The sequence below is a fragment of the Nelumbo nucifera genome, chromosome 3 (genome assembly GCF_055504915.1).
Source record: "Nelumbo nucifera cultivar China Antique chromosome 3, China Antique-T2T, whole genome shotgun sequence".
Taxonomy (NCBI): Eukaryota; Viridiplantae; Streptophyta; class Magnoliopsida; order Proteales; family Nelumbonaceae; genus Nelumbo; species Nelumbo nucifera.
Window position 1 is genome coordinate 94543997 of NC_142651.1, and position 72089 is coordinate 94616085.

The window sequence follows — 72089 nt, forward strand, 5'->3', positions numbered from 1 at the left end:
AGACACATAACATGTGCACATATTATATTTTAATTATTGTATAAAATAATTTCTATTTTACTATTTTTTATTTTTCACATTAACAAAAAAGTCAACTAAATATTAAATTCTCAAATGTAAACTAAAATATCAATTAATAATTTATAAAAAAATATAATTTCAATTTAAAATATATCAGATCTGTTAAAATTTCTAAGATATAATATGCAAATTTTTAATCACTAATATAATTATTACACTATTGACAGTTTTGTTTCTATAGTTTTTTCTAAAATTAAAAATCATTTTTTGGTATAAATGTTGACTAGTAAAGTTGAAAGATTCTATTTAGTATTATACTCTCAAATATTCTCTAAACATTTTTTATTTTTGTAAATATTTAATATGTTGTTATTTAATGTAATGTAAATTAAAATATTAATTAATTAATAATTTAATATATATATATATATATATTAATTTTAAGTATTAAAATAATTATTTTATTATTAATATTTTATTTGCATAAATTTCTAGAGATTAAAATTATCTTTTGATTTTAATGTAGATTTAATAGATTATTTATTCCATTGGCTTATAAAATATCAATTTTGAATATTGTTCTTTACAATTTTTAATTAAAATTGTTGAACATAAATATGATATTTATTTGAGTTACATGTACAATTTAGGGAGACTCAGGTTCAAGTCACCCGATTGTCTTTAATTTTTAATAAACAAGCTCGCACGTATTGGTTCATATCGCATGGTTTGAATCGATATGCCTCGTATCATATTGATATTTAAATCACATGATTATCCATTGGTGCTGTAACTTTCTTTTTGGAAGTTCAACATCATATCCTCAATTCGTTAAAGCAGACGCAGAAACATAAAAAGGCATAGAATGGTACAAAAACATTAAAAAATAACTTTATTAATTTGAATTTTATAAGATAATAAGGTTCTCTTTTTGGTAAAATCTACATTTATAAAATTTAAACATTGATTACCTTTAAGATTAATTAATAATTTAAAAACATAAAGTAATTACATTAACAAAAATTAATTTTAAGTTAAATAATAGAATTCCATATTAACACACAGCCCATACATCGCACGGGCCCTACTGGTCGAAACTCCTGATACACAACTCTTCATATCAAGAGCATCGACTCGACACATTGATCGAACCTTGCTTCCCACAGATGAACATGTTTAAAGCCTTGACACCTGAACCAATTCCCATCAGCGAGTATCGCTGAACTGAGTTGAACCCTTGGCCGAACACCTGGCTACAGTGCTAGTATGCTAGTTATATATTGACGATTAGAATCATGAATACATCAAACCAAAACTTTTCAATGTATATATGAATACATCATCATCCTGGCGGGCAACGTTTGTATATAACATGTTGGTTCGTAGCATAAAATTAGTCTTTGTTAGTAGTTAATCCTCCATGAAATAAATCATGATATATATCTCCCGTTGGAATGCAACCAAGTATCGTTTCTGCTTGAATCAGAACTCAAACCCGAGCATGCATGGATTGTGATTACAGAGAGTAGGCCCTGCACAACAGCGAGAATTGTGGAGTTGGGCATGACACCAACCACCTGATTTGCCTGTGGCCGGGAAGGGGCAAAGATGCAAAGGCTTGAACCCAAAAGAACAGTGTTTCTTAATCAGCGGAATGTGCAGCAGCATTATTCTTCCAGACTTCTTCGGGTTCTCTTCTTCAGCTTCGCTTCTTCCCGATACCTCTCTCGTCGCTCTTCTCTTTGCCTCTTCTTGGACAGCTGCTCATTCTGGGCCTTCTCGGCTTCATGTGCCTTCCTCCTCTCCTGTTCCTTGAGTTTTCTCTTTTTCATCTGCCAAAGGCCACACACCATCGGAGTAGAGTCAGAATCAGAAGCCCAATTAATTAGATTTTTGTTATCAAAACGAATCAATATATTGACAAGAGATAAGAACAGTGATGGTTCGCCAGGTTTTTCCATCTGAAATGTGTGGTCCGATGGTAAAATCTTCCTTGACAACATCACCAGCGCAAGGTTTAAGTCAACACCCATAGGACTTGGGTGGAAATAATACAAGAAATGTTTTAATTTTAACAATGGATATGGCACTGAAAATGACAAAACAAGACTCGTGTAACTGCTCCCATATAGTTGGAACAAGGCTTAGATGATGATAGCCACGAACAACATTGGGTAATGACATTATAACCAACACATTCACTAATTAAAAATGTAAAAGGCGATCTAAGCAACTGTCAAAAAGAAAACCTGGAAAGGCTAGAAATAAATAAAGCTCAAGTCTCACAGTGAATTGACACTCTAATCCAATGATGACCTAGACTGAGTAATTTGGATCTGTGTTACAGAACAACAGCCTATAGAAATGCAGTTTGGGTGTTGCTCCCAGATAAGTTCCAGAGATACATTACCTTCTCATTTCTGATCAACTGAAGGTGTTGGACAAGAGCATGTACTTTGCACTCATGAGGCTCCATTACCACAGCCCTTCGGCTTTCAAGTGATGGACGCTTTCGACTAGGTATGTCCTTGGGCTTTGAAGCAAAAGGCAGAGATGCTCGCAGAGATTTTGGAATTACCAACGGATTGAACTTCCTTGGCTTCCTTTCAATTGGCTGTCAATCAAGGGAAACAAAAGAAAATTGTGAAACTGCAGAGAAAAGGGAAAAAAATACTCAGGAACAAATACATCTTCAGGTCTAAAATTACCAACCTTGTAGAGCGAGTCCTTGTTGACAGGAATAGGAAGATTGTGTTCTCTTCTCAGCTCAGCAACTGTTTTCATGCCTTGCCAGGTCTTGTCACGAGGCTGCAGGGCAGTAGTCAATGGATTGAAGAAACGCGAAACTTCTACTTGAGTCCATGCACGCAAGAAAACAATATCACTCATAAGAATCCGGTCTTCAAACGTGCATCTGGCAATCCCTTCTCTAGGCTGCCCTCCTTTCTTTTTGGGTTTGTTACCAAGCTCATCTTTTGCAGCCTGCTCAATAATCATAAGATTGAATATCATTTTATTAGTAGTAACAATAACAAAAAGACGAAGGACTTCCAGATGAATAATAGAAAAGGCCTGCATTTTCTTGGCACAAGAAGTCCTTACCACATCTATATCATGTATTTGCACCTATGTGGTTAAAGAAACTTCTCAAAATGCACACAGAAAATACAGCAATTCTGCTCAATTTAATAGAGTATTGCAACAAAATAACTATAATATAGATATAGATGCATGTAAAACATGCCATCAGCCCATCATCAACCAATGTTGGTCCCAGCTATCTGGAATCTTAGGAGGAGTGGACTGGATACAGACCTAACCTTTGGCATTATTTTTGGCACAAAGTGTCTGCTCTCAGACTTGAACATGCATTTTCACACTTTTTTGCCCAAGATTTTACCATTGCACCAAGCAATGGCCCCTGATATGGATGCAGATGAATTATATAAATCTATACTTAGTAAGAAGCATATATCTTGGATAATGCAGCCTAAAAGAATGACAGGGCAAAAGAAAATGTGTTGTTGCCAGATTTTTAGCACTTTTACCTTCTTAACTTGTCCACGGATCCCACTTACAGTACGAACTGCTGCACCTTCAAACCTAGCAATTTCTAGATCTGATGTAAACATGTCCTTGATAAATGCTGTCTTCTTAAAGATCTTACATGGGTAACCAACCAGCTTAATCTTTTTCACTATCTGTGCTGCATGGTTGAACTCTAGTACAACTGCAGTTGCTGTGATCCTAAAAGCTGCCTGGCAAACCAAATGCACTCCACTTAACCATTTAGCAAACAAAGGTCACATAGTGCTAACAGAATTTTAACATGGCTTTGAGAAATAGAACCATAAAATGGTCATGATAATTAAATTCTAACGATCATATTCCTCTTTGAGGATGAGGCTGTTTAGTAAGGACTAAGGACACACCAGGTTGTCTTCTATGACACATCAACCAAGTAAAGCAGGTCGACCAGCAAAAACAAGGATCAAGAAACCTCTGTTTAAACAATGGGCTTATTTCAACAGACCTGGTTTTTAAAGCATAATCAGGACACCTTAATGGATACAATATTAGAAGCCAATTGTTGTAACAACTTACCCACATAAGTGTCTCTATTTAAGTATATAAAAGACCACATTTTAACCAGCATTCAGGTGTGACCCTTCTTCAAGTAGAAGGCCACGTGTGTTCTAATAGAAGTGTGCTTGGTTACGTAACACCCCAGAGCGGTGTGGAAAAGAAAGAAGGAAAAGAAAAAAAAAAAAGACTCAAAAGAGAGGAAGAGAGGGCAAAAAAGTAGGAAGGACTGAAGGAGAGACCAGGGGGAAGAGGAACCAGTGCAGATCATGAAACAAGTTCTAAATCATAAATGGAATAATATGTTGGTGAGGACTTCTCTCCAAAATGTGCTGATTCTCTTGCACCATTATTACTCTTCTCCACCATAGGACAAAAAAATTTCCGCCTTCTCCTCTACAAAGACGAAAAAAGTCTGCTCCTTTACAAAAAAAATAAAAAATAATGTACAGATGGAATAATATGTAGGTAGATTAAATTGCCTACAGCCTTGTCAATGAAATGGCTGATTGCAGTCCAAAATAAAGTTTATGTAGGAAGAATAAACTGCCTACAGCCTTGTCAGAAGAGCTGATTGCAGTCCCTACAAAGTGGTATCTGGAATACTAATATACTATGTAGGAAGAACAAACCACATACAGCCTTGTCAAATGACTTGGCTGATTATGGTTCCCCTACATTTGTAATATTTTGCTATTTAAGTATTCTTTATTTATGTTTTTAAAATACTATTTAGTTATTAAGTTGAATAATCCATAAAATCATAATTTATATTGTTATTACATAATTTAACAATGAATTTCATAAAAATATAAAAATATTAATAATATGAATATTATTAAACCTATTATAATTATTTTTTGTGTTTTTAATAAATATTTTAAGGTTATTAACATAATTTCATTATAATATTTAAATAATTGTTAATTTTTTTAATTGAAACAGTAGACAATTTTTTGACTGTGATCAGTCCAATTCTTGATGCAGATTTAAAAGAAAGAAAACTGGCGAAGAGAGAAGAAGAAGAAAGAGGAAGAAAGAAGAGAGGAGAGAAAGATGGGAGTAAGAGTGATTGGCTATATCTGCTGCCCCATTCATATATTTATAATAACATTAAAAGATGATGATTGCATTTAAGTCCCTACAGCTTAATAGGCAAATAACAAAATAACTAATAAACCAACTTTGCTAACAGCATCCTAACAACAGCCTAACAACAAATATAAAACTAACTAACAGCAGCAGTGGGGATCACAATAAATAACTAACAAAACTTATTGCTCTGCATCTCTACACTCCCCCTCAAGATGGGAATAGATGTTTATCATTCCCAACTTGCGTAAATCTGTTTCCAAATTAGCTTTTGTGACTGCATTGGTGAAGAGATCAGCAAGCTGCATATCGGAGGCAATATATGGATCCACCTCAATATGTTTAGTTCTATCATGCTGTACTGAATTATGAGCAATGTTAATAGCAGCCTGATTATCACAAAATAGCATCAAGGGTTTCTCATAAGTAATTCGCAGTTCCTGAAAAAAGGACTTCAACCATAATACTTCAGCCATACCATGTGCCATAGATCTGTATTCTGCTTCAGCACTGGAACGAGCTACAACACTTTGTTTCTTACTCCAAGAAACAAGGTTGCCCCCTACAAAGGCACAATACACAGAAGTAGACCTCCTGTCATCAATACACCCTGTCCAATCAACATCAGTGTATACTCCTATCTTCATGTGACCATTATTTTTGGAGAGTATGCCCCTACCTGGGCATCTCTTCAGGTAAGCAAGGATCCTCTCAACTGCAAGAAGGTGAGCATGGTTTTCAAGGCGCCAAGGCGAGGCTAGGCGACCAAGGGGCGCCTAGGCACCAAGTCAGGCACCTAGGCCTCGCCTAGGCGATGAAATCAAAAAATAGTAAGAGGGCATAGCCCCTTGACCAAGAAAAGAAAAAGAACTTGAGGAGAAAACAGGAAGGCAGAACCTTGTTTTAGACCAAAAAAAAAAAGAAAAAGAACAAGAGGCTCCACTACTGTTTTAGACCAAGAAAAACTAGGGAAACACTAAGAAAATGAAAAGAAGGGGGCAGAGCCCCTGTTTCAGATCACCAGTGAAGAGGAAAAAATGATGAAGAAACTCTAAGAAATGAAGAAGAAAAGGGGGCGGAACCCCTGTTCTAGGTTACCACCGAGGAGGACAAAAGTGTAGGTAAAAGGGTGAAAATTTTGCAGAAAAATGAAGAAGAAACGAAGGGGACGGAGCCCTTGTTTAATTCCAAAAAAATACCATGCAAAGAACGTATGGAAAAGACAAAAAAAAAAGGAAGAACCAGCAGAAAGGAAGAAAAAAAGGCTGAAAACGAAGAGGGTAGGAGGAAGAATAGGCGGACTGAAAACTAAGAAGAAGATGATTCATTTAACTACCTGGCATATTCAATATTGTTTAGACTTCTTGTTGATTATGCAGCATTGCAGCAACAGTTAGAGTTGGACTGTGTTTGAAACATACCTGACCGGACAGCTCTCCCTCTTCTATTTAGTTCTGCCATGAAAATAAAACCCTAAAAAGACAGCACTCTTCTAATAAAAAGAGTGATAATGTGTGATAGGTTCTATTGTAATAACAAAAACTAACCAATAAAAACTATTTGCAGCAAAAGAAAAGTAAAAAACAATATAAAATATTAAAGGATTAATGTATTAAAAGATGTATTAATGTGTCTTACATCTAGTCAAGGCGTGCGCCATGGAGTTAAGTGCCCGCCTAGTTGCCTAGGCGTGCGCCTGATACAAACTTTGCATGGCGTCTGGACGAGGCAAAGTTTGAAAACCACCTAGTCGCCTAGGCATCGCCTAGGCGCCCGCCTAGGCGTCGCCTTGACAACTATGAAGGTGAGTGGTTGTGGGGGAATGCATGTACTGGCTAACTAAACTGACTGCATAAGAAATGTCTAGTCGGGTGAGGCACAGATAAATAGTTTCACTACCAACCTCTGAAACATAGCCTTGTCTTCAAGAGGCTTTCCACCTTCAGCTCTAACCTTGTGGTTCTGTTCAATTGGTATGTCAGCTGGTTTAACTCCTAGCTTTCCAGTTTCCTCTAGAAGGTCAAGAACATACTTCCTTTGAAAGACAAAAATTCCATGTTTGGACCAAGCTACTACAATACTCAAGAAATAACGTAATTCTCCCAAGTCTTTGACTTTAAATTCTTTGTGAAGTAGTTTAAGGGATTCAATCTCATGGGTATCACTACCTGTCACCACAATATCATTCACATATACAGCAAGTCAAGCAGGAGCCTGACTTCTTAATGAAAAGGGTGTGATCTGATTGGGCTTGGTGACTATTTCAATCCATATAAGGCTTTATTCAACCGACAGATCTTCTTCCCTGCTTCGATACTGTAGAATCTGAGAGGCAACTCCATGTAAATCTCCTCTTGCAGATCACCATTGAGAAAGGCAATTTTAACATCCATTTGGAACAATGGCCAAGAGAAATTTGCTGCAATGGACAATAACACTCTGATAGTGTTCATCTTGACTACCGGTGCAAAGGTCTCCAAGTAGTCTATACCATAAGTCTGTGTAAACCCTTTTGCAACTAATCTGGCCTTATACCTCTCAATAGAGCCATCAGCATTACGTTTCACCGTAAACACCCATCTACACCCAACCGGTTTCTTCCCTTTCGGCTGATCAACCAATTCCCATGTATTATTTTTGAGAAGAGCATCAATTTCTACCTTCATGGCAACCTTCCATTCTGGTATTGACAAGGCTTCTTGCACCGTCCTAGGAATAGGAGTGGCAAATAGGATGGGGACAAATGATCATAAGTCAGATATTGAGAAATACAATGTGTTGTAAATGAAGTGCAACGGTATTTCCCTTTCCAGATAGCAATTGGAAGATCAAGATCATCCAAAAGAGGTGAAGGCTCAGTAGTAGGAGACATCTCATCTGAAGTAGGATGTGAGGGGCTATGATACTTGGATCTAGAGCCGCAGAGGAAAATGGAGCTGGCTTAGACTATTGAGGACCAAAATAAACCTGTCTCCACCTTCTATGAAACACTCTCAACCCATCTCACTACTCTCCCCCTGAGAAGAAACTCTGTGATAGTAAGGAACATCCTCAAAGAAGGTCACATCCATAGAAACAAACCGTTTTTCAGCCGCACCCTCCAAATAAGGCTCACAATCAAAATTGGTCGTAGGGTTAAGAATAAACCCTAGAAAAAACTGAGAAAATAAAGGAAGCTCAGTTGCCCCCTTCTAGAAAAGTCCAACTTATCTCTAACTGTTGTCGGTCTCAAGAAGAGATGAAAACTTACCCAAAAAATTCTGATCGCCACCTTCAATCTTGATCCCTTTAACCTTCTCTGATTCTTCCTGATCACCAAGAACACTCTCCAACCCTTGGACAGCTGCTAAAAACTTCGGGTAACCTCCAAGAATCAGCCAAAAGGAATGATCTTTCTAAACTTCCAGCCTTAGGAAATTCTCATGTGGTCGGCTGGATTAGACTCACATGAGAAGCCCTAGATCTTGCTCTGATACCAAGTAGACAATTCTGGACTGTGATCAGTCCAATTCTAGATGCAGATTTAAAAGAAAGAAAACTGGCAAAGAGAGAAGAAGAAGAAATAGGAAGAAAGAAGAGAGGTGAGAAAGATGAGAGAAAGAGTGATTGGCTATATCTGCCGCCCCACTCATCTATTCTTTATAATAACATTAAAAGATGATAATTACATTTAAGTCCCTACTGCTTACATAGGCAAATAATAAAATAACTAATAAACTAACTTTACTAACAGCATCTTAACAACAACCTAACAACAAATATAAAACTAACTAACAGCAGCAGTGGGGTCCACAATAAATAACTAACAACAAAAGTTATTGATCTGCATCTCTACAGAAACTTTTCTTTAGATAGATATAGATGAAAAGTGGGGGGGAGGATAAACAGGAATTAGAGATAATTTAGGAGATAAACAGGAATTAGGGAGAGGTAGAGATGATTTAGGAGAAAGTGGAGGATAGTTAGTTTTCTAATAAAAAGGAGAGGAAAAAAGGAGATAAGCCATGTTAGGTGGCAACTCCTAGTGCTTCTAGAGAGAATCTTGCACCCCCTCTAGAATTGCTCGGTTTGGGTAACGGAGCAAGGAGAGGACTGCTGACATGGCAAGCTTTACTTTGGTATATCTATAAATGGCAATTTCAAAACTTTTGGATCAATTGGTTTTTTTAGCCATACAATAAAGTTTTTTTATAAGGTGAATATGCAATCAGATTACTTTTCCATCAACCTACATTTTAAGGGGTAAAGCTTTTCCACATTACATGATTCTGGTGTCATTAGATAGGTTATCAAGTGATCTACCTAATAAGACCAAACTCTTGTAAATTTGACATGCAACTGAATTATAATAGGGTGATTTGTAGAATAGTAAAAGTCAGGCATGGATAATGTAGGCATAACCAGCTATAGAATTTGACCATTTTGTGAGAACTGGGAAGATTTAGATATGGGTATGGTGATAAAAAATATGTCCACATTTGGAGGCGATGCCTAAGCGACAAGGCACCCTTGGAGATTAAAATTATAAACTAAAGTCTTCATTTTGTGTGTTTATATACTAATTTCTTTTATTTTCTTATTTGTTAGGGTTTAATCAATAAAGACATTGCTAAATTCTGTATTGACACTTCAAAGACTACAAAACCTGAACCAACAAGGAAGAACTTAAAATTTTGTCTAATCAACACATTTTCTTCTTCCACATCTTCTATAACAAAAATAGGGGTTCAGCTCCTATATTTTTGGAATTTTCGTTTCATTCTTCTTTTTCTTCTCATGAATATGATGATTTTCTATAATTTTAACATAAAGTTTATACTTTTCTTATGAAAACTATGGGTAATTATCAAGGAAATATAGTTATTGAACCTAGGGAACTACCCTAGGATATACATTTTTTACTTAAAAAAAAAATCCATCACCTAGGCGATTAGGCAACAAGGCACCCCCCCATCACCTAGCCTCACCTTGGCGCCTTGAAAACAATGATGCTTAAGATGCTGATGGTGATCTTTTAATTGATGTATATGTTCAGACAGGAAAAAAGGGGGCATAAGTAGGATAACCGATAAAGAGGTTTAAGTTTGTAAAAGTTTGTCATTATTCTTTATGGAAGGTGAAGATTTTGCAAGAAAGCTGTTCTTGAAGCTAAAAGAAAGAAGAAGTTTTAAGAATCTAGATGATCATTTGAACAAAAACTGTAGCACACTATAACTTAGGAATTTGGGTTTCTTTATTCCCGGGTGTAAAAGAATTTTGATGTTATTTGATGCTTTAAATTCACAATAGGGTATGGATATGTTTCTGGTAGAGAGGTATTGGTTATGGAGAAAACTCACGGATGTTGTTGATTTTGATGTGGAAAAAGGAGAATTCCGAAGATAACATTGAGGTATTATAATAGGGTACTTGAAGTAGATTTTATCTTATCTTAGGGTGTTTGGAAAAAGGAGAATTCCAAAGTGAACAATGAGGTATTATGATCGGGCTTTTAAAGTGGATTTTTGTCTTATCTTAGAGTATTTGGCATATAGGGTGGGTGGGAAAGGTTGGGTTGAGGTTGTCAGTATCCCTCTTTTGGCTGGTCCCTTACCACTTAATTCTGTACCTTCTTCTATTTGGGCAAAACTTTTCCTTATTGTTTTCAAAACAAAAAGTGTATGCTGGATATCACCTGTGGTTGTAGACTTGTAGTAATGCCTTATAAAACCTGACCTTAAGTGTTCCCTCCATTTTTGTCAATAGCAGAAAAACAACAAAAATCATATTTTATTTATTCCACTAATTTAATTAGAAATGAAAGAAACGGAGGTAAGTCCACACCTAAGACAGCAACCAAGCAACATGGAAGTTTGACTGGAGTCACTAGACTTACCATTCGGTTCTATGACACACTAGTCAATGCATTAGTTCCCTCATTAAATATCAAAATATTAGAACATAAAAGGATTTGATACCCACAAAACCAAAAGTATAGCATGTATGCTCATGGAACACACAACACCACTTGGGCTTAAACAAGAACAACCATATAAAGAATCTATTCCCCCTCTCCTGCATTTATTCAAGCACTTTAATGTCCCACCTCATGTCAAAATAATAAAATATTGATGTTGGGCTTATCAGAATCGTTTTCAAGGTGCCAAGGCGAGGCTAGGCGACAGGGGGATGCCTTGTCGCCTAGGCGGGCGTAATAGTAGAAAATGTGTTGATTAGACAAAATTTTAAGTTCTTCCTTACTTATTGGTTCAGGTTTTTAAAGTCTTTGGGGATTCAATACAGCATTTAGCAATGTTTATATGATTAACCCTAACAAATAAGAAAATAATGAAAAGAAATTAGTATATAAACACATGAAATGAATATTTTAGTTTAATTGTGCCTATTTTATAATTATAATGTCAAAAAATAAACAATAAAAAAGTATTTTATAATACATAGTACAAAACTGGTTAACGATTAGGCAAGGCGAGCCTCAAAGGACGCCTTGTCGCCTTGACAACTATGCCTAGAATAGATAGTTTGGAAAAGGAATGAGTATACTACAAAAACCTTTAGATTGAACAGCATTAGATTTACATTATCTATAGAAATGTCAGGTGTGGGAAACAAAGAATGATAAGAGTAATATCTACAACAGTATCAAATCAAATTGTTTTAAATATTTCATTGTAAGAGAAATTCTTGAAGATTCATTTTTTTCTCTTTTCCTCATTTTTACCAAGCTTTAAAGACATGAAAACAGGAAAATATGAGTAAATATTAATAGTAGAAATTAAATTATAATTGTAGGTCATTGTATTGCATGTGCTTTTCTTCTAATGGTAACAATTATAACAACAAAAAACTTTAGCCAAACTCTCATGGTCATGGATCCTGATTTTCTTTTACCTAGTGGAATGGTAAACCAGGATTCATGTAGCCAACCCCATATAGTTGGGACAAGGCTTAGAGTGATGATAATAATGATGATGATTAATAATTACACCAAATAAGCCATTCAGGTAGAAAACTGACTTGATTGTTCGAAACATTCTGGACAGCTACTATTCCAGTGTTAGGAGGTGCCAGAGGACCCCAAAACATTGCAAGGCAGTGCATATGTTCAGGAGTGTATTTGAGCATACGATGCCGTCCATTCTTGTCTTCAATAGCATAAATAGGTGTAGTCTGGTAACGCCTCCAACCAATTGAAACAATGATTGGATCTCTAGTTTTCAATACTTTCTTGTGCCATCTATGCCGCTTTAATCTGACCTGGACAAGAAGAAGCAGAACCATCTCAATAAAGAACCAATATAATAGTGAAGTAGAAGATTTTTATCAGGAATAGTAATCAACAATTTCATAATAAAATAAAAAGGTTCAGAAAAAGATAGGAAAAGGAGAATACAAAAGACATGTGACAAGATTCTACCCTTAACGTACACTAACCGAACCAAACCCAACCCCTCTCCCAATGAAATTCAACCTAGTCGAGCATATAAACCCCGTTCGTATAACCACAATACATGAAATGCTAAGAGGCTAGACCTAATAGACATGATAAAATGACCAAAATATCTCTATTGTCCAAAAATACATTTTTTTTTATGAATAATAGTAAGTTTATTGATTCAGAAGCAAATTAGAGTGAGTTCATACATCATCCCAGTGAGAGGCGCGAGCTGCAGCCCCTCCTTGAAACTTACAAGTAAACTAGGAAAGAAAAACAAGAATCACAACTGAGCCCAAAATAATTCTTCCCTATTTACCCCTTGCTTAGCTAACACATCTGACAAGGTATTTGATGATCTCCCCACCCACTGTACAGTGACCAACATATTCCTTGTCAACCAACTAAATTTCTTCATTTCATTCTTGTATTGCCACATAGCCTCTTCAGAATTTTTCAACCAACCCACCACCACTTTGGAATCCCCCTCGATTATTAGTTGTTGTACCCCCAGCTGGTTTGCAAATTGGACCCCTTGTACAGCAGCTAAAAGTTCTGCCCTGATGGAATTCCCAATTCCCAAAGGACCTGAGTAGAGCAACAAAATCTCTCCCTTCTCATTTCTCAAAGCACCCCTCATTCCGGATAATCCTGGATTACCCATGCTGCTTCCATCAAAGTTCAACTTAATTGAGCCTTCGGGTGGAGGAGACCAGCTTGTGATTGATTTGGCCTTTAAAGATGAGCACCTTGCTACTGCTAACCAATTTCTCCAAAGGTCATTAAAGGAGAATTGATGAAAGATTTCCAAGGTCTTCAGCCAAGGTATTGCCCTATTTAACACACAGTCTTTCAATTCCTGACCGTTCCTTTCCTTTTCTTGAAAAATTATAATATTCCTTTCTTCCCAAAGAGTCCAAATCAAGGCAGCACGAGCACATCTCCACATAATTCTCCCTATTGTTGTAGGCCAATAAAAGGTAGAATGGTTGAAGAGCATGTGAACTTCTACTGGTAGACTCCAACTACCCCCAAACAACGAAAGTAGCCAAGCCCAAAGGTCTGCAGAAAAGGGACAAGATATTAATAGGTGGTAACAATCCTCATCGTGAGCTCTACAGAGGATACACCAATTAGGAGAAATACAGAGGAAATGTCTTCTCTTTTGTAGGTTATCTAGAGTGTTTACTTTCCCATGAAATACTTCCCAACAAAACGCCATATATTTTTGGGGAACTGGCCTGCACTAAATTTCTTTTGATGGAAAGGGTTGGTGAGTAGAAAGTTGAGAGATGGACTTGAAAAAAGAATCACAAGTGAAGGTTCCATTGGGCCTAGGAGTCCAAACCCTCTTATCTGGCTTGGAGGGATCCAAACAAACCTGATTAAGACACCCAAGCAAAAAAGAAAGAGACTCAATTTCAGCATCCCTAAGTCCTCCACGAAAACCAAAATCCCAAGTAGGATCTAAGGGTGTTCCCAAGGGTGAGACAAATATTGAGACCACCTCTTTTTTGTACAAAGAAATAGAAAAAAGCGAGGGGAACAAATCCTTTAACGGTGAGTCTCCTACCCAAATATCCTCCCAAAAAAGGATAGAGTTGCCAGAACAAACTTCATACCTGATAAAATTGAGGAATTGAGGAAGGGTGTTGTGAATAGCCTTCCAAGGTGCTGCTAGGTTAGCTTGCCTCGATACACCAGCATCCCATCCATTCTTTGACCTCCCATGAATGCTTCCCACCACCTCATGCCACAATCTCTCTCTTTCCAAAGGCCATCTCCACAACCATTTCCCTAACAGAGCTTGATTCTTTCTAATTACCCTCCCAATTCCCAAACCCCCCTCTTCTTTACTTCTGCACACAATTTCCCAATTAACCAAGTGATCCTTTTTCTCTTGTCCCGACTCTCATAAGAAGTCTCTCATCAACTTCTCCAGCTTCCTAGCTTCCCTAACTAGTATCCTAAAGACTGACAAATAATAGGTAGGTAAGTTAGCCAAGGTAGCTCTTATTAGGGTAATTCTTCCTCCTAAAGAGATATAGTTTCTCTTCCAAGAGACTAATCTCTTCTCAAATTTTTCTAACACTGGGGTCCAAAATCTACTCTCCCTAGGATTTGCCCCTAAAGGAAGCCCTAAATATGACATAGGCCAAGCAGAGGTGGAACACTCAAGACACTCCGCAATAGCCTCGACCTCCCCTACCTCCAAATTTATACCTGCTACGCAACTCTTTTCCAGATTTATTCTCAAATTAGAGACTTTCAAATCCTTTTATTAGCTCCTTTAGGTTTGCTACCTTTTCACTAAGACCTCCTTCACAAAAAATCATTAGGTCGTCTGCAAACTGAAGGTGGGTGACGGGGACTTGGTGTCTCCCTATTCTCCAACCCCTAATGGCATCTTCACTGTTAGCCTTAGTAATGATCCTACTAATCACATCAGCTACTAAGGTAAAAAGGAATGGTGAAAGTGGATCCCCTTACCTGACACCCCGGCAAGCTGGAAAAAAATCCCTCACCGTACCATTAACCAGAATAGAGTAGTGACAAGTACTGATACACCCAAAGATCCAACTACACCACTTGTCCCCAAAACCACCATTCTGCATAACCTCTAATAGAAAATCCCAGTCCACCAAATCATAGGCCTTTTCAAGATCCAATTTACAAATGAATCCTTTCCTACTAGACCTTTTCATTTCCTCCACACACTCATTCGCAATTAAGATCTGATCTGTTATTTGTCGCCCTTGAATGAAAGCCCCCTGAGTTTCACTAATGATGGTAGGGAGGACTGTTTTGATTCTCAATGAGAGCATTTAGCCAGAATTTTATAGATGCTTGTCACCAGACTAATAGGCCTATAATCTTTTGGGTGGTTGGCATCATTCTTCTTAGGTATCAAGGCCAAAAAGGTGGCATTAATTCCAGGGCTTATAGTGTGATTGTCTGCAAATTCCTTAAAGACTTCAGCTAGATCCTCTTTCAACACCTCCCAACAGTCTTGATAAAAACCCATTGTAAAGCTATCTGGACCCGAAGCCTTGGATCTATCCATTAGAAAGACAACTTTCTTAATCTCTTCTTCCTCGAAATCCCTTTCCAGCCACCTTGCCACTCCTTCATCAATCGTTGGCCAATCCACCCTTTCCATGATTGTTCTCTCACTCAAAGGCCTTCTATAAATCGATTTGAAGTGGTCCACAAATTTCCTGGCTATGTCATCCTGGTTGGTAATCACCTTCTCTCCTATCTCTAGCTTGGTCACAAAATTCTTTCTTCGTCTCCCATTGGCCAAATCATGGAAGAATCTAGTGTTCCCATCGCCTTCCTTAATCCACTTGTGTCTAGATTTTTGTCTCCAACTGATTTCTACCCTCAATAACACTTCTTCCAACTCCTTTTTTAATTGTCTCCTTAACACTCTGTCCTCCTCAGTCAGCCCATTGTGAGATTCCTTTACATCCAAATTCTCTATTCGAGAGATTAGGCCCAATTTTTGCTCCTCAATTCTACCAAACTGATCTCTATTCCACACTTTTATTTTGGCTCTCAACCTTTTTAATTTCTTGTGGAACTTGATCCCCTTCCATCTTACCCCCCTCTCCTCCTCACCCCACCACTCCTTCACTTTTTTCACAAAATCTGGATGGGTATGCCACATATTTTCGAATCTAAAAGGTTTGGGTCCTATAGGAAAAGACTCAGTTCCTATTTGGATAGGACAGTGATCGGAGGTGACCCTAGGTAATGCCCTAGCAACCAAGTTTTCCAAACTATTCTCCCAGGCAGGTTAAAAAGGAATCTATCCAACTTCGAGCACAAAGGGGTTTCCTGAAGGTTGGACCAAGTGTAACTGGCTTGCAGCAGAGGTATTTCCTTATATTCACAATCTTCAATAAAACCATTAAATTTCCTCATGCTTGTTGAGATTACCTGTTGGGGATTACTAGTTTCATCAGAGAATCTAATGACGTTAAAATCCCCGCCCAGGCACCAAGGACCATCCCATAGCCCCTTAATTGCATATAGTTCCTCCCACATCTCATTCCTCTCTCTATAGGAATTAGGGCCATAAACATTGGTTAAGACCCATACACACCCATTTTCTACATTCTTGCACTTAATGGAAACTAAGAATCTGCCTATCAATTCTTCCACTACTTCCACCACATCCTCCCTCCATAATGTTACAATCCCCCCCGAGGCTCCCCAAGAAGGAGATGAGCTCCAACCTAAACCTCTAGACCTCCAAAATCTCCTCACCCATCTCCCATCTAATTCCATCAGTTTGGATTCTTGTAACAGCAAATTATCAGGTTTTTCCCTTCAGAGTAGGTCTTTGATCGCCCTTCTCTTCCTTGCACTCCCTAACCCTCTTACATTCCAGCTAATAATTTTCATCGATACAAAATAGCAAAGGACCCAATAAGAGGCCATATTCTCCTCATTTTAGGCCCTTCCTCCTATCCCCTTTACCACTGAATTCTAAATCCCCCTCAATGTCTGAGATTAGCCTTTCCACTTCAGATCTTTTTTTCTTATTTGTTCCTCATTCCCCCCCCCCCTTCCCAATTTCTCCATCCTTTCCAGCCAATGTTTGAGAAAGAATTTTACCCTTCTCACACTTATTTTTGCTACAGCATCTTTCTACGAGTCCTTCCTTTTTATTTTGTTCCTCCATCATTGTACAGATCAACTCCCAAATTCTATCTGCCTCCCCCTTACTACTTCCTTCCAACACCCTCTCTCCTCCTTCCACTATCACCCTCTCTCTTGCATCAGAAACTCCTGGATGGGAAGCTGGGATATCTGTTACAGGCATAGCAAACAAGTCAGTACCTAAAACAGAATTGACACCCATACCTGATAGAACGGGGGTAGGACTAGAATCACTGAAAATGACTTGCTGACAGGCGGCACATGGTTTTAAGGCCTTTTCCCTTTTTGGACAAGGTTGGGAAGTAGACATGGTGAAAGAATCACTTCCTAATGACCTACCCACTTGGAAAACCTTTCTCTGTGTTTCCGACACTGGAATACCCGCATCCATCCTCACGGCCGATTCTTGTCCCTCTCCACCAACATCCTGTAATTCATTAGACTCAGGGTCAGCTCCCTCGACGAAGAGAGGAGTTTTCACAGCTTTAGAACCAATTTCTTCACCATTCCTAGTCTTCCCGCCACCTGCCTCTTCAGTCTCTTCCTCTAAGAACAACTCTGTATGCAAACTTTCTATTTCAAGAAGATCATTGTTGCTTTTCGGAGACAAACTTCCCAGACTTAGCGTTTCGTCTCTATCAGAATTGTCGTTACTGTTTTGTTCACTCAACCAATCTTCAAGCCCTGTTCTGTTCTCATCACTAGGCTTCATGTATCTTGGGTTGCGCCTATCTGGTGAGAGATGGTTCGCCACGTTGGATGGGACCCACTGTAGAGAGCCTCGAGACTGCGAGTCTTGAGACTTTTTTGTGCCTGAACTGTTGGATGGGACCCACTGTAGAAAATTAAAATACTGACTCTTTGTCTCCTGCATCAAAGAGACTTTAATATGTGGTTTAGCCCATGAAGCATTGTCATAATTTATTACAAGCCATCCATTAAAAAATGAATAATCAAGCAAACCAATGGATGATAAGAATCCTAGACCTTTAAAGGGAAAATAAAAGAGTGGTCGGAGGAAGGTGGGATATTAATGTGAGCAATAAAGGGGTGAGTTTCATGTTGAAAATGAAGAGACTAAAAGGAAAAATCAAAGAATGGAGTAGGGAAGAATTTGGGAGACTTGAAGAATCAAAAGAAAGAAGTGCAAAAACGATTGAGGGACTAGACAAAAAGGAAGGCCTAAGAGAGTTTAGTGTGGAGGACAGATCAGAGAGATGGAATCTAAAAGTGGCTAGAAGGCCATTAAGTAGGGGGTGTGGCTAGAAGGCTTGGATTGACCAGATATAGGGGAGGACAATAGGCAGAGATTGAAAAGAAGGCTTGAGCTGGAAGAGATCAAGGAGGTTGTGTTTTCTATGGATAGAACAAAAGCTTCAAGCCCGGATGGTTTTACAATGGCTTTCTATCAAGACTGTTGGGATGTTGTGAAAGACGATCTTTTGCTAGTGTTTGAGGAATTTTATAGAAGAGGTGTGTTTAACCCGGGTCTGAACTCTACTTTTTTAGCATTGGTCCCAAAAAAGAAAGATGCATCCCACCCAAAGAACTTTAGGCCAATCAGTTTGGTGAATAGCTTGTATAAGATCCTAACAAAGGTTTTGTCTTTGAGAATGAAGGAAGCATTGCCAACAATAATCTCTCCAAATCAAGGAGCTTTTGTGAGGGGAAGACAAATTATTGATCAAATCTTGATTGCCAATGAAAGTGTGGAGAATTTTAGGAAGAATGGAAAGAAGGGAGTGATTTGTAAACTGGATTTAGAAAAGGCTTATGACTTGGTGGACTGGTCGTTCTTGATAAAAGTTATATCCAAATTTGGGTTTGCACCTAGGTGGTGTAAATGGATCATGGTATGCGTTCGGAACTGTCATTATTTATTTATTTATTTATTTTTGATAAATGATTCAGAACTATCATTATTCTGTGCTAGTGAATGGGACAATGGTGAGCTTCTTTCCAGCTGTAAGGGGAATAAGACAAGGAGACCCATTATCTCCTTTCCTTTTCACTCTGGTTGTTGATGTTCTAGGGAGATTGATTCATAGAGCAGATTCGAGGGGCCTGTTAAGAGGCTGGAGAATCTGGAGGGAGGAAACCCCCCTTACCCACTTACAGTTTGTAGATGACACAATCTTGTTCTGTGAAGGTAGGAATCTAAGGTACATCAGGAGCATGAAGTTGGTGATACAACTTTTGAACAAATGTCAACCTAAAGGTGAATCTTGAGAAAAGTTGCATAGTGGGTGTGAAATTGGAGGAGGGTGAGATCAAGGAAAGCGCAAAATTATTGAGTTGTGAAGTTTCAGGATGGCCATTAACCTACTTAGAGATGCCTTTGGGTGATAAACCAAAGAAAGAGAGTTTATGAAATCCAGTGGTGGAAAAATTTGAAAAGAGAATTGCCTCTTGGAAGAAGAATTACCTTTCCCTTGGTGGAAGGATTACACTAATCAAGGCTACCTTAGCTAATTTACCCATCTATTTCCTTAAGTGTTCAAAATCCCAGCAAAGGTATCCAATAGATTGGAGAAAATGATGAGAGATTTCCTTTGGGAACCGGGGGAGGAGAAGAGGGATCATAGGGTGAGCTGGGAGGTGGTGTGTAAAAGCAAAAATCTAGGTGGCTTGGGGATTGGGAACATCAGGCAAAGGAACATGGCTCTTTTGGGAAAATGGTTGTGGAGACTCCCAATAGAAAAGGAAAGACTATGGGATAAAATAGTGGTAAGCATACATGGCATGGAGCAAAATGGATGGGATGCCGGAATTCGAGCTAGGACCACAAGTGTGTCACCTTGGAAAGCCATTCACGATCAGCTTCCAACTTTCTCTCCTCTCATCAGGTATGATTTGAACATGGGCAATTCCATAAAATCATGGGAACAAATCTTGGTGGAGAATGCCCCTCTTATGGATTTGTTTCCTTCCTTGTATGCCCTTTCTGATTTTAAGAATGAGTCGGTTTCTTCTTTCATTACCCCTTCTTCCTCATCTTCTGGGTTTGGGTGGAATCTGGGCTTGAGAAGGGCTGTGAGAGATACAGACTTGAATAGTATCTCGAGCCTCCTTGGTCTCCTTGATAATGTTTTCTTGGACCCTACGAAGCTGGATTCTAGAATATGGACCCCCACCCCCTTTGGCTCCTTTTCTTGTGCCTCTTTTTTCAAAGTTCTAAGTCAGCCCCCTAGCCCTATTCCCCCTCCCTTCCCGGTCACTAAGGTTTGGTGTAGACCAATCCCCCCTAGAGTTGGTGGTTTTTGCTGGGAAGCTTTTCGAGAAAGAATCAATACTGGTGACTTGCTCCAAAAGAAGAGGCCCAAGACTTGTTTATCGCCTAACTAGTGTGTTCTATGTAAAGCGGATGGTGAAACTAGTTTTCATCTATTGGTAAATTGCCAGTTCGCTATTGTCCATTTGGGTGTGAGCATTATCCCTCTTTGGGGGTAGTTGGAATCCTCCAACAAATTTGCAAAGCCTTTTTCCCCTTCCTTCTTCAGGTGTCGATTGAAAAGGGGAAGAACCATGTGGAGATTTTTGAGGGCTGTTGTATGTTTGGGCTTTGATCCATTTAAGGGCAGTACAATGGCTGAAATCTTCATAGTTGTTTACAGACTTCACAGTGGATGATTTATTGAGGAAGTGGAATGAGATTGCTAACTGCACCCAGCCCAAAACAATGAGTGTGTGTTGGACCCCCCCACCGGCCGGTTTTTTAAAACTTAACTTTGATGGGAGTAGTCAAGGGAATCCAGGACAATCAGGGATTGGAGGTGTGTTTAGCGATGAGAATGGGCTGGTTCTAGCCTTGTTTTCAGGCCCAATTGGTGTGGGTGATTCTCTCAGGGCTGAGATTTTTGCAGTTCTGGAAGGAGTCCAAAGAGCTAAGGAGATGAATATTAGAAAACTCATCATTGAAGGGGACTCAGAGGTGGTGGTAGGGTGGCTGAACAAAGAAAATAGCAGTTTATGGATGTACAGTAATGAGAGGAGGAAATTTAGATGGCTTGTTCAAGAGATGGAAATTAAGATCTGTTGGGTGAAAAGGTCAGCTAACTCCTTTGTTGATGGGTTAGCTAAGCAAGGAGTTGAGAGGGAGTTAATGTTTTGGGCACAAGTGTAAATTTTTCTGTTTTTGTTCTTGGGGGCTCAAGCTCCAGCTAGAAGATGAAGAAAGTTTATCTTCATCGTTGTAATATTTTTGTGATTAATTAATGAAATGTGGTTATTAATCAAAAAAATCTAAAAGTGGAATTAAAGGAGATTCTGAGGAAAGAAGGAAATCTCTTGAAGACAAAAATCAAGGTGCAAATGGCTTGTGGATGGAGATGGCAATACAAAATACTTTCACTCTCTAGCAAATGGAAGGAGAAGGAAGAACTTGATCTCTAGTACAGAAGTTAAAGGCGGGGTGGTAACTTCAGAGGAGGAAATAACACAAACCTTCTTAGAGCATTTCAAATCAATCTTTGCCACCTTTGCCCTTAGGAGAGAGAAGTTCGGAATTGGGGGAGTTAGACTGGATTAGGCTACCAGCAGTGATTTAAAAGGCACACTAGCCTCGCCTAGGTCCTAGGCGCATCTCTTTCATTGCGCTTCAGCCCAGGCATGCACCTTTTGAAAATTTGATGCTTTTTAGCTTTTTTTTGACATAACAGCTGGGTCGGGGGCTCCGCCCCTGGACCCCCATGTAACGCCCCTCGAGGCAAGCCCAAACAAGCTCCGAGAACCCCTATTTGCTAATATTTTCCATTCATTCATCCTAATAAAATATCTTTTTAGAAAGCAATTAAAATTATAAAATCATTATTTTTTATATGAGAATTAAGAATTTAGGACCCTAACATGGACTTGTTTGGGCTTGACTCGAGGGGCGTAGCTCAAAGCAATTAAAATTCAAGAATGTAATATGTTTTACATTACATTAGCTACTTGAAGTAATGCAATTGAGGAAAAAAAGAGAGGTAGGTGACATGTGGTGTAGTTGGATTAGTAGGCCTATTAGTCTAGTGACAACCACCCAAAGGCAGCTTGATACCTAAGAAGAATGATGCCAACCACCCAAAAGATTATAAGCCTATTAGTTTGGTGACAAGCATCTATAAAATTCTGGCTAAAGTGCTCTCGTTGAGGATCAAAACAGTCGTCCCTTCTATCATTAGTGAAACCCAGGGGGCTTTCATTCAAGGGCGACAAATAACAAATCAGATCTTAATTGCGAATGAGTGTGTGGAGGAAATGAAAAGGTCTAGTAAGAGAGGTTTCATTGTAAATTGGATCTTGAAAAGGCCTATGATTTGGTTGACTGGAAGTTTCTATTAGAGGTTATGCGAAACTGTGGATTTGGGGACAAGTGGTGTAGTTGGATTTTTGGGTGTATCAGTACTTGTCACTACTCTATTCTGGTAAATGGTATGGTGAGGGACTTTTTCCAGCTTGCAGGGATGTCAGGCAAGGGGATCCACTCTCACCCTTCCTTTTTACCTTAGTAGCTGATGTGATTAGTAGGATCATTACTAAGGCTAACAATGAAGATGCCATTAGGGGTTGGAGAAAAGGGGACACCAAGTCCCTGTCACCCACCTTCAGTTTGCAGATGATCTAATGATCTTTTGTGAAAAAGGTTTTAGCGAAAAGGTAGCAAACCTAAAGGAGATAATCAAAGGATTTGAAAGTATTTCTAATTTGAGAATAAATTTGGAAAAGAGCTGCATAGCGGGTATAAATTTGGAGGTAGGGGAGGTCGAGGCTATTGCAGAGTGTCTCGAGTATTCCACCTTTGTTTGGCCTATGTCATATTTAGGGCTTCCTTTAGGGGCAAATCCTAGGGAGAGTAGATTTTGGACCCTAGTGATAGAAAAGTTTGAGAAGAAATTAGCCTCATGGAAGAGGAATTATGTCTCTTTAGGAGGGAGAATTACCCTAATAAGAGCTACCTTGGCCAACTTACCTACCTATCTTTTGTCTGTTTTTAGGATACTAGTTAGGGAAGCTAGGAAACTAGAGAAGTTGATGAGAGATTTCTTATGGAAGCCAGGACGAGAAAAAAAGGATCACTTGGTTAATTGGGAAATTGTTGCAGAAGTAAAGAAGTGGGGGGTTTGGGACTTAGGAGGGTAACTAGAAAAAATCAAGCTCTGTTAGGGAAATGGTTGTGGCGATGGCCATTGGAAAAGGGGGATTGTGGCATGAGGTGGTGGGAAGCATTCATGGGAGGTCAGAGAATGGATAGGATGCTGGTGTATCAAAGCAAGCTAACCTAGCAGCACCTTGGAAGGCCATTCACAACACCCTTCCTCAATTCCTTAATTTTATCAAGTATGAAGTTTGTTCTGGCAACACTGTTCATTTTTGGTAGGATATTTGGGTAGAAGACACACCTTTAAAGGATCTGTTCCCTTCGCTATTTTCTATTTCTTTGTACAAAAAAGAGGTGGTCTCAAAATTTGTCTCACCTTTGGGAACACCCTTAGATCCTACTTGGGATTTTGGGTTTTGAAGAGGACTTAGGGATGATGAAATTGAATCTCTTTTTGTTTTGCTTGGTTGTCTTAATCAGGTTTGTTTGGATCCCTCCAAGCCAGATAAGAGGGTATGGACTCCTAGACCCAATGGAACCTTCACTTGTGCTTCTTTCTTCAGGTCCATCTCTCAACTTTCTACTCACCAACCCTTTCCATCAAAAGAAATTTAGTGCAGGCCAGTTCCCCAAAAAATTATGGCGTTTTGTTGGGAAGTATTTCATGGGAAAGTAAACACTCTAGATAACCTACAAAAGAGAAGACATTTCCTCTGTATTTCTCCTAATTGGTGTATCCTCTGTAGAGCTCACGATGAGGATTGTTACCACCTATTAATATCTTGTCCCTTTTCTGCAGACCTTTGGGCTTGGCTACTTTCGTTGTTTGGGGGTAGTTGGAGTCTACCAGTAGAAGTTCACATGCTCTTCAACCATTCTACCTTTTATTGGCCTACAACAATAGGGAGAATTATGTGGAGATGTGCTCGTGCTGCCTTGATTTGGACTCTTTGGGAAGAAAGGAATATTATAATTTTTCAAGAAAAGGAAAGGAACGGTCAGGAATTGAAAGACTGTGTGTTAAATAGGGCAATACCTTGGCTGAAGACCTTGGAAATCTTTCATCAATTCTCCTTTAATGACCTTTGGAGAAATTGGTCAGCAGTAGCGAGGTGTTCATCTCTAAAGGACAAATCAATTACAAGCTGGTCTCAGCCATCCGAAGGCTCACTGAAGTTGAACTTTGATGGAAGTAGCATGGGTAATCCAGGATTATCCGGAATGGGGGGTACTTTGAGAAATGAGAAGGGAGAGATTTTGTTGCTCTACTCAGGTCCCGTGGGAATTGGGGACTCCATCAGGGCAGAACTTTTAGTTGTTGTACAAGGGGTGCAATTTGCAAACCAGTTGGGGGTACAACTCCTAACAATCGAGGGGGATTCCAAAGTGGTGGTGGGTTGGTTGAAAAGTCCTGAAGAGGCTATGTGGCGTTACAAGAATGAAATGAAGAAATTTAATTGGTTGACAAGGAATATGTTGGTCGCTGTACAGTGGGTGGGGAGATCAGCAAATACTTTGTCAGATGTGTTAGCTAAGCAAAGGGTAAATAGGTAAGAATTGTTTTGGGCTCAGTTGTGGTTCTCATTTGAATATGCTTTACATGTTATGCTTATGTATTTTAATTTTAGATAATAGGTTTTTTAAAATATTTATTTTAAAATTTAAGTTTATATTTTTTATTAATATTATTTTTTATATTTTTATTTTTTGGCATTTTTTGAAGTTTCTGGCTTTTTTTTGTGTTTTTAAGCCTTTCTTCAAAAAGGTACATGCCTCACCTTGCACCTTGCGCCTCAGGCTCAAATTGGCCCCTGTGCCTTGAGCTTTTAAAACACTTGCTACCAGAAGCCCAGGCTGCAATTCTAGAAAGAAGCTTCGGTGTAGAAGAGATAATGAAATAATGTTTTCAATGGAAAGCTCCAAAGCATCAGGACCCGATGGTCTCTTAATGGCTTTTTATCAGGATTGCTGGGAAATTATAAAAGATGACTTATTGGAGATCTTTGTGGAATTCTATCATAAGTGGAAAGTCTCACCGGGAGTAAATGCTACCTTCCTAGCACTAGTGCCTAAGAAGAAATAAGCCAAAACACCAAAGGACTACAGGCCCATAAGCCTTGTCGGTAGCCTATACAAGTCTATAGATAAAGTGTTGGCGGGAAGATTTAAAACTATGTTGCCTCTAGTAACCTCTCAAAATCAAGGAGACTTTTGAGGAAGGCAGGCAAATAATTAACCAAATTCTAGTGGCCAATGAGTGTGTAGCAAAAAAAAAAGATAGGAAGGGGTAGGCTTAATTTGCAAATTGGATCTGGAAAAGGCCTATATTATGGTGGAAAAATAGGTCCGGGAGAAAGATGGAGGAAGTGGATCAATGGTTGTACTAGCTCAGCACACTTCTCAATTCTAATCAATGGTGTGGTAAAGGACTTCTTCCCAACTAAAAGGGGTTTAAGGCAAGGATATCCTCTTTCCCCTTTCTTGTTCACTCTCATTACAAAGGTCTCGAGTAAATTGATACTAAGTCTGATCTCGAAATCCAATTCAAAGGGTGGAGAATTGGAAGAAATTGGTTGTTATGACACATCTACAATTTGTTGATGACATAATCATTTTCTATGAGAGTTGTAGAGAGCTCAATACAAGAAATTTGAAAGCCTTAGTTGACCGATTCCAAAGATTACCAAGCCTGAAAGTCGATTAGGGGAAAATTTGTGTAACTGGGATAAATTTAGGAGAGGAGTACATGTCACTTTAGATGAAATCCTAGGTTGTGAAGGTGAGACCTTGGCTCCTAGAGTACCCAGGTATGTTGTTGGGAGGAAACCCTAGGGCAAGGAGTTTCTGGAAACCAATAGTGGAAAGGTTTGCTAAAAAATTAGCCTCTTGGAAGAAAAATTATATCTCATTAGGGAGAAGAATTATGTTGATCAAATCCACCTTAGCAAATTTGCCCACCTATTACCTTTCCACCTTTGAATCCTGGTGAAAATCGCAAAGCAATTAGAAAAGTTGATGAGGGATTTTTTGTGGGAGCTAGGAGATGAAAAGAAAGATCATTTGGTGAAGTGGGAACAGGTGTGCAAACCAAAGGAGCAAGGGGGCCTGGGAATTGGAAACCTGATTAAGAGGAATACAGATCTCTTAGGATAGTGGTTATGGAGATTTCCTTAGAGGAAGACAGATTGTGGCACAAGATCATTGAAAGCATTCATGGTGTTGCGAAAAATGGCTGGGATGCAAAATTGGCACCTCACACTTCTACAATTTCCCTTTGGAAGGCAATCTTTGAGGTACTACCTACTTTCTTAAATTCTATCCATTATGATGTGGGATGTGGGAACAAAGTCTTATTTTGGGAAGACCTTTGGCTTGGGGACCTACCACTCAAACTACAATTCCCAACACTATACTCTCTAACAAACCTCAAGAACAAACCAGTCTCTAGGTTCAGTAGGCCTTCATCATGTGGTTTAAATTGGGATTTTGGGTTCAAAAGGGGGTTGAGGGACAATGAGTGTTAATCCCTTATCCTCCTACTCTCTCTTGGAAAAGGTTTTCTTGGATCAAAATCTCTTGGATGGGAGAGTTTGGTACCCCGCCTCTAATGGTCACTTATCCTATGCTTCTTTCTTTAACCTTCTAATTAGTTCAAAGCCCGTAAGGGTAAATCTCCCGGTGAGAGAAATTTGGTGCAAACCAATACCTCCTAAAGTGTAGGCTCTATGTTGGGAAACTTTCCTCGGGAAGATTAACACCTGTGACATGCTACAGAAAAGAAGGCCAAATAATTGCCTCTCTCCTCATGTGTGTCTCCTTTGCAAAGCCAGTGGTAAGACCCTTCCTCATTTACAAATTTCCTATTCGTTTGTAACTTGTAATTGGGACTACTGCTCTCGTTTTGGTTGCAAATGGGTACCCCCTCAGGATGTTGTTAGCCTATTCAACTCCAATTTCTCGAGGCAACAAAAAAAAGGTGAAGATGTCTATGGAAAATCACAAGACCAGCCCTGGTTTGGACCATCTGGGAAGAAAGAAACCAAAGAATCTTCCATGAAAAGAGTAAATCAATGGAGGAAGTGATTGAATCCATAAGGATTGAATCTGCACATTGGGCTAAAACAATGGAGCTTTTCAGAGATGTTTCCACAAATGACTTATTATGGAAATGGACTGAAGTGGTACAAACAGATATACACAAAGTAGTAATAATGGATGGAAACCTCCAAAGCCAAACAAACTGAAATTAAACTTTGATGGGAGCTCCTTTGGTAATCCGGGGAGGGTGGGTATAGGGGGAGTTTTCAAAAACCATCAAGGTGCAGTTGTGGTCTTATTCTCTGGGCCAATTGGATTTGGCGACTCGGTTAAGGCTGACACAATGGCTCTCTTACAACTTAAACTGGCAACACAGATGAGTGTTAGAGAGCTTGAAGTGGAAGGAGATTCCTTGTTGGTTATTTCTTGGGCACAACAAATTACTTCAGCTCCTCGGAAATTTAAATTTGCCTTCGGGGAAATTGACTACCTTGCAAAAAGTTGTAACACTAGTTTTGGATGGGTAAAAGAACAGCAAATGGGCTGGCAGATGTTCTCGCAAAACAGGGAGTGGACAGATCCACTCTATTTTGGGCAATGTTGTAATCTGTAATAGTAAAAAGGGGCAAAACATAGACTGTCTTTGTACCCTTGTTTAGCTAAACTATCTGCCAAACTGTTGCCAATCTTCTAACCCAATTAATTTGAATCAGCATATCCCTGGAGAGCCTTTTGAATCTCCTAGGCCATTCCTTAGGTGCCAAGAGACTCCTTCCCCTTTCCTTAACCAGTCCACAACTGTTTGGAGACACCTTCAATAATTTATCTTTTCCAGGCCCAAATCCTTAGCTTTCACAAGCCCAAATACATCAGCTAAGAATTCTGTAGATAACACATCATTATGCCCAGCTGGACCCAAGAACAATTCACAAAGGTTGCCTTCCTCATCTCTGGCAGGAGTGGTCTGGTCTACAGGGCATGGATTGCCCACACTGCTACCATCAAAGCTCAATTTGAACCAGCCACAAGGCAGAAGAGACCAGACCACTGTTGTCTTCTAGAAGATAAAGCAACTATAATCCCCCAAGCTCTGAAGAAATCATCAATCTGAAAATCTGAGAACAAGTTCAAGGTCTTAACCCAATGAGCCACTCAAAGGGTTATGGCCTCAATCAATGCGTCTTTAGTTCTTTCCTTTTCCCCAAAGATTCTAGAGGTTCTTTCCTCCCAAACTGTCCAAACAACTGCTGCCCTTGTACATTTCCACATCAACCTACCTCTTTTAGTAGCGCACCTGCAAACATAAGGGGAAAACAGCCCTTCCAAGTTAACAGGAGAGAGCCACCTACAACCAAAAGGTGAGGCAAACCACTCCCATATAAAGCCAACAAAAGGACAGGAGACTAAAAGATGAAAAGCAGTCTCACCATGAAGCCTGCACAAGCTGCACCAGTTGGGGGACAAACACCAATTTGGCCTTTTTCTTTGAAGCTTAACACAAGTATCAATGCAACCATGAAACACTTCCCCACAGCAAAGTTTAGCTTAATTCTTTGTTGTGTCAAAGGTACCCGCTCTTCTGCTCCAGCGATGATTATATCATCAACCGAAAACTCCTTAAAAAAATCATTGACTTTAACCCAATGTGTTATCTTGATGGTAATGTTGTCAATTAATTTGCTTTTTGACTTTTCTTTTGAAAATGGGCAGCTGAAACTAGCCTATCACTTCTATTATGAAAGGATATTTGGCGTGCTTTGTACTGTAATCAATTATTCTACACACAATTAGCAATCACAAAAAAAAAAAGAAAAGAAAAGAAAATCTGAGCTAAGAGAGAAGACGGATTGTTGCAGATGTTGGCTAATTTTTTGGAAGATGGAAATAATTTTACTACTAAGAGGAAAAGCTTTCCTCAAAGCAGCATACAGGCAGGATAAAGCAAGCAGCCAAAGGTCAACAGAACAAGAATGGAAGTCATCTTGATACAAAAGAAAAGGAATCACCAAAAGAATTTGAGGCCTATAATCTACTAGAGAGGAAAAGCTCAAGCCCAAAAAATCTTTTTGAACGATAGCCCATTGAAAAAAGTGCTCTCCAGCATAAAACTGGTAGGTCCAGTGGCTAGCTCAGATGTCTTTTGTATAAGGCAGATGGATTTTAGAATGGCATCTTGGTGACTAGCAAGTTTGTAATCTACAATCAAATTAAGAAGTTCTTTTGATCAAAGGGCTTGGGCAGAGATGGAAGAATTGGAAATGAATTATGAAAGCCTGCCAACTATTTGTAGGATTTTCTTATTTTAGAGTAGATACTAACTAGACCTAAATTTTGGATGAATAGCGTGGCACTGTAACATTATGTGAGATATTCTTTGAAGAAAATTAACAGAATTAACTTTTTTTTAGAAAAGGTAAGGTAAATTTTATTAATAACGAAATAAATTACAAAGAGATCCCCCCAAGGAAAAACCTTGATGGGGTACAATCACTACACCACCCAGATTACAAATGCCAAAAGTTATTGGAATTCAGTCTAGCCCCCAATTGGGAGGCCTGAATCCCTTTAGTTGCCGACACCCAAGAGATTAGCTTTCCAACTGCTATCGAAATTAGTTCCTCCTGAGTTCTAGCAATATTGTAGAAAATCCTCCTGAGTTCTAGAATTTACATTATTGTTTCAGGAAAATTAGCATTATGTGAGATATGTCTTAAGCTTTTTCACCCCAATCCTAGGGATATCACTATTAGCCTATGCTTTGGAATCATATTACATGGAGTCCAACCATTAGAAGATCTCTCTTGGATATAACGATGTTTTTATCAGATAAAGAAAATGTTATTTCTTGGATATAATCATGATGAGAGATTGAGGGTCCTATTCAGAGAACTGGACGTAGCATGAAAATCATCCCACTGAGAAGAAAGAGGTCAAACATCCTAGCAAAAAATTTAAAAATTTCTTTAGCATAAGGATTATCACACTGGTATGGATGCATATTGATTTTCAAAGCACTCCACGTAACTTCAGATGCTAGTAACAGCAAAACATCTTAAACTCTATTTCATCAATTCGTTGTAATTCTATTACTGATCAAGCATATTATCTTGATCTTCATATGGTTGCTTGTCCCTATAAACCATCTTAATTCTTCTGGTTTATGATTTTATAATTTCATGTTCATAGTTCAAATTAAGAAGCATAATAAAGTAATTAATCCAGATCTTCATGCATGCACAATAAATAGCACATTGAATTAAGATAAAATAAATAAATAGTGATAAAAAATAAATAGCACATTGCATTAGTATGGTTAAGTAAATTCGTGTCAAATAGTAATACAAAAAAAAAAATCAGAAGAAAAGACAAGATATTTGTAGGGCCTAACCTGCATACATCCAACACTTTCCTCCCCAAGACCTATGCCTCCAACCAGAATAGGATGGTAGGGATCAAAATGTTCAACCATCTCATAAGGAACATCATGAATCTCTAACCTCAGATAAGTCCCTGTCCTAAAACCCTCTATATCCAATCGAGTAGCCTCATCAAGATCATTAAGTTCAGCCATATTCATTTGTTTCTGAAGTTCAATCTCCTCTTTCAACTGCAAAATATGACCCATTGTTAATCTCTTGTGTTAAAATAAATGCACTTGTTCAAATAGTTAGCAGCTTTACCTTGTCAAAATATCCACCATCCTTGTCTTGATTTCGGTGGAACTTGGTCTCATTATTTTCATCGTTTTCTTCATCTGATTGCCCAGATCCATCATATGTAAACCAAAGTTAAGGTGAGGCAATCTTTGAAGGCATTTATCGTAAAAAGTTAAAAAAAAACAGAAGGATGAAATTTCCATATACAGTGAAAAACAACAGAGCAACTTGGCCTCACAACGTGCAAGTAACTATAGAAACTGTCCAGTTTATCATAAGCTCAGTTTTTAATTAAATCCTAAACAATGACAGAGAGAAACTAATAATGAAGAAATTGCTACAAGGAAAAAGATATTCAGCATCAAATTTTGCACGAAGTGCAAGCTTTTTAAGTCTCCGATCCTCAATTTCCGCATCATCTTCTTTTTGCATTGTATCATGGCCTTCAAACTTCTCTCCCGTTTCCAAATCTTCAAACTCACCATAAACAGCATCATCATCATTATCATTTTCACCGTTAGCATCTGAATCCTGACCTCTGCGAGCAGCTTTTGACCAATCTCCAGTGACAAAACGATCACGAATGCTTTCGATAAGCTCTTGGTCTTTCCATTTTTTGAGTTTTGTATGATTTGTGAGTTTGGAACAATCCTCCACATTGACATTATCACCATCCAATTCTTCACTAAGTTTCTGCAATACATATTAACAACAATAAAATTATGGCACAAAACATCTGGCTTAGTCAGAAAGTCTAAACATGAATTCATTAGTTGAAGGGCCCTCAAAAATTAAAAATGCACCATCTGGCTTATCAAATATGTGTTCCTATTTAGGTAAGAGAAGTAAAATGTGGCATGAGCATCTTAGCAAGTACCTTTTTGCCTTCTCCTTTTGGCTTAAAGAAGTCATCATCCTCGCTTAATTCATCCTCACCATCACCCTGTTCCTCAGCAACAGAGGTTGTTGACTTCAATGTAGATTTACCATACACAAGTTGCATAAGATTAGTAGTCTGTCTCAATACAGTTCGTTCCATCAATGACTCTTTCCACTTAGAAGCATTTCCCATCTCATCATCTATAATAGCATTAAGACAGAAGCAAAGAAGAAATACAAGGACCTTATGAGAATGAACCAAATTTAACAAAAAAGAGGACCGACCAACACTCCAGGAAAAGATAATGAATGTTTCTTAGCACCAGAACATGAAAGTTTCAACAAACAATGAATTCACAATTTGTCAGAAATCCTACCTCCTGAAATGTCATCTTCTTTGCCTTCCTCCAAAAAGTCCGATTCTGCAGATGATTGACTATCTGTATCATCTTCATTATCCTCATCTTCATCCTCGTCATCAGAATCCTAAAATGAAGTAAAATTCAAAATATGAGTATATGTCACAACTATACTGATGGTTGATGTAACAAACAAAACCTTCAAGAGCATAACCAAAATTTAAACCTATTCTATGGTATTATCAAGTTGAGAATGTAAGAGTCTAATAGGAATATGTTTTGATTTGCATTGTAGCTTGAGTATCAAGAAGTTGATTGGGAACATATATAGATTCATATGGTCAAAAAAATCTGCATTATCAGATGCCTACTTTATTATCTTAGTTTAAGGATTTACAAGTCAAAATGATCGAAATATCAAATATTATGTCTACTTATTCCTCCACCCTAAAAACCACCCCAAGAGAGAGAAAGAGAGGAAAGTACTTGGGCCTAAATGATACCATGACTTTCAAAGAAAATGTGGCTAAATTGACATCGGCATAATATGAAAAGGTTTTTTAGTGAAATGACTAGCAATCACTTTTGCAAAACAAATAAAAGTAACAAAGAAGTTCCATCAAGGAACCATGTGGTTCAGGAAACAATGAATGATACATTCATAAGGTACCACAAACTGAGGAAAATAAGAGGCAATGAAATTTCACTATGCCCAGAGAGAGTCCACCCATAACAGCACAGGGAATGAATGCTAGTAGAGAGTCAAGAGACTAGCATCATTTGCAAAGAGCCAAATACCACTCAAGGTCCTTTGCTCTTATATGTAGTCCACTAACTGTTTTTGTGTATCAACATCTGGCTATACCAAAACAATTTATGTAAGAAGCATATAAAAAGAATAGAAGCAAATGCACTAGTAGAGAGTCTAGAGACACTTGGCAATATGCACACACAGTGAGATAAACACAGCAACCAAGGAGTTCAAGTGGAATTCTTCAAATGGGATAAAAAGGTGAATATGCACTATGGCAATCATCTAATATATATGATAATTTATTAAAAAGGGAAAAAAATATGTGTAATAAAGGAAAGCACATTATTACCTTGTCATCACTTTGATCATTGCCACTTGCCGAGACAGCTTTTCTCCTTATCCTTCCATTGTGAAACTCAATTTGTTCTTTTAAATCAGATTTTAAATATTTCCGATGTTCTTCGTCTCCATTTTCTTCCCATGCATTATCACTTTCTCCATCAGAATCATCTTCACTATCCATAACTGGCTCTCTTTTGCTAGTTTCATCTTGCTCTGAAGATTCAGAACTATCCTGATTTCCAGCATTACTTTCTTCATTAATCCAATTGGCTTCATTTTCTTCTCCAGATTCACTTTCTTCTGACGACTGTGATCCAGCCATATGCTCCATGGCCTCATCACGCCCCTCCAGAGGAGCATCTCTTACATTGCCACCTTCTGATGTAGGAGGTTTCCTACTGAAAAGAGAAATGAAGCTGTTTTCTAGCTTTTCATCGATCGAGTATTTTGTTTTCTGAAGCGATTTCACCAAAACTTCACCTACATCACGTTCCTTTCCTGATAATAAAAGCACACAACCATCTTTTCTGATCAAAAAAAGAAAAGCACACAACCATTTTAGCAGAACAAGATGAAAGAAGATGATCAACTTGCAATTAAAATGAATCAACTCTGTGCTTACTGCAAGAAGATAAATTCAGTAATAATTCCATTTCTATTCATAATGACTGGTAACCAAAGCAACTGCATTTAACATCACACAGATGGTTTTCTAATTTTAATACTGAATTAGGGAATCAGGGAATCAGGTAAAATAAATAAGGCAAAGAAAACTAAGTAACTACCTTTCATGCAATCAGGAAAAAATATAAAAAATGCAAATATTAGGAAAATATGAATACCTTTTCGTGCCACTCCATTTTCATCAACATTGGAAAACTGAACCAGGTGATCATTAATGTTAATGTAGACAGCATCCTTATCATAAAGAAGATCCCCAAGCCCAGACATAGGTGCATAGAAAAGTTTCTCTTTCTCACGTAGTCCCTTTTTTTTAGCAGCTGATGGTAAAGGACAAGGATCAGCCAAGCATGTCACACCAGCTAGGCTGCAATCACCTACACCAGCAATATGCACCTGCAGAAACCACAATTGAGTTTGTATATTCACCCATTTGTAAGAACATTCACATTTCTAGATGAAAAACTAGTTTTTTAAAGAGGAAAAGACTAGTAAATTAATAATGGTCTAGTAGATTGTGATAACATAAGCAGTGATAAGAGTGAACCCAATACAAAACAACATCCTACAATTTCAATAACCTCACCAAAAAAAAGTGGTGGAAGCCATGCATCAAGTACAAAAGTGAATTAGAACTTCAGTCTCAGTTCCATTGTTGCTTTTTTTCTGGCACATTGTTTTAAAAGGCATCAGTGGGCTTGCCTCAAGGCAAGGCTCAAGGAAATTGCCTTGGGATCACTCCTCAAAGTATAAGAAGCACGCATTAACTTTCTGAATTCTGATGCATCTTTGCTGCACACATTAATTACAGTAGGGTTGCCATCAAAACACCCAGTTAAAGAAAAATGCCTGGTTTCATGGGTGTCTGTTTATGATTTGTTTAAGTACTTGGGCTTACACCTATTTGAAGTTTTGATTTACACTAAAAGCTCTATAATAGTAGGATTTGTAAGAAGTTAAGAACACAATTATTTTTTTAAGATTAACCTTTGTCTATATGATGATCAATCCATTTATACATACATAGTTGTCAAGGTGACAAGGCACTCATGGAGGGTTGCCTCACTTTCTTTTTTGTTTTTGATAAGTAAAAAAGAAAACTCATTAATAAAATTAAAAAAAATACATCAATGATAGGTGTTAAGGCAACACCAATAAACAGAAACAGAACAATAAGAAATATAATTCAAGACTCCAACTCATGATCGATCCATTTATACATACATAGTTGTCAAGGCAACAAGGCACTCATGGATGCCTCATTTTCTTTTTCTTTTTTTGATAAGTAAAAAAGAAAACTCATTAATAAAATTAAAAAATACACCTATAAACAGAAACAGAACAATAAGAAATATAATTCAAGACTCCAACTCATGGATTTGCAACCCCACCACCTCCACCATCTTATCCTAGATCTACTCCCACTGGATGAAATACCACAAACAAAAACAAGGCCCAAACTATTGCAAATTTACTACAGCCGAACTAGAAGAACCAACTTCGACTCCTTGACTTCATAGATTCCTCAAATCCTTACTAACATTGCTCTTCTACATTTCAAAAACCTCCTAGCAGTCCAGGAAATCAGCCTCTTTTTGTTAATCCCTCTTAAATTCCCCTGCAAGATTCTTCCACTAACCTCTTTAATCTTCTTCAACCCAATCATTTTCCATCTCTTCTCCTTCATCCCACTCCTCTCGTCCCTCCCGAATTGCATTTTTCTTATTCATTTCTTCCCTTCTGCTTCTTTTAAATTGCTCTATTGCTTTCCTAACCACCTGTCTCTCCACCAGCTTCTCAATCTCCACCCTCTTCTCCCCTACCTTTTTCCATCGGGGTTTCCCCCTCCTCATTGTGCACCAACACCACATTCCCCTCTTTTAAGTGATACTATAATATACTTGCATATTATAACACAACAAGCATTATAATATACTTTTATATTATAATACATGTCTTCTTGTTGTACATGTTATGATATTTACTTTACCTGTTCTCAAAAAAATTATAATATACCTTTATATTTTTAATTTTTTTTGAGATTATAATAATAAAACAAATATTGTTAAACTAAATTACTCAGTTTGCGACTTAAAATGTTAATTTCTTTTCTTTATTTTCTTATTTGTTAGGGTTCAATCAATATCTATGTTGTCTTGAACTCTCGAAGACTTCAAAACCTGAGCTGATAAGCAAGAAAGAACTCAAAATTTTGTCCAATCAACACATATTGACTATTTTTCTTCTTTCATCCTTTCTTTTCTTCTTTTCCTAGGACAAAAATAGGGTTCAGCCCCCTATTTTCTGAAATTTCATGAATATGTTCATTTTCTATGTTTTAAATGAAGTCTATACATTTTTATGAAAATTATAGACAATTACTAGTGAAAGTTGGTTGCTGCTTGCTAGGAACTCAGGAAATTATCCTAACTTTTGATTTTTATTCATAAAATCCACTGCCTAAGTGACTAGGCGACAAAGTGCCCCCTGTTGCCTAGACTCGCCTTGGCACCTTGAAAACTATTATATAAGGATATAGTCCTTTTGTGGATTATACCATGCTTTTTTCTCACACTTCCAGGCTTCGCTTCACATAATGAAAGATCCTAGTGCCTTAACTCATGTCCACCTTTTAAAACATTAGACCAGTGCTATCCAAGTGTTCAATTATTTACAAGTCTAGCTTTATTCTTTTTTAATTTGTTGCATCCAATTGTGCTAATAAAAGTGAGTACACACCAGTTTGTTTCGAAATTGAAGCAGATATACATATCTAATTATTTGCAAAAGACCTTTATCACTAGATTTCTAAATTCACCAAACAGACCACTGATCAAGATGGTTTACAATTGACACAGAATTCTACCAAGAGGTTCTTTATCAGCAACAATGTTCTACCAATAGAGAGGGTATAAGAATCCAAAACTTATGTAGGAAAACAAAAAAAGAATAGATTAATTATAACAAAAAAGTAGACTCCTTTAACAAGAGGCTATTAAAGCATCCAAGTTGCAACAGAAGATTGTTAAAAAAACAATAAATCCTTTATCCAAAGATATAAGGTGTAATAAACATTGTGACAAATGATGATAGCGCTCCATATACCCTCTCTAATATCTTAAATTCTCAATTTTTACAAATTTAAAACAAAAGAAAACTCTAGCTGTAGACTGATCCCAAAAAGAAAACTCAAACTATAGAGATTTAAAAGCATGTACCTTGGTGCCTTTCTTCATATTACAACCTCTCAAGTAACCATATAATGTTACATTTCTATCACATTTTTTGTTCATGTGCACCCTTTCTGGAGGGGTAACATCTTCAAAACGATCTACCAATACATAAGGATGTGAAGCCCTCCACGATAAAGGATGAAATTTCATGACTGAGATGAATCTCGCAAGGTTGTGAATTTCTCGTTTCGGATACCTATTCAGTTAGTAGAAGAATAAGAAACCAGTTAGATGAAGAATTGTTGTATTTTCTCTTTGCAAACAAATTGTCAAAAAAAAAGTTGGAGATAATATTCATTTTCAAGCAATACAAGGATTACGTGTTGCAAAAATGAACTCATTAAGACTTACTTCCCATGAATAAGGCCAGATAAATAGAATAGCTTAGCTCCATCATATATTTCAGTCCAGAACCGATGCTTGAGGCGTTGCTTAGTATTCTTCAGTTTTTTTACATCCTTAAACTTATCTAGATGTGTAAGAACTCCCATAACTTTTGGGAATCCATGGACTTGCAAAATATTAAGGAATTCAAAAGTCTCCTGCAAAAGCAGTGAAACCAACTTGTAAAGAACAAACCAACAAGGTATGCATATGGATATATACTACAATTGAATATCAATGCTCAATAATATGTGCATTGATTCATGAATAGTTTATTATTTCTTTTTCTGTAAAGATGAATAGTTTCTTGGTTTTCATTTGCACCTGTTCCCATGTGCTAATATTCAGGGATCTTTTATAATAAAAAGAAACAATTATTAAAAAAAAGTACAAAAGAAGGTAATAAGGAACCACCCTACTTAATAACAGAGATCCAACCTTCCCCACCTCAGAAAACAAAAGACTCCAACCCCCCACCCAAAATACTTGCCACCAATTAGCATTAAAACTAGAATCCAACCAACATGTAACTGGGACATCCTACTGATGAACACTGGACTCCAAATTGGAACCACTCAAATGTTTATCCACAAACTCAGCTTCTTTATTGACTTGATTAAAACCCATCACAAATCTCCTCTTATCAGCCCTCTTAATTTTCTTCACCCTCTTATGAGATCCAACCCCAAATAACCCCCCCCCCAATTCTGGCAAAAATTTTCAAAACTTGGATAGCTCTTTGATATTTTTTACTTCTAAAGTGCCTGACAGCACTAGAAGTCTTCCCATTCTCCCTCTGTTGTCTGTTCCTTATTCTCAGATCTATCAATCAAAGAACTTCCTTGTGCTCCCATGATCAAAACATCATTATCCCCTTCTGTTAATATTCAAAGATATTGGGCCACCTTTTTTCTCTTTTCAATGCTCAATAATGGCCCTCCCCTCCAGTATATCTCTCATCATTTTTTTCAGATGGCTTAGTTCCCCTAAAAGAAAAAGGGAAAAAGATAATGTAGAGAACCATGTGAGAAGAAAGAAATGATTGAATCATGAATAAGGGGAAAACTCAAAATGTGCTTGGCTGCGCACTAGAAACATGTTTGGATATTTGTTTATTGATTTTATAATTTGAGGACAGACTCTAGGCTAGCCCATCAACATCCAAATGAGCTAGAAACATTGGAAGGAATGTTGAATCCTAGGTAAATGGCATTGGTGCTTCCAATGTGAATGTAGTAGTCCCCACACCTCTATCATCAGCAGCAACGATATGAATTTATTAACATTAACAGATGTTAATAGCAAGCTACACATGCATCAGTTCTTCACTCCAATCCTCGTAAAGGTATAATTCGAACATACAACATCTACATTCCATTTGTGCGCTATGGCTTGGGTAATAAGAACCTAATAAAATTCATGTCTGACATTTGATGGGTAACTGTCTTACTGTCCTTTGAATATATTATACCTAGATCGTTCCATCTCTCTCAGGACAAGGAAGATGTCCCATCCTTATTTAGAGATGGACATGGCTTATTCCTTGTTCCCACCTTCGTATGCTGAAAACAAGTAATGCTTATATCTGTAAACTGCAGGCATGAAACAACCACTCTATCCCTCCCTATTCCATGACCTGTTAACAGGCCAAATCTAGTTGCTTAAAACATCTGCGACGAGAACAAACAAAAAGGATAAAGCAGATTCCCTTGCCATAATTACCTATTTTGCTTTCTGAAAACTTTGCTTGGCTGTTACCATGTAAAACACATGTAGACACCAACACAATACTTAAGGGGACTCATCCCTCTGGCACATCTGTGCATATGTGACTAAAGAACCTCAAATTCTTGGGATAAAATTTTGACATGAATTCTAAATTTGTAATACTTGATAATTTGGTATAACTAGTCTTTGTTTGCTTGGTATCACTTGTACCATTTATGCATCAACATCTTATTCTTTTTTGAACAATTATCTTATTACTTATAATAACATAAAAAGATATAGCACTAGAAAAGATAACTTCAAACTAAATCATAGAAGCCAAGGCCCAATCTTTTTCTTTCAGGCTTGCCAACTCCCAGGTCTTCTGGTGTAAAAAAAATAAATAAATAATAGAATTCTTAATGACAAAATCCATCTGCAGTAGTGAAAACCAAAAGCTATGACACCTATATGTATAAGAATTTTCAGTTCAAATCTCAGTTTTATGCCTTACCATTTCAAACCCATAACTTCCATCAATAAGTAGGAGCGCCAGATCAGCAAATTTTGCGGCATCAATCATCCCAGTAATATCATTGGGGCACTCCACAAACTGTAGCCGCCTTTGCTTACCTGATGCCAACAATTAAGTTCATCGCAAGCAGAAGCCAAATTGAACCAATCAGAAACATGTTTATATGGCAGCGTACTCCGTAACCACTTTGAAACTATTGATTAACTTCCACAAATTAAAGCCTAACAACAACATCACTTTCAGTACTTTACTTGAGAACAAAGGCAAAATGTAAACCTGACACAATTGTAATTGGACCTCGAACCTCAGGTAAGTTTTGCTTTGTATAATGCTTTACAAGAGACTTTATCAAAAGAGACTTCCCCACCTGCAACCAAGCATGTTTAAACTACTTCAGCAAACATGTCACTCATGTTTCAGATTGACCCAGATGCAAATTTTGGATTTCCATCGGATAGTACCCCCGGTTAGTTCTCAAAGATACTCGAAGTGATAGCTCAAGAGCAATTGGAAAGCAGTGGATAATACCTTTGGGGGCCCATGTACGACAACTACATATGGAGCTGGTTCTCCAGTCGAACGATCAATAGTCGGGATATGAAGTCTGCGCTGCTCTTTCTCTACAGCACGCGCTTGCAATCGCTTGGCCTTTACAGATGAGTTGAACGCAAATGCCTATAACCAAAAACAAAAACAATAAATAAAATAAATAATGAATAAAATCAAACCGTAAAAGCAAATTACTAACAGCTACTGAAACTCCGAAACATATTCGACTGAAGGGAGGGGCGAACCTTAGGATTCTGTTTCTTCTCCTCAGTGATGTCCCGCTTCTTCTTATCCGCTTTTTCCTTTTTCTTGGCGGAGGCACCCGACTGACGAGATCGATGGGATTTGTGAGGCTTCTCTTGACTACCAGATATGACCGCCATTGCCACTTAAACCCTAAAACCAATGAATAATTAAGATAAAAGTATAAAATTGAATGCACTTGCTTCTCGTTATTAGAATCAGAATTATTAGAAGTGGAACAAGTTAACCTAGTACCGACCTTGCAATGAGATTCTCTAGCGGTGATTGGATTTCCGGCGAATTTTCAAGGCTTCCCGGCGTGTCAAATGGCGACGCTACTTTTGGCGGTTGGGACCCCGGTTCCCATGCGTCTGAGGTTTTCCAATGTAGGGTTTTAGCTCATAGCATAGATGAAAAAGAGGAGGCTGGTTTGCATTCCTTGCAACGTATGTAATACGGTACATGAACAAGATCAACGTATGTAAGTTAATGGAGCGGTTTGACCCGATTCCGATCCTACCTCGTTTCCAAACTTACCATCTAGCCATCAACGGGTCATATTTGAAAATGTTATCTGTTTATTAATCAGATCCAATTTGAATATTGCTTGAGACATAATTTTGTGCAGGTTTATTGAGTTTGAAGTAAATTTGGATATCCAAATACATAAATGAATTGAATTCAAATATATGCATTGCATAGTGGATATTGGAACGAATTTATATACTGAATCATTGGATTTGATTAAAACAAAGTGTCGATTGATTTTTACTATTTTATTAATTTTATTACTTTTAAACGTGATGCGTGATATTTAGAGATGAGTTTATTACATATATAATTGGGCTAAGTTAAACTCTATACATCCTAGCATTATTATTAGGTTATGTATTATTTAATAAATCAAAAAACAAAAATCTACAAGGAATTAGAAAGAGGGGGAGTTACTTTTTTATTAAGTTAAATTAAAAAATAATATTTTTTATTGATTTTAATTAAATTATGTTTTTATTAATTTGCATCAATTGTATATTTTTTTAATTATGTTAATTTCTATTAATTATTTAATTTTGTTAACATATAAAATTAATTTTACTCATTTTAGAGTAAGTTATTTAATTTGTTTTAATTAATAAGTTAGCCATGTAAAGTAAGTTACTAATGTATTTTTTGCTACTTCCCAACTTTTTATATTTTCTCAATAAATATTACTTTTAACATATTAGAATTTTCTGTTATATTTAGTGAAATTTTCTCTTATTTATTGTTTAATTAAAAAATAAGTTTCTAATTTTTTTTGTTATCTTCTAATTTATTTCCAGAAATTCCCCAAATTTTATCAATTTTTTTGTTAATCAATTAATTTGTTAATATTTTTTCTGATACTTTTCTAAATATATTTTGTGAAACTTTCTCTTATTTACTCTTTTTATTTTCAAAATTGCGTAACTATATTGAAACAATCAAATCAGGTCGATCCATTTTAGTATGAAAAAAAAAAGTTTTAGAAAATTAGTAGTGAACTTTTCACGTAATTTATGGGAAAAAAAAGTAGTGATGTAAACATTTGAATTGTTTGGCCCAAGTTATGGACCTAACTTATATAGTAACTTTCTAAATTAATATGGGCCTTTATGGGCACAAGGCCCAAGTCAACATAAACATGAGCCATGACCCAAGGATCCAAGTGTACTAAATCCAATCAGATTTATATCCTAGTGCAATAGGATAATCCCTTTAGCAAAACCACTAACTCCTTCGTAATGAGCATGTTTAGGAGTTAACCGAACACCCCACTTTGGCAAAGCTGGCTGAGGTGGAAAGCCCTAATCATAAGCTATAAACAGCCATGCTTAGGGATAAAGAAGCTTTTTTTACATGTACATTTTAGAACACCTCATTCACTCACACAAACACTTGAGAATTATAAACAATCACAAACTTTAGCAAACGCAAACTTCAAATACAAGAGGGAGAAAAAAAAAGGGAAAATTTCAAATTAAAACCATGTACTTTGGGTTTAGTGCCACTTTGGTCCCCAAACTTTAAAACGTGACAATTTAGTACCCAAACTTTTAAAACATGTCAATCAAGTATCTGCCATTAACCAGCTGTTAAGTGCCATTAGAAAAGACAAAAAGACCCTTCAAGTGTCATCTATTTCTCTTTATCAACCATCCAAACATTGACAAAAAAATGAAAAGTCCTAAATCCTTGCATCTTCTGTTCAAGAAAGTTTGGGTCACCAGAATGCCCATTGAGACGTAACCCAAACTTTTTTGAATAGAAGAGGCAATGATTTATGACTGTTCCTTTTTTATCAACATATGGATGGTTGATAAAGAAAATTATATGACAATCAAAGGGCATTTTTGCCTTTTCAAATGTCACTTAACGGCTAGTTAATGGATTGGTTAATGACAGGTACTAGATTGACACATTTTGAAAGTTCGGGTACTAAATTGTTGCATTTTAAACTTTTGGGACCAAAGTGGCACTAGGCCCAAAGTACAAGGTACTAATCTGAAATTTTACAAAAAGAAAAAAGAAAAAACAACTTCTTGGTTCTATACTTCACAGTTGGATTCAAGATCTCCCAAAAATATTAAGTCACTACAAAAAAGGTCTTCTTAGAGAAGCATCATTTGTAACCATTAAGCATGAAGCCTAGAGTGATGAAATCTACATCAACTCTTCAAAAGCACTAAATTAAAGAAATCTACATCAACATTTTGAGAAGCACATGAGACATGATAATGGCTTGTCTTCATTGAATTCGACTATTATTAGAAGTTGGTCATGTCATCAAGCAAAATCAAAGAGTTTCATCTGGTTGCATTCTTCTTTATTATAAACTATTTATAATTTGTCTTCATATTTTTTTTGTTAATCAAATACACGAAAGTTTTTGTCCATAAGTGAATTTTTAATATTTTTTACATTAATATTTTAACAAAACCATGTCAAATAAAAGTAAAATTAATGATGTTTTTCATTTTTATTTTCAATACATATTTTCTAAAAAATTATATAACAAATTTGGCAAACCAAACCAGATAATCGAAATCTATTTAATTTGGTATAACTAAAAATTTATATTTTCTTGACCCATCTTCATGTTATAGTGTTTGCAAAATTTCAACATCAATATGAATAGTGATGTTTGGGGCCCAAAGCATCCCACAAAGAGAGATAGAGATTTTATAACGGAAAGTTTTAAATATGATTTATAATCATAATAAGATTTTTAATTAATTATTAAGTTTTTTGCTTTACTTTTATTAGTTGTCATTTTATATTATCTTTTTTCTCTTATTATAAATTTAGTTTTTTTACTCGTATTATTTCAATATTTAAGTTTTAGCTTAAATTGTTTAAAAAAAAACCCAAACATTAATATTTTAATACATTGATAAAAAATTAAATCCTTGTATTTGCAAGGTGGAGAGAAATTGAGGAGGGAAAGAATTATTAAAATTGGATGGTTTATTTGGCATGTGAGATAGATTATGGTATGTTTTAGGTGGAATAGATAATTTAAGAGAAATTTTAGGATATGAGATTATTTTAGTGATTCATAATGTAAATGCGAATGAGAAAGAAATTTAGAGAGAAGGGGTGCTGAGGTGGCAAGTTGAGAGTGTTAAGAATAGTATTTTGAGGATGAATGAGAAGGCTCAATTGGGGTAAGGGAACAAGGAGAAGGTTGTCGATGTGGCATGTTTTGTTTTAGTATATGTATAGATATCCGTAGTTGCCTTGTTAGATCTATGATCAAATGAACCATCTACATATATGTAAGTGTCGGAAAACGGCTCACTTGCCACTTGGGCTGGAAAATGGAGTCACCACCCATCAGTTAGGAAATGGAGGTGATGGGACCTCCAAGAATAGTATCAAAATCATTTTGCTTCAATAGTGACTCCATTAACCAAGGCATCGACTAAACCAGTTCGGATAAGACTTGAATGGGAAAGGAAAATGATTAGGCACCCCTCTCCCGGGTCTAGTAGGTAGGGCCCATATGAGGTTCCAAACAAGCATAGACACAAAATAAGCAACTACATAAACAAATTGATAGAGATAGCAAATCATAAGAACAACCATCACAAAAGAGAACATACTTTATCAACATTTTTTTATTGTTTTTGTTTTTTTTTTACATTTTCTTTTTTATTTTTTTTAACTTCTATTTATTTTATTACTATTTTTTATTTCTTTACAGAACTGTGTTTATTTATTTGTTTATATTATGGATTTATTATTTTTTTATAATTTTCTTTTTTTATCTTAGATTTTTATTTTCATTTCTTTGTCTCTTTTTTTTTATTTTTTTGGTAGCTTATTCTTCTTATGTTCCTATCTCCCGAGCTAACCACCAAGCTTTTAGGGATCAAACTCATTATTAGGGATTCTTATTATTTCCTCCATTTTTTATGTAATCATATTTTTTTAACTCCATTTTTTATGGTTTTAAATTGTAGATGAGGGATTACATCGATCCCTTCACATCTTACTAATTTTTCTTTTTTCTTTTTTGTTTATTTGAATTTCCTGCATAACTGTACATATCCTATTTATTGAGATGAATTATAGTGAATGAAAATCTCACGCCTACCGTCTTTTCACTTTCTGATTGACATACCACAACCCAGCCATTGCAATCCTATAGAATTTGGACCATTATTTAAGCTAAGTGAACACAATAAAAAAACACGCCAAACTAAAGATTAGCAACTAGCAAGAAAACATGGCAAAATTCTCATAGCAGATTTGATAAACGGTAATGGACAAACAGTTAAAGAGGAATATTACGCCTAAAATTAATCAAACAACTGAACAGAAAAAGCAGGTCCTCGGTTGATCGCAAACAGGGTACATGCGATAGAAATGAACAGGAAGAGAATGGAAACAACGCTTTAATCAAGCAAAACAAATGGGACGAACATATGCAAAAACTCTTCTCATCATTGTCGGCAAGGATTTAACAGAGATCGGCTCAGTGGAACTTCATTGCCATCTCTGATGGCAGATAATCGAATGTTGTTCAGTAGGAGACGAGAAGAATACAATAACATAAGATAAAAAAAATGGGAAAAGTGAAATCATAGAGAACTTCATTGCCATCTCTGATGGCAGATAATCGAATGTTGTTCAGTAGGAGGCGAGAAGAATACAATAACATAAGATAAAAAAAATGGGAAAAGTGAAATCATAGAGGAGGCAGAGACATACCTGAATCGAGATTTCGGCCTGAGAAACGATGTTATAAGGGACTTTTAATCCGCTTCGACCATGGATTGTTAACACTCGAATGGTGAGGATTTTCTTGGATTACGATCGGGATAGCAACTGGTGTGAAGACGACCTTCAACCCCAAGGTCCAGCAACCAATTTACTTGGATTTTCAGATCGGCGCTACGGTATCTTACTAAGTTCGAACAACAGAGTTCACAGATGGAAGAAGCTCGACTGATGATTAGGATGGCAGAGGAATGGTAGTAGAGCGAAAAGAAAGAAAACGAGGGAAGTAAATAGGACCGGTAGAGGTTGTGCTTCTGCTAGAATCGAGTGGGGAATGAAAGGAAAATTGCATCGTTGTTGTTTGCTGGACCAAAGACTGTGAGGATTTCGGGGGGGGGGGGGGGGATTGGAAGAAAAAGATGAAGAAGAAAAACGAGGAGAAGTCTGAGAGAGTGAGAGAGGGAGGTTTGCCACCACTGTTCGCCGCTCTACTGCCGCTACTTCTTAGTTCGAACGGGAAAGAAGAGAAGACCCTCATTCGATATGGGAGGGAGCAATTTCTTAATTTGGAGGAATTCGAGGGGCACTTTTGTAATTTGGGAAAAACCTGATCAAACTGGGTCAAAAGGTGGTGAAACTAGGGTTCTAGATGGAGGTTTGAGATTTTGGGTCAAAAATGGTGAAGGGATGAGAGATCTATCATATGGATAGCCAAACCCTGTAGGAAGGTTGGGCGAAATATCAAAAATTTCTTTACTCCCATCCGGTAATCCTATTCCCAATTTAGAAAACTGCATTTTCAAGATTCGTTCTTGTAACCAAACTAGACCAAATCTGAAACCAAGATTAGGGAGGGATATACCTGATACGGAATTCACGCAAAAAGCTCATCCCAACGCAAGTGTTCACGGCCAAAGAGTGCACCAAATCTTCCCTCCACTGAAGATGACACAGCTTACGATGAGGCAGGATCAGCAGGTAATTCTTCACCAAGAACTTGTGATTCTTCAGCAAGAATCAAATGGGGTAGTGAGCACAACTTTAGAATTATTTCTTCTGGCAAGAAACAATATCAAGATCAAATCTTGATTAGTTCCAAGAGTTAGAGATCGAACAGGGTAGGGCGGCAAGAGCAGGGAGAAAAAGAATTGAAGGCAGAATCAGTCAAACTGATTTGTCTTCTGTAATGTCCGTGTGTTTTTTTTTTTAGATCCGCTCTATTCTCTATTTATGACTTAAAGAGACAACCTCCTAATCTAATTAGGAGTCTCTTGATCCAAATCTTTATTTGGAGCTGAACTCTTTAAGTGATAAGGATAATCTCTTATCTTATCTGCAGTTCAATATCAGCTTATTCCTAATCAAATTAGGAGTTCCCTGATCCAAATCTTTATTTGGTTCTGGACTCTTTAAGTGGATAAGAGTTATCCTCTTATCCTTATCTGCTGATCCAAACCCAGATTCGCCCCTATTTAATTAACCCAATTCGAAATAGGCTTTAGGCCCATTAAGCTATCAGACTCACTTCCTTTTAATGCTGGCTAGCTTGGCTCTCTTTGTATGGCGTGGGACCCTAACATTGATCTACACATCAGCCACATGGGTTCAGCCTAGCCTTTGTTACAAGACCTAGCTGAATTCATTGTTGAATACATTGAACCCCTGAGTCCATCAGTATGTGCTCTTAATGGGCCCAACATTTACACTAAATGGTCCTTGAACCCAACCATCTTATGAAGGCCCAAGGACTGTGGGCAGATGCAAGATTAACCCATCAAATATAACCCTCAATGGTCTTACACTTAACTTTTCAACCCTTAATGATCAAACATTGCCCGACAGGAGAGGACCTCTCCCTCGGCTGCAAGGTATAGTGTTGCACTCTCCACTCACATGGATCCAAAAAATTAAAACCTTTTGCAAACAATTTGTGAAACCATAATATATAAGTATATTTCTATATAAATATATTTTACAAAACCAAATTTCAAACACATTTGAAATCCACTGCCAGCAGTTTAGGTTCCCATTAGAGAGAGTGCATTTTCCTGATCATTCACTTTGTCCGAAAAATGGGCTAATCCTGTCACTATGATCACCCACTTAGATGAATTCTCGGACTGTCCCAACATACCCAGGTTTTGACCCCCTCTAAGGATCTCACTGACTGGCACATCGAAGATAGCCCAATCCGACACCTAGTGCAGTATCATAATCGAGTCTAGGGGTTAGGTGTAGCATTCCAGTTTTGCCCATCTATCTCCAAGGTCCAGGGCAACACTGGAATTTTGGTCCGGTTCAGGGTTTCAAGAAAACCCACACTGCATGTACCTCGGGTTTCACCCTAGCAACTGAGACAAGCCACCCCAATCAACTTGGCGGTACATCAGTGTCAGCCTTGGCAGGATAAATCTCTCCAGATCCATCCAACGATTGTGATGATTCTAAACTAACATGAGTCTCATATGTAGACAGTTTAAGAGTATTACAAGAAACATACCACAATAACATGAATCAAATATGAACTTTATTCATTTACAATAAATGTTATAATGTACATCATGCTGATTGGAGCTAAGGGCATACACTGTCTAACAAATGGAGGGTTGAGATGGGTCTGACCACAAAGAGTATGTTTGCGTGTATGGACTAGTAGGATTGACCGAAATGGAATCTTTTTGGGTTAAAGGGTAAATGAAGGCATTTTTTGTTGAAGTTTTATAGGATATTGGAAAGGTGTGATTGGTTTAGATGTGTTTTGATCAAGGGAATTTCAATTCCAAGTGGATATGGGCTGTGGGTGTGAGAAGGATCGAAATGGAATCTTTGTTTAATAGACGGGTGAATGGAGGAATCTTGAGTTCAAATATAATGTCTAGGTTTTTTGGGAGGTTTTAGGTCTGATGGTTGTGTCTGATCTAATGGTTGGGGCATAAGTGGGGGGTTGATCGGGGCATCAGTTTGGTATGAAACAGGTTTAATGGTGGATCTAAGGGCTTTTGGGTGTTTCGGAGAGGTCGAGTGAGTCTAATTGGGTGTTTAGGGTGAATTGGGAGTAGAGGTGGCGAACTGAGCAAAAATCGAGTGCTGACAATATACTTTGATGATATTGTGAAGAGAGCGATGGTCTATTGAATGGGAGGATGGTTTACAGGTTGTACCATAGGTTTCGTTTAGGAAGAATGCAAATGATGATTAGTTTATATATGCACTTCGGTTCAATCTTGCTGAATTTTGATAAGAATGCATTTATGTACCAAAAGTGACATCTTCACAAATTTCAATGCATGTTTACATCTAAAATGAGAGTGTATGTTTGGTAAAAAAATGAACTTTGCACTCAAAGTTTATCAATGTTAAAATGGTATATTTCAATTTTGGCATCGTTTTTGCAACCATTACAAACTAAAAGTAGATTGGCAAGAGAGTAAATTTATCAATGCAAAACTAAACCAACTTTGTTTGTGCATGGACCATAATGCACTTTACATATTTGTATTTGCACTCTTCCCTAGCAAAGTCGTATGTCCAAAGTAATGAGGAGAAGTTACTTTATTGATTAGTTGATTAAGAGACATGATTTTTTGTCATGAATGATTGTATTCCATTAGTCTTATCTTAGTCTAAACAATCTAAATAATCACAAATGGAGAGTTGTTTCTCTTCTTTAGCCAATTGTCCTAGTTTCTATTCATACCTAAGTGTCAAAAAATTGATGTAAAGATATGTCTACCTCCTATAATATCTGATTAATGCCCATTTGAACTAATAGACACGTTGCTCTTGAATAAGGGGCATTCAAAAAATAGATGTCTCCAACATTCTTTTTCTTGTTGGCGTATAGCACAAATAGTTCCATCTAGTGATAGAAATACTGAGTTGTCTTTTGTAGGAACTACACTAGGCCTTCCACATGAACACTTGGAATCTTAAGGCAATTTGGTATTCCATATATCATGTGTCATTTTATAATTCCTCTTGAAGTAGATGGTTAAAGGCTAGAACCAAATTGTAACCTAATTCCACAGTATATTTTCTTGTTATTTTTTCACAACAACTCGCTTTGTTATGAGAATGTATTACAAGGTATTTGAAAGATGTATAGTACAAACTTAGAATTGACAAGGGTAACAAGTAGTAGTCCATTTCAAAAACATTCATTTTTGAGAAGATGGCTCACTTTCTAAACATGAGAATGAATTTCATTTTCCCTTAGGTTGTGTTTGGTTGGAGTGCAAATCTGAACCATTGCAAATTTGCACTCCGGTTCAGATTTGCTTTTATTTGGCTAGGGTCCAAAAATCCACTGAATTTCGATGCAAAAATGTTTACAGACCAAGCTGTGCATAAAAAAATTAGTGAAAATTTTGTTTCCAAAAAATATAGTGAAGTTTGCATTATTTATCGGTCGAAGTAAACATATATACTTATTGCATCGATATAGACTATTTTCTCTAAGCCCTCTTCAATAGTTCGAGAGAGAAGAAACTATCCTTTTGAGCCCTCTTTGAGAGTTCGAGAGAGAAGAGACTGGTTCTGAGCCCTCTTCGAGAGTTCCAGGGAGAAGAGACTGGTTTTGAGCCCTCTTTGAGAGTTTGAGAGTTCGATAGAGGTCTGCCTTCAATTTTGATTTTTTTTTTCATTTTCGTGTTGCTTCCCTCGTGAAAATAGATCTTATTCTTTTTCTTATTTCGATATCAGCCTTTCTCATTACAAACAAACTCAAATATGAGCCTAGAACTTCACTATTGTGGCTCCATTCTCGATGATAAGTTTGTTAGATTTGCTTCATTGTTTTTTGTTGATGGTTCATTGTTTTTCATGAGAAATTCTTCAGCAATAATTCAGGGAGTTAAGGCATTAGGTATAGGTTAATGGTCCAAACATGGGGTCAACATAATAAAGCCAACCACGCCATGAGATCTATTAAGGGTTTTAGACTAGGCACTTATTTAAGTTGTGAACTATCATTTTCTATTTTACTTTGAAGATTTTTTCTCTTTGTTTCTTTGGAAATCAATAAAAGGGATTGATTAGCTTTGTTGATCTCCACGAATCTGTTCCCATTTTGATATTTTGTTTCATCTACCTCATTAGAAGAGAGATCTTCTTCAAATCCATTGTTTTCCTTCGTTTTTAAAGAGGTAATTTGATATACCTTCATTTCTTGGTTGCATATTTGGATTGGTATCTGGATGTCTTGGTGATAATGTGCTTGTTCATATTAGATGTTTTTAATTTCTTCTTCATATGTATATATATGTTGGACCAAAGGTTTAACCTGTCTCTGTCGCTCATAGAGATTGCTATAGGTTTATACTTCCGATAGAAATTAGGTTTAGTGAATTTTGGTTGTAAACAGGTTTTTAATATATATATTTTTATTTTTCTTCTCTTAATTCATTAGTTTGTTGTCTATTTAATACAACAACATCTTCTTCTTTATCTTGGTAAATTTCTTAAACTACCCTTATGGTTTAGCTAATTGACTAACTTTATCCTTACTGTTTACGTATTGCCTTAAAGTACCCCTACTATTTTTGATAATTGACATTGTCGTTAAATTCTAATGGAAAAAATGAAAAATCAAATTTACCATCTACTATTCTTCAAATTTTTATGTTATGAAACTAGTCTTCAAGGTGGGCCATGGCGCTGGATTGCACCGTTGACCTTGTTGGGATGAACAAATATGGAGATATACTCTAGATGATTTGATCTCATCAACAACCCCGTAGGTATTGGCTAGCTTCTTCCTAATCTCCACCGAACATCATTTGTCCCCTGCCCTCTGCTATGATTGAATCCCAATGGAGGATTATCTTCCCAGTGGCTTTAAATCCGATGGATACGCTTTCTGGCGATTCCATTGCTAGAAAATTGATAATGGAAAAGGCAAGAAAAAGGTAAGATAAACTTTTACAGTTAGTCCTTAAAAAAGCCAAAAATCAAAAACAAAAAAACAAAAAACAAACAAAAGCTGCAAATCTTTTCGCTAAAGTTCTCTTTCTCTCTTTTGTTGCGGTGATGATGAGATGAGGGTATAGTCGATTAATTGTTTGAGAGAGAGAGAGTTCTATTTGGAAGAGTACAACATGAAGTAAAGAGATGGGTTGGGTGTATAGATATATATTTATTTTTGTTTAGATGACCTGAGCAAATGAGGTGATTTAGTTTGATTAACGATCATATTCCTTTAGTAAGGTGGGCAGAGAACGAATGATTTTTTATGGAGATCGATGGAGTTTGTTGATGAGATGCAATGCTCGATGGAGTTTGTTTCCATATTTGCTAATACGAACAAGGTCAACGGTGTAATCTAGATCGCCATGGAGTGTTGACATAAATGAAAGGAGAGATGGTGGTGATGACACACACGATCATATCCAAGAGCGACAGCTTTGATGAAGTAGAGATTGGACCATGACAGCCAGCAGTAATGACTTGGTTTTTGATATTAGATGGAGAGGGAATCCTTGGAAGAAGGAATTTGAGCATTGCCACTTCCCCTGATATCAGATGGACCGTGACAGGCCACCACCACTGCTAAAAGTTGCAGCGGCAATGATGTAGTCTCAAACTAAAATATGAGAGGTGAGACCAATGGGGGAAGAAGAAGAAGAAGAAGAAGAAGAAGAGAGAGGGGGAATAGAGAGGGAGAGGGAGAGGGAAAAGAGAGAAATCGGAAGAAAGGGAGTGTCGCCGCTTTGCGTCACTCTGTGTCGAGAAGAAGGTGAATAGTAAAACCACCTCCCTGTGGGTTTCATTAATTGATCTGCCTTACCTTCAAGCCATAGTGAAGGAATACCTTTGGATGCACTCTCTTGGTCCCCTAGAAAGTAGTGGTGTAACTTACGATGACAACACCACTACCACCTTCTCCATTGCTGGTGACAATGCTGTGCCAAACTCAACCCAGCTACAATCACTGGAAACATGTATTTTGAATTGTGAAATGTATAAAGAAAAGGGTAATATTGGGTTTTAAAAAATTATAGGCCACGTGATGTCACATGCATATGAATTTTGACAGAATATTAACGGACACTAATGCTAGGGGTAGAGTTAGTCAATTGTCAGAAAACTTAAGGGTACTCTAAGACAATATGTAAACAGTAAGGGTAGAATTAGTCAATTAGCTAAACCATAAGGGTAATTTAAGAAATTTGTCCTTCTTAAAATTTCTTATTTCTGAAATCTCTATTCAAAATCAGTCATACCATGCTTATGTTTGCCCTTTTAAATTGCTGGAATGATGATGGTTTTTTGGGTGTTGGTTGGAGTTTTCTAAGGAAAAAGTATGCTCACCGCTCTTTTCTTCTTTGTGCCTCAAGTTGCTATTGGAAATAATGCATACAATGTGTTATGGTTATTTTTTTGTATAATGGTTGCCGTTACCATGCTTATGTTGATGTCAAAATTGTTTGCCAATGGACAGCTCAAACTAAATATGAATTTAGTCATGAAACTTGAATTCCTTCTTGAGGCTTTGCTTTCTTTGTTTGAATCTCATCGTGAGTTGAGAGGCTATTAATCGAGTTTTCTTCTAAGGCACTCATGTAAAAGGCTATCTCATTTTGATATATGGTTTGGATTGTGTTCTCACTTATTAAGAAGCCCTCTTTGTGACAAAAGGTGAGACTCACAATGTGGAAAAAAGAAAAACCTTAGTGTGGAACTTGTCTTTTATCTTTGTAGTAATTAGGTGTTGGCCTGCTTGCTAACCTGAATTAATCATTTCTTCCCTGGATTTTAGCAAAAAGTAATATTTCACATGGGTTTGGATTGCACGAGAAGGGGCATTGACATTCCATAATATAGCAAGAAGTTATATTGTTGAGCAAAAAAACTTTCAAAGATTATATATATATATATATATATATCTAAGTTTTCATTCCTATAGCCAATATACTTCATCACTCAAGCCTGAATACTTGAAAAAAAAAACTTCATGAGTCGATCCTCATTTTAAGCTCTGAAATTGGGCACTATAAACAAATCTGGGTAGTTTGCATTTACCATTTTCCGACAAGAACAAAAAAAAAGCTCAGTAGTCAGCATTTACCATTTTCCGACAAGAACAAAAAAAAAGCTCAGTAGTCAGCATTTACCATTTTAAGCTCTCCCATGGCCACTAGGGGATCTCAAGATCTACTTAAACAGTCCAATAAACTATGAGAAACATTTATAGAGCATACAAGGGGGCCTTTAGTTTCTATAATTCATCAAGTGAAATGAGGAAGACAACCTACCCAGGCCACTTAACTGAAAATGGTTAGGGGAGAGTTAGAGCAATTTTACTTCAACTTACCTAGAATCATAAACCTGATGTCTCACTCTCTGTTGCCTCCTCCAGTGGTATTACTTGTATAAGTCAAATGAACAAAAGCCTCTATATCACAACATCATCATAAACCTTACTATTTAAACAAGAATAAGAATGATGAGTTTGTTTTTTGTTTTTTTTTGGTTTTTATCTTGGTAAACCACTTTACTATGACATAAGAAAATCTGGTAAATATTAGATGTACCATAGTTTTGCCTATTGTAACCCATCAACTGCATCTCAAAAGAAATATATCCATTGACCATACCACAGAGAAACTGCAATTATGTGGATTTGATCCCGTGCCACCATATTTTGAGGGATATCGAGTGACCAACTCAGCTACTGGGTCATCAGCTTCCACCTAAAGCCTTTAGAAAGAAGGATCTTTACCCAATTTAGCAGAAACAAGGTGAAACTTAAATGTACCTTCTGTTGATATCTTAGTGATAATAATGATATTAACCTTTAATTATCCTCCAACGACTCCATGAACCATGATTTCTTAACACTTTACCTTCCTTGCATAGAACTGCTAGCAGTTTAAAAAAACGGTGAAAAAAACAATTGGGGAATAATATATTAAATGGATATTTTAACAAAGTATTGCACAAAGAGAAGTATGGAATCAGTTAGTAATATCACAAGCTATCATGGGAAAATGTATCATACCTAACACCTTGTTTCCAAACTAGGATGAGTCAAATATGATTGATCAGGCACACAGGTAGGTAGGGTTGTCACTGGACTGAGTTCGGATTAGACCCTATTTGGACCGTAACCAGTTGGACCGGTTTGGACGGTCCGAAGTTTTACATCGGATTGGACTGGTCCAAAATTTGATTGTCTAGTAAATTAGTGGACCCAAACGGATATTGTTCAAATACCCAATGGTCTGTTTAATTGTCCACTTTCCCTCTCTCTTCAACAATATATCAGTGGGTTTATCTCTAGTAATGATTATGCATTCTTTCTCTCTCTACAGTAATGATCTCCTCTTTAACCAATGATAGGCGATCTCTTCTTTAATCGATGGCATACTACAGAGGTCTCTCTCTGGTAATATTACAGAGAGTGTTTTCAAATGATTTCAGCAGCAATCTGTCCTTCATCTCCGGCAACGGTTCTAACCTGAGGTGTTCTCTCTCTCTCTCCAGCAACAATCTCTCCATCTCCCTCTCAGACTCTCTGTTTTTTTTTTAACAATTAAAGAGAGCATAGATATAATAATAACCTTCCTAAACAAATCCTTGTTTCCAAATCACAAACACAAGAAAAATTTAGGATTTCATCAAAACCCCCCAATTCGACCCATTACCTACACAACGATTGCAAACCTCACGTGAGAATCCATCTTATGCTCAGATTGGAGAAAGCAAGTTCAGAGAGAAGAAGTTGAAGGCCACTCGCTCAAAGCTAACATGAACCGAACGGTTTCTATCATTGTGGAAATTTATTTTCTTTTTATATTTTTGTTTTCTATTTTGATACATTTTTATATTTTGTGAAATTTTTAATAAATGTTTTAAATACCAATCCGTAACTGGAATTGCTTTGGCCACTGGTTTTTGTTAGACAGTGTATGCCCTTAGCTCCAATCAGCTTGATGCACATTATGACATTTATTGTAAATGAATAAAGTACATATTTGATTCATTTTATATTGGTGTGTTTCTGTGTAATACCCTTAAACTGAACCCTAATGAGACTCATGTTAGTTTAGAATCTTTACAGTCGTTGGATAGATCTGGAGAGATTTATCCTACCAAGGCTGACTCTGATGTGCTGCCAAGTGGGTTGGAGTGGCTTGTCTCAGCTGCCAGGGTAAGACTTGAGGCACATGCAGTGTGGGTTTGCTTGAAGCCCTGAATCGGACCAAATTCTAGAATTACCCTGGACCTTGGAGACAGATGGGCAAAACTAGAATATTACACTTAACCCCTACACTCAATTATGGTACTGCACTAGGTGTCAGATTGGCTGTCTTTGATATGCCAATCAGGGAGATCCTTAGTGGGGGTCAAAACCTGGGTATGTTGGGGCAGTCTGAGAATTCACCTGAGTAGGTGATCATAGTGACAGGGAATGCACTCTCTCTAATGGAAACCTAAATTGTCGGTAGTTGATTTCAAAGTGTTGAGATTTATTTTGCAAAACATATTTATATAGAGATATACATATATATTATGGTTTCACAAAATGTTTGCAAAATGTTTTAATTCTCAAGATCCATGAGATTAGATAGTGTAACGCTGTACCTTGCAGCCGAGGGAGAGGTCATCTTTTGTTGGGTAGTGTTTGATCATTATGGGCTGAGAGGTTAAGTGTAAGACCATTTAGGGATAATAAACCTGATGGGCTAATCTCACATCAGCCACAATCCTTGGGCCTTCATGAGATGGCTAGACCCAAGGACCATTTAGTGTAAATGTTGGGCCTATTAAGAGCCCATGCTGATGGACTCAGGGGTTCACTGTATTCAGTAGTGAATTCAGCCATGCCTTGTAACAGAGGTTAAGCTGAACCCATGTGGCTTATGTGGAGATCAATGATAGGGTCCCACACCATAGAAAGAGAGTCATGCTAGCCAGTATTAAAAGGAAGTGAGCCTGAAAGCTTAATGGGCCTAAAGCCCATTTCAAACTAGGTTAATTGGATTAATTAAATAGGGGGAGAATCTGGGTATGAATCAGTAGATAAGGATAAGAGGATAACTCTTATCCACTTCAAGAGTCCATATCCAAATAAAGATTTGGACTAGGAAACTTGTAATTGGATTAGGAGAAACTGATCCTAATTTGCAGATAAGATATGAGATAAGCCTTATCACTTAAAGAGTCTAAATCCAAATAAAAATTTGTATCAAGAAACTCTTAATCATATTAGGAGATTAACTCTTTAAGGTCTATATAAAGGAGGAGGGCGAACTGGAATAAACATACACAGTTCTACTGCTTTTTGCTTCCAGTTCTCTCTCTCTACTTTTGCAGCCCTACCCTGTTCAATCTCCACCTCTCGGAGTGATCAAGATTGGATCTTGATATTGTTTCTTGGTGGAAGAAACAATCATGAAGTTGTGCTCACTACCCTATTCGATTCTTGCTGAAAAACGACTTTGTTGATCTTGCCTCACCCTAAGTTGTGTCATTTTCAGTGGAGGAAGGATTTGGTACTTTCTTTGGGCGTGAACCCCTACGTTGGGAGGAACTTTTTGCGTGGATTCTGTATCAGGTATTCCTCTCCTTAATCTTGGTTTCAGATTTGGTTCAGTTTGTTTCAAGAATGAACCTTGAAAAATGCAGTTTTTCTAAATCAGGGAATATGATTCCTGGATGGGAGAAAGAAATTTTTGAAATTTTGCCCAGCCACATTGCATGGTTCGGACATCCATATGATGGATCTCCCATCCCTTTAGTGGTATCAGAGCCATGGTTTAATTCTTGAACCAAACCAGACCTGATTTGAACCTGCGCAAATGGGCAAAATTGGTTCTACCCGATTTGCACAGATTGTTGTTTTTCTGAGAATTCGGTTCTCAATACGGGGCGTATGATCTGAAAATTAATTTTTTATTATTCTGATTTAATTATGGAATGGTTCTGTGATTATTTCATGGATGTGTGGGCTGTATGTGTGGTGGAGATCGAAATCTTTAATGACGCCAAGATTTGTGCACCCTGCATTTTTCTATTCTATTCTTTCAGTTTGTAAATATATATATTTATTTATTTTTAGACAAAATGTATAGGATTTGATCTGTTGTAATTAATAGAAAATTAGGGTTTTCTATATATTTTTTTACATTGGAAGAAGTGTTGGTTCACTTGTAGGAGAAGACATTTCGCAGATACAAGATTTGCAACCTGTGATTTGCAGATATTGAATTTGCTACCTGCAATTAACCTTTGTTTTGCAGGTTTGCAGATTGTCCAAGAAGATCACACTACAACCCTCTAATTTATTTTCTTGATGATCTTTGATTGTCTTTTTTGACCTAGGTTTGGTCCAATCTGATTGGACCGAACCCTTGGTTCGATAGGGTTATTTTTTTTACCCCAATTCGGTTATGGGCCAGGGGTTTGATGGCCCATTACAAAATGCAATTTGGCCCACCCTGTAAAACCCAATTTTGACAAGTTAAAACTGCATTAGCCTATTTTCAGCATAATTGCTATATGGGCCGAACTACCTTTTGCAAATCAACCCATATACCTAGATAATGCTATATGATAATATTATGGGCTTTAATGGGCTAATATTGATTTAAGTTAATTAATTTAGGGTTTTACAAATGATTTAATTGATTGGATCAATTATGTCTTTATTTTATGCATGTGATGTATAATGTGTGATGTGCTACGTACATGGACCATATTAATTCGATAGTGGCTCTTTCGCACACCATGATTGAATGTACATCATTGCCATGGTGTCGATAAGATCATTGGATGATCTTCTTTCTTGATGGGCCTCACACCATCTTCCTCCCCAAGAGGAACCATGTAGAAACCTAGTTGTTTAGGGCCCATCTAAATCTGACTTTGAAAAAGCCAGTGGGAGCCACTTTGGTTTGACCTAAATAAAGAACTAGGGCTTAATTATCCCTTCCCTCTAGTAAAATATAAGTGCATGTGATGGGGAGATTCATATGATGAACTCTCTAAAGGCCTTCAATCATTAGCATGAAGATGGACTTATCAGTAACGAGGAGATGCATCATAAAATTGGGATATCCATTTGCTAGAGAGTCTGTTGGGTTGTTTCCTAAGATGATAGGGGCATCATAAACCGATGTAGGAGGGGCCTATCCTAAAACGGAAGACTCTCTCGCTGTATCTTGGTGTTCACGAATATGATGGGTAAGAACTTACTGGACAGAAAGGTTTAACCTAAAATGGCAATGAACATTGTTTGACAAAGGCCAAAGGGAAAGCTCATAAGATGAGTGATATGATCTTTCACAGAAGGTGGTGTGGTTATGTAGCTGAAACATTTGACTCCATGCACTGTATGTGATTTCCCACATTTCAAGAGACATACATCGCATTCTCCTTCACTGAGATGGGAGGGAAATCTCAGAGATGAATAAATGAAAATGGAACATAGATTAAAAGCCATTTCTATGTAGATAACATGAATCAGATCAGGTTGTGATAACTCTACATTTTGATGCCTTATGGGCATCAATTAAGGGGTATTTTTGGCCTTAGAATAGTCAAGATGTGCAATTTTCCCAGTTAAATGCAATGTTGTGGCCTCTAAGGGTCTCTTTTGGGGAAACTACAAAGTTTTCATGGCTGAAATGTTGATTTTGGGAAACTGATGTGAAGTCCAGCTGAGAGAGGGGGTGTTTTTGTGAAAAACTGAAAGTAGGAGGGCGCCTCCTAGCTGCTAAACCCAGTTTGGCGCCCCTCCTACTGTATTAGCATGCTTCCAATGCCTTAACAAACCCTAGGGCGCTTTTCACTCTTAACAAACCCTAGCCACCCCTACCTGCTAAATCCTCACCTTCCATCCCTTCTAATCTCCACCATCCATTCTAAGGCACTTTATTTTTAGCATTCTAACCCTTCGAGCCACCTAATTTCTAATCTTCACCATTCACCCTTTAGCCATTTAATCTCAGCCTTACATAATAATGGGTGCCTTATCCTTTTCTTCTCAGCCATAGGATCACCCTAGAACCATCCTAACCCTTCATTCTAAACCCTAGGGCACCCATATTTTTGTTAAAACCCAACTTCCACCCCTTCTTTCTCTCTAATTCCAATTATATCCACCATTCTCTATAAGAAGGACCCTAGGGGCCCTGGAGAAGGGGTTGTCCAATTCACCCAATTAACAAGGCTAATGTTTCTTGAGGAGTTCAAGGGTATAGAAGGGAGGACGCCCAGTTCTTGTCAGGAGGGGTTCTTACAAGCTATTCAACCATTCTATAACTACCGCCATTGGATCTGATCAACCATTCGTTTCTTTTTTCTATTATTTTTATTTTTACAATCCTTTGGATTTAATTCTTGTTCGTTTCTCCATTTTGCATATCTGAATTCATTCGATTCAAAGCTAAGGTGTCTCGAGGGGTTCGGGGGTTGTATAAAGGCCAGACGCCCGATTCTTATCAGGAGGGGTTTTTGCAAGTTGTCTGGCCGATCTACAGCTACCGCCACCGGATTTGGATTCTGAATCATTTTTTTTATTTCTTTTATTTCCCTTGTTGATTCCCATACTTTATTAAATTCAAATTTTTATTTATTGTCTTGTTTTAATTCGAAACATCTAATTTCAACAATAATAGATTCTATTTTCTTATTTTCTCCAATTGTCGATTGTATTCTCTTGTCCAGATCTAAGTATATTTTAATTTTTCAGTTGCTTCCCTGTGGATACGACTCTTTCTCACCCATTTACTACATTAGTAGTTATTTGAGAAATGGTAAAAATTATAAATGTTTAAACTGGTGTTCTGGGGTGTTTAACGATGCACTTCTCCTTGAAGGATAAGGCTAAGCATTGGTTAAGGACTATAGGGAGACCCATTAGAACTTGGGGTAGAAATGCAACAAGAATTTCTTAGGAAATTCTATCCTATAGGCAGAACCAATACCATGAGGAGAGCTATCACGGGATTCACCCAACCACCGAGTGAACAAAAATTCATGAGGCTTGGGAGAGGATGAAATAATTAATGAGAAAATGCCCACACCATGGCCTATCCTAGTGGCAAATTGTCCAGGCCTTCTATGAAGGCCTGATAGATCAATACAGGCAAATGGTAGATGCATCATGCGGGGGGGCATTTATGAGCAAGAGCGAGGATGAAGCTTATAATTTTTTCGAAACCCTGAATGAGAATTCTATCAATAATGCATCGTTGTATTCTTATGAAAGGTCGGTGGAACCCTCAAAGATGGAAAGGCTCTATGAGGTCAGAAATAATATAGAGTTCGAGGCAAAAATGGACATGAATGCCATTTCTAGAAAGTTGGATAGGGTAGACCTTCTAGCCTAGAAACTTAACCAGTTTTTCTCTCTTAACTAGCAATCGGGCCCATCTACCTCTTATCCCGAAGTATGTTCCATTTGTGCCAGCCCGGCCCACCAGGTTGATGATTGTCCGACTGTGGCCCAGTTTCCACCTTTTATCCAAGAGTAAGTTCAGGTGGCCCAGAGTTTCTCAAGGCCCAATAATGATCCACATTCTAATACCTATAACCCTGGGTGGAGAAACCATCCTAACTTTTCTTGGAGGACACATCAACCCAATGTACAATCCCATCAGCATTCGTCCAACTCCATGGCCCAACAGTTTCAAAGGCCAGTAGTAGAAAACCAGTTCTAGCAGGTGTACCCTTGGAGTCAACCGGCCCAACCATCTCAGGGCTACCCACAACCCCCTCAATCCCGATCAGTAGACAATCAATTTATGCAACTGCAGCAGTTGATCCTAAATCTACAACAGTCCATTGCTAGGTTAGAAAGCCAAATAGGATAGCTAGCTGAAGCTAATGGAAGGAGGGCAGTGGGGCAACTACCGAGTCAACCGGTTGCAAACCCTAGGAATCAACCACTGGGTTTTTCTCAGTAAATTCAACCACCTTCTCAGAATACCCAATTCGAAAATGATAAAGCTGTAACAACTTTAAGGAGTGGGAGAATTTTGGAAGACCCGTATGAGAAAGAAAGTAAAGAAGAAGAAAAGGAGTTAGAAAACCCTAAGTTTGGGGGGAAGAAGTGAAAACTTAGAAAGAGAGCCGAAAGTGAACCAATCTGTAGTCCCTTTTCTTACCACACTCACAACCGGGTCGTCACGGAAAAAGAAAGAGATTCGCAATGAGGAGATCAGGGAACTTTTCAAATAGGTATACATTAACATCCAGCTCCTCGATGCGATTCAACATGTCCCGGCTTATGCAAAGTTTCTGAAAGAGCTATGCACGCAAAAAAGGGAGCCACGATTGGCCCCAAAAAAATGATGCTCTCAGCAGATGTGAGTGCGGTCCTCTTGAACCAACTTCCCCGGAAAATGAAAGACCCGGGTGCTCCTCTTATTAGTTGTATAATTTCTGGAATCACCTTTGATAGGGCCCTATTGGATCTAGGGGCTAGTGTGAACCTGCTTCCATCCATTATTTATGAAAGGTTCAGGGTCAGCGAGTTGAAACCTACCCCAGTAATTTTGTAACTTGCTGATCGATCGGTCAAGACTCCTCGAGGTGTCATCGAGGATGTCATTGTGAGGATAGAAAACCATTATTTCCCTGTTGATTTTGTTGTCCTAGACATGACCCCAACCGAAGAATTGAACCACAACCCTATAATCTTAGGACGATCATTTTCAGCAACGGCTAATGCCAATATTAATTGTAAATCGAGGGAAATGAACATCTCATTTGGGGAGCAGAAGGTCCAATTGAATGTTTTTAATGCCTCTAAGCATCCAAACATAGGGGAAGATGAAGGCAGTGTGGACATAGTGGACAATCTCGTGAATGACCTACTTATCCCTTGGTTAGCCCAATCCGGTCCTAGTTGGTATGAAAGTGAGCATGAGAGTTTGGATGAGAGAGATGAATAGTTGCATCTGGCTAAAGATGTTAAACTTAGTGTTGGTTGGGAAGCAACCCAACGTAATTTTTTTTAGTTAATATTAGGATTAGAGTTTTTTTTTTCTTGATTCAAGACCAGGTGGCATACCTTGAACCCCTCAGGAAAACCCTACTCGTTGTTCCCTTTGGCTCAAATCTTCTATGCATCATTCTAGTCATGCCATTAGGGACAATGGCATTTAAGTTGGGGGTGAGGAAAGAGAGAGAAAGTGATAATTTAAAAAGAATTTCCATTAAAAGAGATTCCCAAATAGAAGAAGTTGAGGAAACTGATAAAAGAATATGAATTCTATAGAAATTGGTAGCAAGTGATAGGAGTCAAAAATTGGTCTTATTTGAATATTGTTGAAACCGTTTAGAAATTTGAATATATTCCTAAGTTTGCCCCTAGCAAGATAAGAAGAGAAAGATTGAGAAATTAGACAAAAAAAAATTCTTCAAATTTGTTAGACACAGTGGACTACCCTGAACTGTGCTTCTGCAAAGAGAGAGAGAGAGAGAATAAAAGGTCAATGGACACCCTAGACTTAGTAACCGAATCTTTTCACCTAAGTCAAGTGTCAAGATTCGCGTCAAACGAAAAAGGGAATGCCAAAGACACTCACCTAACACTTAGTAACCAGGTCTCTTCACCTAAGACAGGTGTCGAGATTTGCGTCAAACGGTGGAAGGTAACAATAAAAAAAAGTGTGCAAATCAAGTTCAGGGGTAGAAATCCACTATCAGAAATGATAAGAAGAATACATGTCTAATTTTAAGAATCAATCTCAACTTATCAAGACTGTTTGCAAATGGAATGGTAAATAAGATTTTTATGCCAAGTTTCTGTAATATTCAAAACAAGACGGTTTTACCCCTAAAACCGTTCTTGTCATGAGGGGTTTCTGCAAGTTGTTCAACCATTCTACAACTACCGCCACTGGATCCGATCAACAATTCTTTTCTTTTCTTTATTTTGTTTTATGTTATTTTTATTTCTGCATTTTTTTGGATTTAATTCTTGTTCGTTTCTCTATTTTGCATATCTAAATTCGTTCAGTTCAAGGCTAAGGTGTCTCGAGGGGTTCGAGGGTTGTAGGCCAGATGCCCGGTTCTTGTCAGGAGGGGTTTCTGTAAGTTGTCTGGCCGATCTGTAGCTACCGCCATCGGATCTGGATTTTGGATAATTTTTTTTTTTATTTCTTTTATTTCCCTTGTTGATTCGCATACTTTATTAAATTCGGATTTTTATTTATTGTCTTGATTAAATTTGAAACATCTAATTTCAGCAATAATAGATTCTATTTTCTTATTTTCTATAATTCTCGATTGTATTCTCTTGTTCGGATCTAAGTATATATTAATTTTTCACTTGCTTCCCTATGGATACAACCCGCTCTCACCCATTTACTACATTAGTAGTTGTTTGAAAAACGGTAAAAATTATAAATGTTTAAACTGGTGTTCCGGGGTGTTTAACGATGCGCTTCCGGAGAAATCTAGGAGGATCCCATGACTTATACGGAAGCTATGTTGGACATAGATTCCTTGAAGTGGGTAGATGCCATGAGAGTTGAGATGGACTCAATGGAGACCAATGGAGTTTGTACGCTAGTAGATCCACCCTTGGAGTGAAAGCAATTAGATGTAAAAGAGGAAGAAGGGCCCCGATGGTAAGATTGAGACCTACAATGCTCATCTTGTGGCGAAAGGGTACACTTAGAAAGAGGGAATCGACTATGGGGAAACCTTTTCACCTATGGTCATGCATAAATCCTTTAGGATCCTGTTAATTGTAGCAACACACCATGATTATAGATTTGGCAAATGGATGTCAAAACCGCGTTCCTGAATGGAGATTTTACTGAATCGATTCATATATGGACTTAAGCAAGGTTCTAGGAGCTGGAACATCCGATTTGACTCTACCATCAAACAATTTGACTTTGAGTAGAATCCGGATGAGCCTTGTGTTTACAGGAAGACAGTGTGAGATAATGTTACTTTCTTGGTTCTGTATGTAGATGACATTCTATTCATTGAGAATGATTTAGGATTGTTAACTATGGTGACATCTTGAGACTTCGACTCTATAGAGATAGATCGAAGAGGATAATAGGATTATCCCAATTGCTTATATTGATAGTATTGTCAAAAATTACAGTATGGAGAACTCCAAGAAAGGAAATGTTTTTTTAGACATAGAGTCATTCTCTCCAAGGGCATGTCTCTCAAGACTTCCAAGGAGATTAAAGGCATGAGAGAGACTCTCTATGCTTTAGCCTTAGGGAGCATCATGTATCCCATGCTGTGCACTTGGCCAAACATTGTTTAGGCCATGAGTGTGTTATGCAGACATCAATCAAAACCTAGGACAGGAGCACTAGACAGCTGCGTAAACATACTGAAATACCTTCGAAAGACAAAATGAGTTTTGTCTGGTATTTGATGGTAGTTCACTACAGATCGTCAGATATACTGATACCAACTTCCAGTCAGACCCAGATGATAGAATGTCTACATTTGGTTACATCTTCATGATGGGATCCTATGTACTAAGAATAACAGTCCACAACCCAAGCTGAACACATTGCTGTAAGTGAGGTTGCCTATGGATGAAGTGGTTCATCTTAGAATTTTGATTCCTACTACTGTTGTGTGACAACACTTTTGGTAGAGGGGGCGCCCAAATTCATAAGGTAGCATCGGCGGAGAATGTGACAGACCCATTGACACACAAAGTGTTTGAGAAACACGTGGAAAGTATGCGACTCTAGATTGTACCCGATTAGACATAAGTGCAAGTGGGAGCAAATTATTTTGAGATTGCAGGGAGAAAATTATTTTGAGATTGATTTCGATATGCACAAATTCTGTTTCATCTCTAGGAAAGGCTTTGAACAATTCCAAGATAGACTGAAGCTTTGCATCTTGGATTTTGGCCTAACAATTCAAGTAAGTTACTAAATTAAGACTGGTGCAAGTTTAAAACTCTTATACAATTACATCCATCATTTAAGTCTTTTTTTTTTGCAAAATTGTGTTGGGGATTGGGAAACAAAGCGGAAGACTTACCGGAGCAGTTCTTATGTTGTATACGGTTGAATGAGATTGACTACACAAGTTATAACCCACTAGGGTTGGGTCAAGATTCCCTTTGAACAGAATAACTACTAAAAGCTTCTTTAACACAGAGCGTTCAAACTAGTTTTTACAAAAGCCTCTTAAGTATACCAATTGCAGTTTTATGATATGCTGGATCTTCTCCAATTTCAACTTCCACTTGAGTGGTTGCCGAGCTGTCACTAAACTAGCAGTTCAACTTGAAGAACTTCTTGAAGATCCTCCTTCCCAAGAGGAGAACTGCTCCTGAGAGGTCAAGTTCCATTTGAAATTTCATCTACAATGCCACAGGCAGTTTCAGCTACAACATTAATTAATCTATTTTTTTATATTATTTAATGGTTGTTATTTTTATATTTGTTTAATGGTGGAAGTAGCTGGAACACCATTTGGTAGCATGACATAGTTGTATTTGCATCGATGAAAATGCCAAACATCCACAAAAATTGTATTCTTATTTGCATCTTTCAAAATAAATGAGTTGAATGCAAAGTGGGTGTATAAATCTTGAACCACTTTGCACTCACATGAACCAAATATTTTTGTTTTGCACTCTACAAATTTGTATTCGTACTCCTTCCAAATGCAGCCTTAAGAAAACAGGGGTACCACTCACTTCTTAGACTACGTATGGATTGATCAGTTCCAAATTGCAAATGAGTATAGATTTCATGTATTGAAATACTGACTAGGCTTGGCACCATCACCTAGAGTCTAAGATTTTCATGTTTATTTGAAATATGGACTTGTCCTTCAAATATTTTTCTCAAATGACTCGTGCCCACAATGATTATGCCCCTCTCAATAGGCACTAGATTTGTTTGGAAAACATAGCTTGGTTCATTTTCCATAAATGTCCAAATCCTAAGCCTCCAGCCCACTTTCTTACAAACATTATCCCAAGCTATGATATGCACCAACTTTTTCCTTTTCAACCCCTCGACCAAAAATCCTTTTGTATTTGTTTGATTTTATTTAAAACCTTTTTTGGGTATTATGGTAGTATGCAAAGTATAATTGTGATAGAGATGACAGATTCTCCGAAACTCGTGCCCATGATTGGGACCGGTCATCTAAGTTAATACCATGCACAATCGATAATTGCCACATGGCATCCCTGGCCAGCTCAACCACCACTTGAACACTACTCCCCAGTTCCGAAGTTGATGAGTGTAGTACTCAGTCACGACTAGGCATAAAAGAGTTCTACGGTTATCGATTGAGGAACTTTTTTTTGAGTTGACTGGCCCAAAGTAAGGTCGGTTTGTTGGGCGGACCAGCTGGTTCAATGCTCATGCTGTTTTCGACACGGGTCGATAGACATGCCATTTCGTCTTCCCGAGGTCATGTGCATGTGAAGGGCCGCGTTGAATCAACACCGTTAATTTGGATTGATCTAGATCGTTGGTCCTTCTTATAAAAGGGGAGGTGGTGAGCCATTTACTTTGTCATTTTGAGTGAACGATCTTAGGAGTTCGGCGTGAAATAGTCCTTGGTTGGTGCATTAGGTGTTCTGTGGTGTAATCTCTTCGGTAAGAGGTCTTCATCTTCCTCATCTTCTTGTTCCTCCTCTTTGTTTAGTTCTTGTACGTGAAGTAGCAAGTTTGGGCTAGGGTCTCATCCCGAGGCCACTGCGCTCGTGGTCCATGAGATCGATGCCCACAGGGCCGACGTTGATGGGCTTGAGGGTGAGGGCACCGCAGCCGAGGAGGTCATGGCCTTTTGGGAGGCCGAGGTTGGGGAAACCGATGAGACGAAGTAGATGTTGTGTTAGAAGAGGGCCCAATGCCCTTGCACAGTTTTGTAGCCGCTTTGCATCTTTGCCTTGTAGATTGACTCCCAGGGACTTGGCCCGAATTAGGGCCCTTTATTGTATTCCCGAGGAGTATGAGCTGAAGTGCCCTAGTATCGGTGAGAAGGCTACCTCAGCTCGGCCGAGGGAGCTTTGCGTCTATGAGCATAGCCTAATAGCCGGGCTGAAGTTTCCTTTGAGTGAGGGTATTGCAATGGTGATGAGGTGGTACTGCATCTAGCAAGTCCAGCTGATGCCCAACTCCTTTAGGTACTCGGTTAGCCTCCTTTGTTATTGCTCGGTTCATGATGTGGACATCACCCTACCGATGTTCACGTATTTTTTGCACCTAAAGAAGCACAAGCAGGGCTATTACTACTTCTCAGCTCAACAACACAATAAGGTGCTCGTTGTGGCCCCCTCCTCAGCGAAACACAAGAAGGAGAGATTCTTCTTTGTGTGTTGTTCGGGGGGATGGTTGTTCTCCATTAAGCTGTTAATCCCAAGGACTAAGGTGAAGGCGCCAATCGAGGTTGAGCTGTCTAGGGAGGAGTTAGCAGCCTTCAGGCGGATAGAGAGGGTCGATGTGTAGGAGAACACATTGTTCTCAATGTTGGTTCGTGGCGGGTTGATGGAGCCCTTGGCTGGTTTGTCCTTACTTTTTAGTGTTTCTTCTTGCTTTATTTTCTTCGACTTCGACTGACTTGTTTTTTTGGAAGATATGGCGATTGTGGATGAGAAGGAGAGAACCAGATGTATGTAGGCTACCGTGAAGAGGAGGGCAGCGACCTAGGCTGGGGCGGCTCAATAGTAGTGCCGTCCTGAGGCCGTCAACTCTAAACCGAGCAAGAGACCAAGGCCGGTTGAGGGAGATGTGGTGGACATCAGCTCCAACATGTCCCTGTCGAGGTCCGTGCCGTGGTGAGGTTTTGAGATCCCATCTCTAGTTTTGGCGGAGCCGGTTGCTAAGATATACAAGCCGAGCTGGAGTGTTCGGCTAGAGGACACTCTAGAGACTGAGGGCGTGACTGAGCAGTTAGCTAGGGGCATTCTGCTGCCCGAGATCCGCAGAAAGACCAGCGACTGCACAAAAGGGGTGTTGGAGAGCGTCGCCATCTGGGAGTCCGTTGCAGTAAGACTTCTGTATTGTCTCTTTTGTTCATCGGTTTATTTGGCCATACTCATTGAATTTGTGTTTTCTCGAGCTGTCTGTGTGGTGATGACGTTGGTCGACAGGATGTGCACCCTTCGTCAAATGGCCGACGCTCGGGAGGGCGAGTTCTCCCGTCTACAGGCAGAGATGGCCGAGTTGATACAAGCGGCGATAGCTAAGGATGAAGAGCTACGACGTCTAAAGAGCAGTGCTCGTGAACTCAAGGGGGACCATGATAAGGTGAGGAAGGTGGCCAAAGAGATGAAGGCGAAAATACTATGTGTCGAGGAAGAGGCAGTCGCCAGATACAAGGAGTCCAAGGAGTTTTAGATTGCCCTCGATGATTATGCTATGAACTCCTAGCATACCGGTTTTGGTTGCTGCTAGAGGATGGTCATGTGTGAGCATCTTGAGGACGTCGCGAACGTGGAGCAATATAATCCCTTTGATGCTGAGGTGCCGCCGGCCATGCAATCTGCCCCGAATGACAATGTGGCCACCCCGAAAGAGGTGAACCTTGCAGATGATGCGGCCGGCTTGGATTGATTTTTTGTTGTTGTTGTACACAACTCGGTATTATAATCGTTGTGTGAACCTTTTAATTAATGGAAGCTTCTCTTGCCGAGCATGCTCTGCATTGTTTTTTCCCTTTTCTCTCTCTCTTTAAGTTGTTCTGTTTCGGATTATTTTATGTATGTATATTAGAGCATATGCATATGTATTTTTGCATGTGATATGGCTAAGCTCAAGTTATGCAAAGGCTGGACAAATGCCAAAGGTTTTGAGCTCGATCCCAACCCAAGGACAAAATATCCATGGGCAACCATTAGATAGCTTGCAACCCAAATTTGAGCCCACATCAAGCCCACCAAAAAAGGCCTAGATTTTATGTTTTATTTCTTGTATATTTTATATTGGGTCATTTAATAAACCACCCCTTGTAATTTCATGGGTTTATTAAAGCTTATCTTGTAGTTTGCGTTTTACTAAAACACCCCCAATAGCTTGCAACCAATTTACAAAATCTACCTTCCATTAGATGGAAGTGGAAAAATAACAATTTTGACCTCAACATCCCTTCAAACAAATTTAATCTACCTAAAACAAAAATGGAAATGTCATTCTTGTCCATAGTAAAACACGAGCAACAACTCTATTTGACAAAATTTATTCTTTGTTTGATCACCTCCATATAAAAATTTGGTTTGGTTCAGTTTAGGCTTGGGTTGGGCTCACGCAAGTTACACTCCTATTCTAAACACTAAACTAAAATTCATTACATGGATACGACTAGGGAAAAAATAAGGTCATTTACTAGAACACCTCTATAGTATTACATATTTACTTAAACATACCCTCTACTTTGCATTTTACTAAAACACCCCTTATAGTTTGTATTCTATTTACTTAGTTGGCCTTTCGTTAAAAGCTATTTGTTTCACCATGTGAAAACAGTAACATGATCACCTATAAACTAAGTGAAAAATGTTCAAGGGCATGGACCCATGGTTGTTTATTCCAAAAGTACCCCTAAACTGAGTGGAAATCAAGGGTATGGAACCATGGTCGTTTATTCCAAAAGTACCCCTAACATTTTTTTTGTATTAAAAAATTGACCAAATAGAAAAAATATAGTGGTTGTCTATGCTTTTACTAGGTGCAAAAATGATATTTTTGTTTTTAGTTTCTTTTAATTAAATCTATTTGAATGGATGTTAGGTTTAAAATTGTCATTTTCCACTTTCATCTAATGGAAATTCCACTAAGTAAATTGATTTCAAACTATAGAGGATGTTTTAGTAAAACATAAACTATAGTGTAGGTTCTAGTAAATTCATGAAACTATAGGGGTGTTTTAGTAAATGACCTAAAATAAAAAGAAAAAAAAATTATGGTAAAATCTCTTGTCCCCCTTTGTTCCCAAGGAAAAAACTCAATACTACCACAACTAATAGTTTGTTATGGCAAAAAAGGGAGGGGAATACCTCCATACTCTGGCATATAAGGTGGGACCACACAATTTTGCTTCAAGATTTACATCATAGGCTGCGTTTGGAAATGATGAAAATAAGTGTGAATGCAAATATGTAGAGTGTAAAACGGTTCATATAAATTGTAAAGTTGGGTTAGTTTTACACCGACAAATTTACCTTCTTACCAAACAGACTTTTAGTTGTAATGGATGCAAACATGAATTTCAATAAAGCATATGCTTTTTTTTTTTTATCAAAAGCCCACTTGAATGCAAATTTATTTCTTTTTTATTGATGTAGTTTTACATCTTATTATCAATGTAAATATGCATTGCTCTGTTATTTGTCAATGCATAAATGTAATGTTGCCAAACACAGGCAAAAATGAACTAGAGTGCAAATTTACCCTAAACCAGGATTTACAATCCATTTGTGTCATTTCTAAATGCAGCCTTACAAACAAATAAGACAATGCTGAATACAAAACAAAAGTAAAACCAGCACTCAACCTATTTGCACTCCCATGCATTTACACCAGTGCAAGTGCAACCAAAGGCAACCTAACAAAAATAAAAAAAGGGTAAATTCCTTAAACCTCCCCTAAGGTTTCTGAAAAGGGCCTTAAAATTCCCCTCAACTTTGACCAACCCTAAACCTCCCCTAACCTTTGGGAATAAAGAGACTTATACAACAACGAGTTGTCCACTACCCTACCCCATTGGCCTTAGAAGTACCACAAACCTTCCTCGTCAAGATGCTTCCCCAATGCAAACAAACCCCAGAAGACTTTTAGGGTCACATACACATCTCAGAGGTGAAATATCACCAACACAGCCACTATGGTCCTAATGGCATTCGGAGCAAGATTGGTAAGGGAAATGTTATAGTAGTTGAGGATCTCTGGGACAATAGGAGGCAAGGGAAAATGAAGGACAAAGTGAAGGTAATGCTCGTGCACACACACCTCCCCCCGGTGGGCTGCCACGTCCTGTCACCTACACAGGGGACTCTAACCCTATAGCCCCCTGAGATATGATACATCTTGGACAGAGCCCTCACTTTGTCTTTGCCAAGCTTATTGTCAAAGCCGGAGCGGGGGTGACATATCAATGTCACACCTCCGCATGCGGCCTTGGCCCGTTCCTCGGGTGTAGG

General features: G+C 37.9%; 1 protein-coding gene across 2 annotated transcripts; it reads right to left on the reverse strand.

Annotated features, from left to right (window-relative positions):
* Positions 1-1319: 1319 nt before the first annotated feature.
* LOC104586559 (P-loop containing nucleoside triphosphate hydrolases superfamily protein) lies at positions 1320-46518 on the reverse strand. Of its 2 annotated transcripts, XM_088901953.1 has the most exons (20): positions 45974-46518; positions 40998-41109; positions 40741-40891; positions 40475-40621; positions 40223-40313; positions 39926-40044; positions 37672-37862; positions 37306-37516; positions 34249-34483; positions 33414-33904; positions 32329-32437; positions 31950-32152; positions 31424-31765; positions 31097-31189; positions 30805-31023; positions 12214-12453; positions 3570-3779; positions 2734-3003; positions 2432-2635; positions 1320-1853 (listed from the first exon to the last, which is right to left on the reverse strand). In XM_088901953.1, exons 3-20 carry the CDS (start codon positions 40876-40878, stop codon positions 1689-1691), a joined length of 3678 nt encoding a protein of 1225 aa, XP_088758079.1. In that variant the 5' UTR covers positions 40879-40891; positions 40998-41109; positions 45974-46518; the 3' UTR covers positions 1320-1688. The 2 variants fall into 2 exon arrangements, with proteins under 2 accessions (XP_088758079.1, XP_088758078.1); XM_088901952.1 differs by lacking the exon at positions 45974-46518 and having other exon boundaries at positions 40998-41150.
* Positions 46519-72089: the final 25571 nt, after the last annotated feature.

Coding starts and splice junctions, on each gene's coding strand:
- LOC104586559 (XM_088901953.1), bottom strand. CDS start 40,878: ATGGCGGTCATATCTGGTAGTCAAGAGAAGCCTCACAAATCCCATCGA. Junction 40,622..40,740: donor AGAAGAAACAGAATCCTAAG/GTTCGCCCCTCC, acceptor TTTTGGTTATAG/GCATTTGCGTTCAACTCATC. Junction 40,314..40,474: donor TCGTACATGGGCCCCCAAAG/GTATTATCCACT, acceptor GCTTGGTTGCAG/GTGGGGAAGTCTCTTTTGAT.